The sequence below is a fragment of the Corvus moneduloides genome, chromosome 2, assembly GCF_009650955.1.
Source record: "Corvus moneduloides isolate bCorMon1 chromosome 2, bCorMon1.pri, whole genome shotgun sequence".
Classification (NCBI taxonomy): Eukaryota; Metazoa; Chordata; class Aves; order Passeriformes; family Corvidae; genus Corvus; species Corvus moneduloides.
Genome location: NC_045477.1, coordinates 19,054,378 through 19,119,009, shown reverse-complemented (window position 1 = coordinate 19,119,009; position 64,632 = coordinate 19,054,378). Strand labels below are relative to the sequence as shown.

General features: G+C 41.5%; 2 protein-coding genes across 2 annotated transcripts; both read right to left on the bottom strand.

Annotated features, from left to right (window-relative positions):
* Positions 1-5,251: 5,251 nt before the first annotated feature.
* On the bottom strand, positions 5,252-30,564 carry CIP2A (cellular inhibitor of PP2A). The gene is made up of 21 exons (XM_032098329.1): positions 30,376-30,564; positions 29,222-29,369; positions 27,849-27,961; positions 26,287-26,381; positions 25,554-25,650; positions 24,447-24,569; positions 24,156-24,298; positions 23,373-23,448; positions 22,061-22,288; positions 21,412-21,571; positions 20,414-20,555; positions 19,544-19,643; positions 18,543-18,661; positions 15,845-16,037; positions 13,564-13,638; positions 13,370-13,480; positions 12,470-12,666; positions 10,446-10,559; positions 8,525-8,607; positions 7,887-8,026; positions 5,252-6,840 (listed from the first exon to the last, which is right to left on the bottom strand). Exons 1-21 carry the CDS (start codon positions 30,475-30,477, stop codon positions 6,670-6,672), a joined length of 2,730 nt encoding a protein of 909 aa, XP_031954220.1. The 5' UTR covers positions 30,478-30,564; the 3' UTR covers positions 5,252-6,669.
* On the bottom strand, positions 29,284-49,382 carry SH2D1B (SH2 domain containing 1B). Its single transcript, XM_032098330.1, has 5 exons — positions 49,043-49,382; positions 45,730-45,793; positions 36,663-36,831; positions 31,317-33,405; positions 29,284-29,369 (listed from the first exon to the last, which is right to left on the bottom strand). Exons 1-4 carry the CDS (start codon positions 49,180-49,182, stop codon positions 33,365-33,367), a joined length of 414 nt encoding a protein of 137 aa, XP_031954221.1. The 5' UTR covers positions 49,183-49,382; the 3' UTR covers positions 29,284-29,369; positions 31,317-33,364.
* Between the last annotated feature and the right edge of the window lie 15,250 nt (positions 49,383-64,632).

Genomic DNA, 64,632 nt, shown 5'->3' with positions numbered 1-64,632 from the left:
ATGTCATTTGAGTACTCCAGGCTTCAAAAATAGAACGCAAATTGGAGGCTGTGTGACCTCGCTCCAGCACCTGCGTGCGTAAGCGCTCTGCTTCCAGTGCTGTGATTAGATGCTATTTTTCCCCTGGGGGCTCTGCCTCATTCTGCATATGAGATAGGTCTGCGTGGGGAGGAAGGCAGAGTCAGGTGGCGGTGGAGACACTGCTGTCTGCCTGTCCCTTTCCACTCTGCTGCAGAAGCAGCCTTCTGTATGAGTCAGAAGTGGGAAAAGAAAGACGATTTTAAGATTCAAGTAATTGCTTGCTGCATTAGTATGCCAGGAGGCTTCACTACAAAGTACCTGTGTGATGGCAAGCAAGCCATTTACACCAACTTTTAGACAGACAACTACCATAACTGGTTGTGCTTCCTATGTAGCTAGAGGTTGAAACCCCTGATTTGCATGGAAATGCTAAGTGGAAGCACGTAAAAGTACTGTTTGCCAGGGCTGCGGCCAAAGCCACCAGGAACAGCCTCTGGAGCTATAGAAAGCACACTTGTGCATGCAGGTGTGAAGTGCTACAGACTGACAAACGGAGGTTTTCAACTTTTCACATAAGGAGCCCCAAATCAGCAGTTTACCTCAATGCATCTTGGCTCCCCTGCTGGTACCATGAAGGTGATTGTATGTGGATACTGCAACAGTAAGCACCCACAGAACTGAGGGAGTGAGAAAGGCTACACATTATATTTTCTATCTTAGGGTTTAATAGCTACAGACAGGCAGATCTTCTCACATACAGAACCACACGTTCTGTTGGAAGGGACCCTCAAGGATCACTGAGTCCAACTCCTGGGCCTGCACAGGACATCCCAGGAGTCACACCAAGTGCCCGAGAGCATTGTCCAAACGCTTCTTGAGCTCTGTCAGGCCTGTTTACCTCTCTGGGGGAGAAGTCATCTGGGAGGGTAGTGTGCATCAGCCAGCCTATAGACTGTGCAACCTAAGCACACCTTGCCTAAAAATGCAGAGCACTTCAGCCAGGCACTAACCAGAGAGGATGCTGTTTCCCAGCGTATTCATACACACTCCTCCCCAACAGAAACAACATCTGCCCTGGATAGTGAAAGGCATGAAGGCATTTACTTGGTCTGTCCAGAAAACAGGTAAAGCAACAGCACAATGCCTCAAAGCATATTCTGAGGAGTTTTTTTGGTGTTGAAGCAAACCACTCAACTGATATTGAACTCAGTAACTCTGAGATTTCCCACTGCCTTAGAAAGCCACAACAAAGCACTTACATTGTTTCACCTCATCCTGAATGTAAGCAAGAAAATTAACAGCTTCTTTCAAAACTAGATTCACTTCCAATTACTAGATACATGACAAAAATAAACCAAAGGTATTTTCCCAAGCTTTAGCCTCAAAGGATAAAAAGAGGAACAATTAAGGCACTCACCATGATACATGAGCAAGCAGAGATGGCCCCCACACTCCAACCAAGATTAAACGAAATATATTGTAACTGATCACCACTGGATTTTTTTTTCCCGGTTTAATATCAGGCTTATCAGTAGCCTCTGGCTTTTTAAATTACAATTGCCTTACATATCCTTATAGGACATCCTGGCTGTGCTGTAAAACACAACTGAAATTCAGTATTTGAGTATCAGTATAAGCAAATAATACTCAGATTATTCTGAAGTAAAACTGAGTTAAAACAAGAGCTGCTTTCTTACAAAATTACTTTTTAATAACTTAATGCAGTGTAAAAAACCTAAACCAGATTGTTATCTCAGTTACTCTGAAGACAAATTTAACCAGTAGAGTGTTTGTTCTCTTGTGTAAAGGCTTAGCTCACATATGGGTAAATCAAGGGCTGGCCATCCCTGCTGTGAGAGGGATCTCAGCTTACGAGGTGCTTGTTCTCCATGCAGAGATAACCTTTTCAAACATGTACAAGATCCTTTGGAATTTAATCAGTGCCTATTCAGTGACTCTGTAACATGAGCCAACCACTTTCAAAGAAATCTGCAGTCAACTATGGTACTACAGTAGCTCAGCCAAGGAAAACTGGGATTTTTTCACTCCTGTCTCAGGATCTGGTGACACAATCTCCCCTTTCCTAGAGTACAAGCAATGCTGGAAATGTCTCAGAAAAGCAAACAAACAAAACTGGGCTGTCTCTCTACGCTTGCCGTGTTGCAACGAGGAATGTGCAAGCCACCTTTATCACGTTTCTCAAACACTGATCATTTCTGATGCAGAGCTTCAGAAGGACAAGATGGTTTAACGCCCTGCAAGCAACCAGTGCTTTCAAAGTCCATCTAAGCAGCAAGAGTACAATGCCCACTCCCAAGTAACATGTTGTCCTCGGCTTGTCACTTCTTTCTTTAAGGAGAAAGCCTGGAGCCTTATATCACACGTGCACAGTATGCTGTGTTCAGAACTGGGATTGGGTACTGGCTGAAAAGATACCTCAGATCACACCCAAATATGCTTCAAGATCCGCTGTACCTTCTTCCTTCCTACCTCCACACGCCAAATAAAGTGTTTCATTACCTGCTTTCCTCAAGGTCATGCAAAGGCTCAGCTATTACCCCAACTTTGGACTCAAGCTTTACAATTAGGCACAGTTGATACAAAAATGTTGAATACTTCCTATTGCCAGTAAGACTTCTCGCCTAGACTGTGGTCCCTTTTGTCCACGCAGTCCATTTTCCAAGCTAGGCCAAAGCCTACACTGCCACACTTAAGTTCTGTGGGAGGTGAACCCACAGACCTTTCCTCACAGCCAGGTGCCTTACCCCCAACACCATCTTTTTTGTTTGTTTCCCCAGTCAGCACTGAAAATACATAGGGCTAACTAAAAGGAGAAAGTTGTACCCCAAGAGTTCAGTTACATTCATGTCCCTTTTTAGGTGTTTCTTCACAAACCTTTTGTTCAGAAGGGAAGATACTGGCAGAAGAATGCAGCATGCAGGGATGCTCTTACACATTTCTCCTGGAAAGATGGGACAGTGGGGCAAACACGACAGAAGTTTTAATAGTGAAACACTAGGAGTTTGCATATTTCCATTTCCAAAGACATCCTCAGCAACCAAACAAACCAAATCTATTGTTGGCAAAGTGCAAAGTGGCTGCAATGTTTGCTCAACATCCAACGCAGCCCAAAAATAATGGGTCAGGAAGACAGACTATACACTGGTAGCAACAAATCTCATAAGGGGTCCCGTGACTCCTGAGTTCCATTTTTTTCGACAAGAGCTAATGGCCATAAAAAAACCCCAACCCAAACCAAACTCCACCTTCTGCACTCAAGATTGCACTTAAAGCTCAGTTAAAAAGTCAAATGGGCAAAGTCATGCAGGCATAAGAGGAAACACAGAGAGGTTCAACTGTAATGCTGAGCATGAAACACATACATGGACCCAGCTGGCTCTTCTTACTAATTGCCCTTTAGAGGAATCATTCATAGCAAGAAAAAATCTTCCAGCTAACCACCAGCTCCTCAGCCAAGATCATCAGGCAAACTCAGGTCAAAGAGCAACGTGTCAAAAGGGACACGAGGTTGTTCCTTAGGAAAAATTTAACATATTGCAATCACAAGAACCCAGGCACAGCAGATTCAAACAGAAGCTGGCCATAAAAATGAGGTTCACATCACCTGGTTATGTCTGTTGTGAAATGGATGCCTCTTGGATACAATCCAGAACTGAACAACCAGAGCAGAACAACCCAAACCGCCATGCAGGAGGGGGAGAAGCACCTGGCCCTTGTTGTCAGGCATGGTCTGGGACTCCCAGGCTATTTACATCAACAGCTATACAGCTTCCAGTGTGGCATTACTCAGCCTAACTACTTACCCTTCATTTCTATGTATTCCTAGGAAAGGATCCAATTTAGATTGGACCGGGGTAGAGAGAAAAGGATGTGTCACTGGGGACATAAAGCTAGCAGACTGTTCCCAATTTCATCATTCTGCAGAAGGGAAATTGGTGAGGGAGAGGGAAAGGAAGCATGCTGCACTGAACAAATCTGAAGATTTCAAAAGCAACCAGATGGGAATGCATGGAGGAGTTTATTTATATATAAACCAACTTTGCAAGGTTGAAAGCATTTTTTGTGAAAAAAGTACTTGCCTAAAAATACTTCATCCTTGGCTGCTAACAATAAACTCTAAGAAAAAGGAGCACAGAACCTCTTCTTACATCTTCACAAGAATGCTGAACCAAACCTATAAAGCTGGGTGTCACAATTTCAGTGGAGTCTGTCCCATTTTTGGCCTGCACTTATTCCAGAAAAGTGCACTGCTAGATAATTCTTGGAGAACTAGACATGTCCCTGTGAATCAGGAGAACTGTAAGCATGAAATAGACATAAATCCTGACCAGCAACTAACACTTTTGGCACTGCTGAATCCGTAGCATAAGTGGTTTCTAGATTTCTTTATTCAGAATTTTATGTTTTGTTTACACCATCACTAAATAAATCCTACTGGTCTCCGTGAGCATTAAGTATTTGCTGAGAAATCTATCCAAGATCATAGCAGCTGTGCATTAAATTGCTTGTTTTAAACAGGCCTATTTACTAGCCCTCACATTTAGGATCACTTTCTACTTACTACAGCAGGGCCATGCTTTCAGCTTGTAAAGCTCAGAATTCCTACTGTTTGTGCAGGATATTAATTTCATCCTGAAGTTAAGAAAATTCCAGCTGAAATTTCACAAGGTTGGGAGGAAAAGGCTTTTTTGTCTACATTAAGTCGCACGTGCAAGCACAAACACCACAGCACAGATATTTTGACCACACTACTACTACTACTACTACTACTACTACTAAAAAGCTCTGCCTTGTTTATAGCAGAGATAAGTGTGGGGGCGAGTGGGGCAATGAAAGTTGGGAATTGGTTCAGGCAAAGCTTTCCATTCCATCTTTCACATAGGTGAGGATGATCAATTGCACTTAATTAAAAAGTGAGAGTACCATTCCACAGCCTGTTTTATCTCAGAGGTGGGAAAGACTCCACTAATAGATCCAAAACAGCACACAAGGAAAGCTTCCTAATTTCAATAAAAGACAGAGATTTCACCAGGGAAAAGCAGGGTAGGCACTGTCAGCTGGAATGAGGGGTGAAAGAGAGATGGAGAAGAAGGGGAAAGTGAAAGACTAAAATAAAACCACTAGCAGGAAAATAGAAAAAGATCAATGGATGCAGAATTGAGACTAAAGAGGAGTGCTAAGATGAAGACAACACACAGCAGGTGAGGAATTGAAGATCATCAACTCCAAACCATTTATTGTGTCATTATATACAGTAAGTACACCAAAAGTGAACTACGCAGCACAGAAAAGACATAGTACAGAAAAATAAATACACAATAAAGGGTATTTTTAGGCATGAATGAAATAACAAACAAAGCCATATAGAACCACCTGCTGAATGGAAAACTTTCTCCAGATAATGTAGAATAAAAGGCAGCTACTTTCAGATAAGAAGTACTGGAGTGCCTGCTATTGAGATGTGAGGGTGCTCGGAACTAAGCACAAAAGTCTCCACTTGCAGAACAGCCAACTGACAACCTGACATGACACAGATAATTAAAAATTGACTCTATTGCAGAGCTCTTTGTCGTGCTGGTGCCAGCTACTCCCTGCACTAAATGAGAGAGCCACTGGGGAAAGGAAAAAAACGTCCAATAGCACAGAGGATACAGCACACATGAATATGAAAACAGCACAGGGAACTTTATTACAGAACTATTTTGATTACAGAACTGATAACGTCAAGATGCCTAAAAGCAAAACCCCTTGCACAGGTATTTCTCTGTATGAATTAAGTACAAAAATCTCCAGGTTTTCCTACAATAAAGAGAAGATATATGTTTTAAACAAAATTTTAAACAGACATCAATTTATTTGCTAGTTCCATTTGCCACTATGCATTACCATTTGGAAAAAACACTGCCATGAAAGAAGACAGAAATGCTGTCAAAATGCCTTGATGTGCCCATGCATTTACTTGCTATGCAACCCAGAGTTCAGCTACACTTGGCTTAGAATAGCATATTGAAACAGTGCATTTTTCAGGGGGAAAAAAAAAATCAATATTTATATAGCCTGGATTCTGTCACATAAATGCTAACGATTAATTTACCATTTTCTGCACATGTGTACCTTATTGCTGCCTTACTCTGGTGAGCAGCTTGATGTTTTTCCCTCCCATTCCACCATTTGACAAAGTCAAACTGGCATTTATCAATTGAGTTATTAACATGCTTGGCATTTCCTACTAGAATTTGTTTACTCGAGCACTTTCTGGTAGAAAAGGAGAAAAAAAAACCCAAACAACAAAACCCCTCCCAACATTTACTTACCCCTTCTCCATGACCAAGAGATTTAAAGGGAAACATGTCTGCAAATTTACTTTGACACTGAAAATTTTTAACCCATTACACTGAAACAAAAATTGATGGTTAATGATGCTTTCTTCCCCAATTGAGTTTGCAAAACAACAAAACCCCTTTATTCAGCAGGTCTGATAACATTTTTTTTTGTTGCTGACCTTTCTAAACAATAACTGCATTATGCAAAAAGGCAACCAAACTGCATGCGTTGTGTACAAAGCTGGCAGTCCTCCCAATAATTTAGCTCACTTAACAGAATACAAAAAGCACAGGAAACAGAGCCCTACAAACTGAGGTTCACTGTTTCTGCACTTAGCTTGCCACCACTTAGTTTGTGAATTATTGCAATCATGCTGGCGTGTTTGTCCAATTCTTCCTTCTGCAGATTTACGAGCGCTTCTTTTTCTTCCAAGCATGCTTCCAACTGGGATTTTTGAACTTCCAGAGAAGATGCCTGCAGAAACAAACAAAATGTTATAGTTTCCTCCATTACCAACTGAAAAACACACAATACAGTGAAAGCTGAGTGGCCTGGTGGTGAACTTAAGCAAGTAATTAAAAAGCAGTTTTAAAATGACAAGCTTATTTCAGAAATCTCAGCTGTACATTTGGTGCAGATGAGTGACTACAGCTACTGCCACACTGCAAAATGTTGGATACCATGGGAAAGCACCAACCCCCCGTTATCATTGTGCTACCGTCTACCTTTCATTTCAAGCACCACACCAGTAAATATTTAGTGAGAACAAAAAAAATATTTGCTATATACTGGATAATATTGCCTGAAGAGATTAAGCTTTTGCTTCCAGGAAACGGAAATACAGTAAATGTGTTTGCCAGACTGCACACTTTGCATTTGCTTATCAGTTTGCATGTAAAATGAGTCTCTGCCTTGTGATTTTAGAGGGAGCCTTACCTGCAGCCAAGGACATGCAGGCTGCACTGAAGTTTGGGGGATTTAGTTGGGGGTTTTTTGTTGGTTTTTTTTTTTTGTTAATATTATCTGTTAACTTGGTATAGCTAAAATGGTCTCTCTTTTGAAAAAATACACTTTTTCTTGGAGATAAAAATGGGGTTTTTTGTTAGAATTTCAATGATCAAAAAAACCCCAGGTGCATTTTGGTGCATACACATGTACCTTAATTCAATGTGAGAAAGGGAGGGAAAGCAAGCTGACTTACATTTTCAGTAGTCAAAACTACTGAAGAGGAATGTGTTACACTCTGTTATTTAACATTATGCCGCAGGTTTGGGGGAGGTTTTTCCCTTCCCAACTTTACATACTCACACACATGCCTCACAGAACCTCATTAGAACTTGATCCTGACTTAAAACTCAAGAGGTACACAATAAAGTTGAGAGAATTTGTTCTCGTTCACTACTACATTGACTACTCTAGGATCTTCAGGTACTTAACCACCAAAATACTGATTCACCAACGCTATCAAACAGATACCTAAAACTCCAGTCTCAGCAATGCAGGTGCAAATAATTCCTTACCTTGATACTCAGTTCTTCCCTTGCTTGCTCTGTTTCACTTAATTCCTTTCTAAGAGTATCGATAGTTTTTTCCATATCTGTTTTTTCTTTCTGTTGAGTTTTTATTTTTTCTTCCAGAACATTTATATTCTGTTGCAAGGCTTAAGAAAATGAACACATTAAAAGACTGGATGCCAAACTTAGAAAACAGATACTGCATTGGCCTGGGAAACAAGGTGCTTTTTAAATTAACTTTTTGTTTTTAGACTCAACATGGCTGCTAATTGAATTACAGAGTAGTGCCATCTAATGTTAAATTTTAGTGGTTGCTTCCAGGCATTTGCAGAGAGAGTTTAATTAAGCTCTTCTAATTTGCAGTTCCTACAGAAAATTGTTCTAATGGACATGTTGTAAGAAGATCCTGAAAGGACACACTATGCAGAGATTCAGTGAAGTCTGGGAAATCAACTTCATGCAGCCTTTCTAAAAAATTCAAATTTGTATTTGTTTCATTCAGCTATTAAATTATGTATCTGTGGCCAACTTTTAAGATTTAAAAGTCGCCCAGTAAGATATAGCAGCTTATCTAGAGGCCATAATAACATGTAGTTAATGCAGCTGGTTCTCCAGCTTCAGTGACCTTTAGGTAGGTGACTTACTCGCTATTGTGCCATCTCTCTCCTGTAGCTGTTGCTGTAATTCATTTCTGTGCTCTTCACTTTCTACTAACTGTGCAGCAGTCCTGAAAGTGCAGAGAAATAAATTTTAATGATTAAATTAAAGATATGCCACCATTTCCCTGTCCTAAGAAGCTAGAATGATTTTTGTGTCGTTTCCACTTGCAGTCAAGAACTTCATCAAACCTACGATTGGGCAGTGTGTGAGCAGAGATAGATCTTATTTCCTTCCTGCCACCATGAAATAGTCACTGCCCTTCTCTGATCATGGTAGAAACTACTGAAAAGGCTGATACCTGGAACACAAAACCCAGAAATTGGTGCCTTTGATCACAGCCACAAATGATTCAAAAAACTGTGGCAGAACTGAAATTGTCATTCAACGCAAGTAAAAATTCCCTGCCATTATTGATTAAAGATGCTGGGGTTTTAGGTCTTACTATGCTTCTAAAGAGACCATGCAATTAGTAAAATCTGTTTCAGGTATTATCCACGCAAGGACACCTGTACATAAAAAACGTAATTCTGAACATCTCCCAGATTGTCACACAACACTCAAGAGTGACCATACCGTAAGACAGCGCCATAGCTCGTGTGCAGGCCTGCCTCACTTCTCACCAGTTCGGGTAATGCTCAGTTTCCACACCCATTTAACACTGAGGTACTGTCATCTACCAGCAGTACAGCTGTAACACGAACACTTTACATTCCCTGAAGCTAACACAGTTTTCCATTACCAGCTAGACTAATTTCTAAGCCATATTCTACTTGCCACTTGCCTTGCCTACATGGCATCTGCTGTCACTTTTGTTTACTTGTTTATCCACCTCCTATCTACCAGTTTCTAAGCTGCAGCCTCTAGCAATAGGGAGTGACGTATATTTCCCATGGTCTCCATTTCTGTGGCAGTTCAAGAGTATCTATATAAAAAACTGCTCCTCCAGCCTGGCTTTAACAAGGGTCAGCTTTCATCAGAATATCTCCCCAATTACCCTGAGCTGCATATTGCACCATTCAATGTAAGTGGCCAAATTTATTCAGTAGCAAACTAATGTATCAGTATGAAAATTTTCCATTTGAATCAGAACTCAAGGCAATGATTTGGACTGCTCTGATTACTGACAAGGCAAGAGCCTGGAAGGATGAAGTGAACTTTGCAAGTAAAACCAAGAATAGCACTTTATTTCTCAACTGAATACAAGGCCTGCCTATGAACATATTTTAGAGACATCTTCTGAAAAGTTATGTATTAAATAAAATCTGTCAAAGAAGAGTCCTATATTCCCTTAGTTACATTGGTGAAAGGTATATCAGACCTCTATTTTAAGCCATCAAAAAGGAAAAATTACAATTACTCCTCAGGAAGACATAGATAATGTTAGTTATATAGTTGGAAAAGATGTTTTATACCACAGGCAGAATACCACCCATCCATGACTTCTAATACAACTTTCAAATGTGTTCATTTAATAGGGTTGGTTGTTTTGGGTTTTTTTTTCCAATCTGACAACATTAACAGAAAACCTGCAGGCTAAAAGGGAATACATGGAAATCTTTGAGTGATAAAAGCATTTAAGAATTCAACAACAATCAAAATTACACCTCCACGCTCTCCCAAATGCACCCAAGAATTGGGTCATCATCTTTCTCTTCCAGCTGTTGCTGAAGTCTGTGGATATTTCCTCACCAACTCCAACCAATTACGGAGCAAACAAAATAAATCACCAAAGTCAGTACTACAGATTCTCATCCAACATAAATGTACAAATCAACCCTGAAGCATCTTTGGCTTCCTCTAACTTCACTTCTCAGATATTACTTAAAGTACGGTTGAAAAACTGAGACTAAAGTGCTATTTAGTTTTACTGTTTAACTTGCTTTAAAAAGACTAAACTGAACTTACCTGTCATTCTGCTGCTTGAGTGATTCATTTAGTTTCTTCATTGCTTCCACTTGTTTATTTAGTGAATTGCATGTAATCTGTAGATCTTTAAATTGTCTTTCAGTTGTTTCATACCTACAAATGAAGTGTAATTGCTTTTGAAGAGCTTTTACTTTAATAGTTCGTCAAATAAAAATATTTGACATGATCTGTGCAACCATCCCACTCAAGCAACAAGCAAGGTGTTTTCTGAAGGAGGGGTGTACAATTGAGGGTTTTTTGGTGACAGCTGGTTTTTAGTGTGTTAGATTTTTTGGGTTTGTTTTTTTTTAAATGAACATACTCAAAATCAGAATCATTTAGGTTGGAAAAGACCCTTTAAATGATTGAGCCAAACCATTAATCCAGCACTGCCAAGTCCACCACTAAACCATGTCCCAAAATGCCCCATCTGCACATCTTTTAGATACTCCAGGGATGGTGACTCAGCCACTTCCCTGCGCAGCCTGTTCCAATGCTTGACTTGGAAGAAGAAAAGAGACAGACAAACAAACCAGCTAAGCTTCAGAGGATCCCTTACAAATCCTGAATTATTAATGATCAGGAAGAAACCTTCCTCCAGTAAAAAACTTTTAGGGATTGACAAAACTATAAATACCTTTAGAAATTTGCCAAGAGCTAATCTGTAACAGTTTGTGTATGTCAGTCATCTTTTAAGGGACCCTTTAAGTCAGTCTATGACCTCCAGTTGTCTTGTGATACTAAAAACTGAACATACTGAAGACAATGCAGTGTGCAGTTAACACAGGCTTATAAGGCAGATCTCATGCTCCAAGCAAACATTTTCCTACCTTCCTACCAAAAGGCCCTCCCCCGATGGCCCTGAGGCTTCTCTTCCCTGATGTCAGTTAACTGATTATTTTTAAGAAACAGCATATTTGACGATTGTTTTAAAAAAGTAAATTTTTGTTTTAGAAACACATTGTAAGGATTAGAAAGTTTTGTTCCTAGTTCAGAGAATTTAAAACTGTTAGATACTAGATTGAGGCTGATTTATTTCACATGAATTAGTCAAATGCATGTTCACAAAGTGTATGGCTGCATATAATTCAAGCAAAAATGGAGGCACTTCCACAATGACCTACTAGACACTTATTCAAGAAATTGCGTAATGGAAAAAAGTTTTATATATTTTCCTCCCTTAATGACTCCTTTATTAGCAGCAATATGCCTTCAAAATTGTCTAATATAATGCCTGCTCCCCTTACTAAGCAAGAAATTTGCTCTCAATTTTATCAGTTTCCTTGCCTTGCTGACACCTAGTGACCAGACCAGTTCATGTGAGTTGAGAAGTCAAAGCTCTTTTAAGCCTTTACTCTTCCAAAGCACATTCTAATTGCAAATATTTTCTATCTTCATGTACTTTGTGTGTCTCACATATTCTTTTTAGCTTAAGATGCCAAAGAAATAATGCTTATAAATAATTCAGGACACACAATGTGCCTCCTTCCTCCCTACCTGACTTTTACCTAATTTAAGTGAAGTTTGGTACAGACGTGACCAACGATGCCGAGTCCCACATTACGCAAACATACTGGTATTGGCTGTTTCTCCAGAACTCTTGCAGCATGTCATCAAGACAGCACGCAAAATCAAAGACAGACACTGAGAGCATGGTATAATGCTAACAGAAACTAAACACTGTGAGTTCTGTGTCTTAGAGAACAATGGTCCCTTTTATACAAAGCTCGTGCTATTCCCTGAACTGGACCTTCAGCACCTATAATTCAGTTCTCATTCCACTGAAAGCTGAATGTTAATGTATTAGTAAATTTAACTACGTCAAATGCAATGGAAATTTAAGTTCTTGAATTACTTAAATTAAACTTATTGACAAGCACACAGAAGAAAGAAAAAATAATGAACTTTTCACTTAAAAACATGACACAGCATGTAATGTTGCTCTTCTAATGTGCCTAGCCCAATAAAGGACATCATAAATCTTTGCATATGAAATACTTGTTCAGAGATCTTACTCATCTTACCTCTGAAGAAGATCAAGAGAGGATTTTTTCAGTATTTCATGTTCTTCAGCAACTGCCTGCAATTTCCTGTTGTGCTGAAAGAGCTGTTCAATATCAGTCTGTGCTTTTTCAGATTCTACATGTTGAGCTTTCAGCAAATCGTTAAGCTCTTCATTTCTTCGTTCTGCATCCTTCAGCATTGCAGCAAGAGTTCTTGCCTTTGAACGGAAACACACCCCCCAAATAAAAAGAAAAAAAAAGCCACATATATTAAAGGGAATTCTGTTTCTCAAGTTGTATTAGGCATGCTTGAGGACATAGATCTAACACCAAAATGCCATCATCTACATTAGAAGAATAAATTCTCTCACCTAATATTAACTACAAATTAATTGCTTCACTAAATTCCTTTAGCTCCACTTATAGACAATGTGAGGGAAGAGGGAAGAACAAAGTAAAAGACAATACATTTTAGCTATGGATTGAGTAATTTGTAGCCCAATCTTTAATACAACCTTTAAAGAATAGAAATTATTCTCACTTTTCAACATGCAGCTCAAATACAGACCCCACAAAGACACAAAGAGGAAACAAACAGTTCTTCATATACTAGCAAATTCTATAGAGAATTCTAGCAAGTGGGTTTATTAATTTTCAATATTGCTGAATTAACACTAATGGTTAACAAACGATAATGAGCAGAGTAGGTTGGTTTTGTTGACTTCTGTAAGGGAAAGGACATTAAAGAAAACTGTGCAAAAGAACAATCCAGAGGAAAACAGGATGTTCATGCTGAAAATTAAGACTGCCCTAACTTGCAAGCACAGCTTACAGATAAGCAGTATAGTTTCCACATCTGATCACAGTTAAAGGTACCCAGACAATCATTGCTCAGTCCCACCTCCAGGCTCTGCTACTTACCTCAGACTCAGCCTGGGCTCTCTGACACCGGTACTGAGCCATCAGCCTCTCAGCCTGAGCAAGAGCTACTGCCTTTACTTCCAGAAGATCCTGCAGCCTCGTTTCTTTAGACTGCATATAGGAAGGATATTTCTCATTAACATTTTCTGAAAGTACTAACTGCAACATCCCCATGTGCTTTAGGTTGTACTCACTGCTAACGCTGACAGCTTCTGCTCGTAGACATCCATTATGTCAGACATCCTCACATCAGCCAAGGGCTCCTTCATCTGTGGAAAAGTTTTGCAATTACTGGTACAGGAAATTTGTATTTACTTACACAGGTAATGTGAGCCTAAAGAGCTCAAAAGTTTTGTGAACTCCACCTGCCACCAGCTTTTTGAATTCTCATTTTTGTATCTGAGGCTGTCTACTCAAAGGTACCCACCCGACTCTTGTGGAAAGTTTGTGAGCAATTGAACTGGTTAGGCTTAGTGGGAGTCATCTGCAGAAGACTATCAGTCCAGCACTATAAAAAGGTAAAATCACCATTCTGAAATAATTCCCCTTGGTCTGATCTTTGATGGAGAATTAGCAGTCCCCTCATAGGACACCTAAAGTAATCTGCCTTAACATTAACAGCACAAAATGCATATGGTTAAAACTCCTTGTTCACACTCCATTGCCTTCTCAACATATAAATTAACAGAAAAGGCCCAGGAAAGCTTTTCTAGGATACTAGAAAGGATACTACTGAGGACAGAACCTACTGTGTCAACCCAGACTTACTAGAGGAAATGCACCATGCATGGCACAAAAAGTCCTAAGTGTTAATTAAAGTATATGCCTGAGTCAAGTGAGAATGCTACTTAGTGATTTCAGGATGTTTCTCTTAGGCAGTGCTGCTATAACACCAGTTCTGAGCAGCTGTTCATAGATGCTGATGCACAACCAAATGCAAACTATGCCAGCTGTTCAGACATTTATCACCTACGGAAAAGCCACCATCTCTGCACCATCTTGAACCACTATGAAGAATGAAAATTAACAGGAGTTTTTTGAAAATTAACAGGAGACCCTGTGTAGCTCCAGTTCTCAGCTCATTTTTCTGTCCCTAAAGTATGAAACAAGTAGTTTATTTTCCCACTTGCAAGCTTAAAATATCTAAAAGGTCATGGCAGTGACTACTCCAAGAAGAGCTCTAAGAATGAAGTTCCCTTCATTCTCTCTGAACAGTAATACTATGAAAAGTGTTTTCTCAATTATGTTTTTACAAGCATTTGAGCTTTACAAAATATACACACAGAACTGAAGTACTGCATATTTTAAGTGAATACGTATATTGATTTTGAATTACTAATTAGAAGGTCTAAGAAAAGCATCACTCAACAATTCATCAACAACTTTCTCCCCTAAAAAAAAAAAAATCAAAGCAGGTTTACAGTCTGTCACATTACTGGAAGCTGCTGTACTAGTGCTGTGTAGGCACCTGTGGCTGCTTTGATTCACATTAACATAAACACAGCAATGTACCCACAGACTGTCACATGCAGTCCTGAAAAGGATGATCAATGGGAGCATCCAGTGGCAGAGTAAAAAGTAAGCCAAGGAAGACTCACCTGACCTTCTTCACTGTTATTCTGGCAGCTGACTGGAACTGGTAGCTCTCTGAGTTTCACTTTTATGTTACAACAAAGAGATGAGAGTTGCAAAGCTAAGGCTGGAGGCAATGCTACTAATACAGATATCAAGCTGTTATCAAGAAACTTTCTATTCCTTTTCCCAATTTGCATACTGTTCTTTTAAGCCAAAAGAGCATAGAATCAACAATCCATCACTCAGTCTAAAGCAGCTACAAAGCAGCTAATTTGCTTTGAATAGAAAAGGGAAAGAGGAGATATATTCAGTATCTGCCAGGATGGCCCACAAAGCACATGGTATGCAGTGCCTGGCTGAGTATCTCCTTCATGATGCAAGTTGCTGCAGAGGGAAGTAAAAACTGTCTTCTGAAATAATAACAGCACCTTTCCACAAAACCTGAGCTGCAAATGTTAGAGTCAGCTACTTCCATCAAAATGAAAATGTAAGTATGTGTGTTTAGGCACTCAAGAGATGCACCATGCTTTTCTAAAGCGGCACAGCATCTCTATTTCATCACATGCTATTTCTTAGGAAGCAGAGGGAGGAGGTTCCTTGTATGTGTCCCAGCAAGTCTAGGCAGTCAGACCAGACCTGGCTCCTGCCTCCGCATCTGACAGCTAAGATGACTGCGGGCAAACCCACTGGAGAGGGACCTCAGTAAGGAGCCCTGACTTCTGGTAGCACCTCTGAATTCTGCTCAGCAGCTCAGTAAAAGGAGCACATTCCAAATAGACAGGAATCTAAACCAAATTTAACTGTTACACACATAGTAGTCTGACACTTGGATTTTAATTTCCATCCCTCCCAGTGAAAAAAGTGTCAAATATTTCACAAGGGTATATAAATTCTACTAACCTCTAGTCCAGAATGAAGCTTTTGTATTAATTCCTCAATATTTGAAGCTTTGGATTCATTACTTGAAGGACAGGATGAAGAACACCTCACTGAAGTACTGTTGGTCACAGGTGACTGCATTTGGATTCTCTTTGCTGTGTGCTGCGTTTCTTGTTCTCTGTAGGCATTATTTGCTGCAATGCTTTCACCCAGCCTGAATAAACATGAGGCTATTAATGACACAACCTGCTACAAATACCATTGCAAGGATTGAAGAGGAGAACAATTCATAACAAAATCACATTTGCATTACAACAGAATACGAAGATGTGTATTGGACACGTGCCCAAACTGGCCAGAAATACAGAAAAAGGGGGGGAAAAAAGTATCATGGCTAAACTTTAGAGACAAATACAGAATCCTATCAGAAAGGACATGGTGCTCAGCTCTTTTTGAGCAGAACAGATCATGTCTCTTATGAACCTGTGAAACAGGTTATTTCGCCTGTTATTATTCAACTTAAGTAGGCCACTGTTTGTCTCAAAGAAGATTGAGAAAGTATTTAGTAAGAATTTTTATTTGGCATAAAAATAAGAAGATAGAATCAAGCTAAAGCAGAGTCCTACCCATAAACCTCAGTGTGCTGCAAGTTTCCTTGCCTGCAATTCTATTTTACAATACTGTATTGTGTACAGCACATTTAGTTTTCTAAACTTTAACCAAAATTAAGTATGCAGATAAAACTGCAATCTGTTCAAATTTGTATAGGGAAGAGAACTCAAAAGCTTAGAAAAAAGTAATTACAGCACCTATATTTCAGTGCCTGTATGTAATTTGTGGTTGGTATTTTCAAGGCAAGTACGAATAACATGTTTCAAATAAGAATGATAAATCAAAAGAGCTGATTTTAGAGGCACCAGTTATAAATTCCTTCCTCTTGATAAATTCCTTAATTACTAAGCTATCCCAACCACTTCACTGAAGTGCTGTCTCAATTGCTTCTTAAGTGAGCAAAAGCCTATTTTTAACTTGCATCTACAGACATGTCATTTGGCTATTCCATTGTACAATTCCAGACATATTTGATTGTACAGATCTTTCATTCTTTCAGCCAGACTATTCATTATTGGCCATTATAAAAATGTTTCTTATATCCACAAACCCATATAATTATAGAATAATTAAGGTTGAAAGGGATCCATCTACAGACCACCTAACTCAACACTCCTGCTCTTAGCAGGTTGCCCAGGACTATGCCTGGTAATTTTGACTCTCTCAAAGGATGAAGACTCCACAACTTCTCTGGGCAAAATTTTCCAGTTTGACCTTCCCTTATAGTAAAAGGGTTTCTTTTCTGATATTTCAAGAAATCTAAAAGGCTTTTTCTTATATTTCAGTTTGTGCCTACATCCATCCTGTCAGTGGGTACCACTGAGAAGCCTGGCTCCGTCTCCTTTGTTCCTTTTTATCAGACATTTCAACACACTGATAAGAACCCTGCAAGTCTTCTCAAAAGTAAGCTCAGTTCTTGCAGTTTCACCTTGTACAACGCATGCTCATCCCTCAAACCCTACACTAGATTCACTTTGGCATGTCCATATCTCTCTTGCACTGGAGAGCCAGGCCTGGACACAACACTACAGGTGTGGTCTCACCACAGCTGAGCAACGGGGAATGATCACCTCCTTTGCCCTGTCATCAGTACTCTTCCAAGTGCAGTCCAGGGTGCTACTGATCATCTTTGCCATTCTTGAAGACAGAAGTTACATTTGTTTTCTTCTAGTCTTCAGGAACCTCTCCCAGTCACCATGACTTTTCAAAGACATTCTGGAGTGGCCTTGGAATGACATCAGGCAATCCCTAAGCACTCAAGGGCACATCCTGTCAGGTCTTATGGACTTCCGTACATCCAGTTAGTTTAAACGTTCCATAACTTGACCCAGTGCCACCCAGAGTAAGTCTTGCTTCCTCCAGGCCTTCCCATTGCTCTCAGGGACATCGCTTTGCCTTTGGGAATCCTTACCAGTGAAGACCAAGCAGGGCATTCAGTATGTCAACTTTTTCCATGTCCTTTGCCAACAGGTCCCCTGCCCCACTGAGCAGAAAGGAACACATTTTTATAGTCTGGCTTTTGCTGCTGATGTAATGGTCTTTCTTGTTGCCCTTGACGTCTGTCAGGTTCAACTCCAGGTTCTGATACAATTTAAAGTCTTTTTTTTTTTTTGTATTTTATTACATCTACACAAATAAGGACTCTATCAAACAGAGTTTCTCAATACTTCTTCCCTAGTTTAAACCACCTTAAGTACTACCTGAACTGCCATCTGCCTGTGTCTTATCCTAACCTGTTCTTTCCTGGAAGCAACTGCAAAAGTGTGACCAAAGCTTCAGGAACCGAAGACTGAAATGTCTGACAGAGTTCAGTAGAGAGCAATCTGACAGTCAGAATATTAGATGCACCCTAAGTTCCAAGACAAATGAGCACTTAGGGACAGGAGTCAATCGCTCCTGTTCTTTCTAGGATCTGACATAAAATGAACACCATCAGGATGGGGATGGCTTCCTCTGGCCTCCAGGATCACTACTGTCTCATAAGTGCACATAAAGCAGAAACAAGACAATTTTCTAAAGTTTCTGAAAATAGTACTCCAAAAAACATGAATATCACTAAGCCTGTAAAAACGTCAAATCTAACCAGAGTACCACAAAAATAACTTACACTATGGCAGGAAAATCTGGTAAGGGAGCAGCCTCAAACAGTATTCTAAGTCCCACTTGGACTTGCTCTCCATGGTTTGATGTTAAAGCAAATGTCAAAGGTGTAATCAAGCGTTGATCCTAATAAAGAAATTGGTTTGGTCAAAACAAGATAGAGCAGACAACAAAAACAACAAACCCCACCAAACACAAGCTAAAAAAACATTACAATATCAAGGCCCATAAGCACAGAAATGTTTTATTTAAAACTTAAGTTACCTTCTTAAAGTTTGCCCTTTTAAGTTCCCGAGACTGAAGTCAGCAAGTGATTTTAAAAATGGTCTATACTTCTGAGTATTCGAAATCATGTTTTACATTAAAGTCAACACAACAGATAAAGAAACTAGTTAATTCCTGCAAGTTTTCAAGTGTTTGATACTCAACGTAAAAGGTCACTAGCTGAAGTTATAAAGATTAATTGTGGACTGTAAAACTCATTGTTACCCATTAAATCACACAATTCCCATTCTTGAAAGAAAAATCCCCAAAACAGCAAGAAGTGTTTGACTGTCTGGATTGCTTTTCCATCTATAAAGTAAATTATTAAGGTATCGTCTGACCAATAGGTACCAGAAACTTTGGCCATGCAAAGTTCCAAATTACATGTACGTATTTAATAGTAACCAACCCCACAAATAATTATATTGTTGTGGTAATTATTATCTAGTTTGCTACCTTTAAACTGCAGTCATAATGCAGTCTTAAAAGGATAATTCTTACCAGGCAGCTGAAGTATGATTTCATATGCATTACCAAAACAAGTGACTGGAGTAAAAGCAAACTACTCTTATTTTAGAAGAATTAATAATGAAACAACCTTTAGGAATTGTGCATAAGGGACTGTATTTTCCAAGAAGCTTTACCCACTTCAGAGACAATCATGCAAAACATTTAGACCTAAACTACTGTACTGCAGTGACACTATTTCACAGATACATTTCATAAAACGTTTTAAAATTATACCTGTAACATTTTGTAGAAGCTGACCTTCATACCAGGTACATCCTGCTGCAATCTGCTCATAAGATCAAGCATTTTCAAAATAATATCAGCAGCAAGTTTGCTTTTAAACATCCAAGTAGAAAAGCAAATTGGGTGGGGAAAAAAAAAAGGTGAGATATGTCAAATCAGCACTGACAAATTCAGTCAATTAAAAAAAAATAATAAATACCTTCACAAAGAAATTAAATAGGTCTAGCAAGGCAACAATGCCAAAACCAAAGAGATCATATTGAGTTCCTTGGACATGTATCTGAGCTTCTCCAGCATGCCAAGGATGGCAACAACGAAGACCAAAAACACCACTTCCAGGCTAGAAGTGAGGAGGGTCTAATTATAGGTCTAATTATATTTCACTGGGTTTTGGCCAAGTAACTCTTAGCTATATTGGCATTCAGGTTAATGACACTGAGCTGAAGGAATGTGAATTTAATTTTCAGTGCAACAATTTCCCCCCATACTGATGTGTGATATTTTGGAACCCTGATTGCATAAAATCAAAATGAGAAATCATGTGCCATGAGCAGTTCTAGTAAGCTTCAACTTGGATCAGCTTCAACTACTGCATGAGGTTTAAGGTCATTGTTCCTCATAAGTGGATCGCCAGCTTATGCCAAAAACATTATCTGAATGCACAAGCTGGGTTTTACTGATTGAACTGACCAGCAAGATTACTTTTTATTCCACAAAAATGCTAATTTTGATTTAATACCAATATTGATTTATATGCGTTTAAATGGTACTTTCAACTACCATACTCTTTCCATTGCAACAATATCACAACTCTCACACCAGTCATGCTTGATTAGATATTAGATAAATATGTGTGCTTACCACATTTTAGAGTCCACCAATTTTGTCCCAAAACCAGTATCAATCCCGCTATAAGGAAACTGGTGTTCTATCAGACACGTGCATTGGCTGGCAGTCAGCACCTTTGAGACACGCATTTTCAGTATGTCATCTCTGCAGAGCAGTAGGCAGAGTTAAGAAAAAATTCAATATACCTATGCCTATGGACTGGCACCAAAAGGCAACATTTTGTCATAATAAAGGACACAAAAGCTAAGGCATCAAAGCACAAGAGACTCTAAGAATGCTTTTAATACCCAAAACAACATAAACCACTTAAATCATGCCTAACTCACAAGCCAAGTAAGCTCCGCTTTTCAGTTAATACACACACTTATTGGAAACAGACAGCTAAGGGAAACCTCAATAAAATGGGTGGCATAAAGAAACACAGTGAACAAAAGGCAGGGACCAGGCAGTCCCTAACACAAGAACTAGTTACCTAGAAGTGAGCTGGGAGAGACTTCTCCACAGAACTTAGATGCAGGACTACTCTCTGCAGTCACATTCTCCTTACTAAACTTACTACAGACACTAAGGACTCAATGAGGAGTGTAAAACTGTATCATTCCACATTATTTTTCTGTGCTTCTCTGATCTAAATTTGTATCATATTTGGCTGGGAGCTGCACTTGACTTAGCCAGGCAACAGTACTACATGGATCAAGAAGATGGCCGCCCAAATTCCCCACAAAATTTCAACAGAAAACACTCGTCTTTGTTTTCCATCTGCAAAGTGCTTCTGTTCTGTTGAATAGCCACAACATTTTATCCTGCACCACCGCATTACAAAGTAATTTCACAGCAATTAGAAAGCTACTTTAGATCTTGCAAGATGACACTCCTAAGTAAAATTAGGGCACTTATTGTCATTAGAAGCTATTAAAGTGACCCAAGGTGGACATGTCTTCTAACATCTTAGAGCAGATTATGGTGGAGGAATAATAAATCAGCTGCCAATAGGCACATAAAAAGGATATTTGTCAGGACATTAATAGCCTTGACCATTCTTTCACACTTTTTCTTCACTAATAGCTCATCCACAATCTGTTCTGGCATTTGAAGATGATCAAGAAGAACAGGCAGCAAAAGATCCATAAAGTGTTCAGCTGATTCACTGTTCCTATTGTTAATAACATCCTGTAATAAAGACATTTTATTTTATGTCAATATTTAAAAGTACAACACAAGGAAGCCAAGCTTACTCTACCCCTTCCTGCACTCTACCCCTGCCTGTGTTTCTGCTTTCCCAGCCCCTTCCTATTTCAGGTTTAAGACAGTTAATCAGTATCATATTGGAAGAGGAAGTTAACAGAGAACAGAAACAGCAGGAACTTACTCACTTCAGTAAGTTCTAGAAAGGAATTCTGATAGTTTTCTAGCTACCTCATGACTTCATAAACTGCCATGTCTCCCACTTACAACACAGACATTATTTCTAAAATACTGCATGTCTTTAAAAGAACAGTTGTTTTATGAAGTATGTTTATTTCAACATAGCTATTTTACAATGAACTTTATTGCAGGTACTTTTTTTTATGTGCTATTTTTCAAGTCAAATTATAATAGTTCTTTAAAAATCATTTAAAAATAAGAGCTGCTAAGAAGCTCAGTTATCAGTCTTGGTACCTCAAAAATCTCTTTGAATAGTTGCAATGCTAGACCTGAACAGTCTTCAGAGGCTTCCAATGGTTGGTTTGACAAGTGCACCAATGCCACAGATGGTTCAAAACTCTTTGAGCGAGTCACAAGCCTGGTGTTTCCAGAGACTGGCAAACCAGCTGGCTGCAGTATCGCCTGCCGCAGGGTGTGACGCAGTTCTAGCACAGAGCAGAAGGCAAGCAGCAGCTCTAAGATCTGTGTGAAATGAAGAAGGGTTCAAATGCTTTTAAATCAAGAACTTATCCAGAAACTGCAACTGCCGTAACATGAGTCTAAAGAGATACGCAAGTTCTATGCAACTCCTTTTAAAGTTTTATGAGGAATAATTTTCTTTCTTTAAAGCCAGGTTAGCAGCAGAAACAGTCCACTGGACTGGTGAAGGCTTGTGACAGTATTCAGTGTATTGCTTTCTTTTTTTCAGACATGACTGCTAGCTAGTGATACAATAAAAAGTACAAACATGTATACACTCAGCATGAAGAAAGCTATTGAAGAGAAAACATTCTGAGACAGGAATGGATGCACGTGTCTCTGAGCATGCACAAAGAGAAAACCACCCTGAAAAGTTCTTTGTCAATATGCCTCTCTAAATAAACCCAAAGAACAACAAAAATCACACAGAGAGAAATAGTAACATCTATTATTAACTAGGATGTGTAACATATTCATAAAAAAAAGCTCCAGATCTGTTTCACAGATATATTTAGGACCAACATTTTCACATTTCATATTTTAGCCTTTAGTGACAGATAGTCAATGTTTCATTTACATAAGGTGGTAGTGAGACAAAGTTGAATGTAACAGTTCACTGCTTAAACAGAAGTGGCATCTATTTGTCCAACAAAGGTGAGAGCATTTACTCCTAAACCTCTGAAATTAGCATCAGGGTTCCCTGATCACCAGTTGAAGTCTGAGTAGTATTCATTCAAACTAAGGTTTAGAGAGCAAAGTGGGATACACTGCATTCCTGGTACATCCCAGAATTTCTTATTAGCCAAAGCATAAAAGGTGTTTATGTTAGCTTTTTACCTTTACATCTGTTGCCTGAAAGCAGACACACAATCTGGCAAAACCCCCAACATTACAAATTTAACCTGACAGCCTTTTGAAGAACTAGAAAATATAAACTTGGGGGATTCTCTGGGTGATTTAAGAGTCCTGAAGTCAGTGTATTTCATTACCAACCTTGTATGCAAGGAATCTATTCATAACAGCAGAAGAGGAACTAGATTAGGATTTGTAGCCTCTTAGCCTCTTTTATCTAAAAAAGTATAAATACCTTAGATGATGAATCAGGATCCCTTCCATGAAGAAGATCCAATACTTGACCAAGGCAAGAGGTAAAGTGCTTATATCTACAGCATGCATAGAGAAGAAAAAAAATTAAAAATAAAATTGAAATTTCACCACATTTAGACATTCACATCAAGTGATGAATGAAAGTGTGCTATTCTCCTTCTCACCCCCAAACACTTCAAGTACAGTGATAGTTTTGATAATTTAATTTCTACTTGAAACAGCATAAACATTAAAAATATTCTAAGAATGAAAGCAAATTCCTTAAAATAAGCTATGATTTTTCAGCTATTCTTACTGCTTGATTGAAAATCAGCAACTAAATTCTGCTAGCTGAACTTGCAGAACTACTAGTCAAGCTGTCAACAGAACCACTCTAACACTCCTCCCCCAGTAAAATTATCACTTCTTACAGCTTCAACCATACTATTCCACCTCAACCTTATACAGCACTGTAAAAGGCAGGATAGCTACTCATCATGTTGTCTGACTCAACACAGTCCAGACAAAAAATTATGGAACGGGTATTCAAAATTCCTTCAGTGACAATGAAAAAAACAGGTTTTGATTCACACTTCTGTGTCAAACTAATAACCCAGCAACACCTTAGGTTCAGATATAGCAGTTATAATTATAATCAACTAGCAACATTCAAAAAGCATATTGGAATTTTTTTTCCCAATGCTTGGTTTAGAATTCAAATAGCATACAGCAAAGAAACTGAACTAGAGCTTAGGAAAAATACTTTTAGGGAATGAAGCCATACCTGGTAAGAAAATCTGCAATTTTGGGGTTCTTCATAAGATCCATGAGTAGATCAACAGAATATTTTCTTGTTAGAGTATCTCCATTTACAACAATATTGAATATTAACTGAAATGTCTGATGGATATTTCGAGCGTGAAAGAGCTGAAAGGAAGAAGAAAGTTACGCATAGGCACATACTTTGCTGGGTCTCTTGCTTATTAAAACTAGCTGGAATTAGAATTTTATTTGGCCAGTGTGACAATTGGTTTTATCTACAACTTAAGAATAAAACAACTTCAGACTCACTTACTTTTTCTCCTACTTCTTCATTTAAGGTAAGGCTTGATAATACCGTAAGTGCAAACACAACCATAGTCAAACTGCTATGGGCCAAGAAACTTATTAAGGTACGATAGAAACTCTTCACATTGCTCTACAGCAAAAAGGAGAAACACAGGTGTTACAAACCCACCAAATTTACAGGTTTTACATATTCATAAATAAGCCATACAAATGGTGAATAATACAAAAACACGTTAGTATGGTAACAGTTCTCTAGGAAAGCTATTTTACTGTTCTACTGCACAATACTGGCGTTGATGTTAATGTTCTCTGTTGAGCCTGTATCCTACCATACTGATGTACTCATTAAAAGCCCCAAGGATGAGAAAAAAAAACCCCCAAACAACAGAGAACCAACCAAGGATGAAATTCCACTATTATTTTAAAGAAAGATGAGAAAGTCATTTTGCTAAAGTCTGTAAGAGAAAATAATCACTGAAAATTGACTCCCATCCCTTCTCTGCTCAGTGACCAGATTGGACAATGGCTTTTCCTTTTTTTTTTTTTTTTTTTTGCCCCTTGCCTCTCTTCCAAGGTAACAGTACAACATATGCTGCTATGTAGATGAATTTCTATTTCTGAATTAAAAAATAAAATGTTTGCACTGATTTATGAAGACACAGGAAGAACCAAGTAGTTCAGATATACATATGTATTTGAGGATTCAAGGGTCCTGACATGAAGATCAGTGCTATTTTATTGATTTATCTTCTGAAAGGCAAATCTCTTTCTTGCTTACCAAAAATCCAACTACAGTCTTTGTTTTAATGACATTTAGTTTTTCTAAGGAAGAATGCTCAAATTTTAAATTCACCTTTCGGCTGCAGAGAACAGTTGCAAAAACCAAAGGCATAACGCAAGCCAGGGCAACAACACAGCAAGAGAATATCCAACTTCCTGTTCTAATGGTTATTTTCTCCAACATGGGAGAAACAACTGCCCATTTGGCAGAACAAGCAGGTCAGGGTTATCATCACTGAAAGAAAGTGTTTAAGAAATACTAAGATAATTCCCTAGAGTCAATTAACTCTTATCCTTAAGCCAGAGAATCATGACATAAAAGCAAAACTCTTACCAAAGATTTTATCTGATTTTGAATAGACAAGTTGTGACGACAGAGGTTTGCCAGGAGTCCTAAACACGGTATTGTTAACTCATCTTCAGTGGACTGACTTAAAAGAAAAGCCCAAAAGATGTTTTCATTGAAGCATCCTGAATTTAATTACAAGAAATTGTAGGGTGGGGGCTGGGAGAGCTAGGTGGTTGGGGGACTTTTTATTTTGTTTTGTGTCTTGGCAGGAGCTTGTCTTTTAATGAGACACCATTTCACCATGCAAAGCAAAATTCAGATTGTAATCCATGCAGTGTGGGCAGCTTTTAACTGAGTACATCTGAAAAAAACCCCAGTGATCAGAGCTCACCGCTGTCAGAGGTTGTTTATTACGTACACTTCTAATACTCATTAGACTTCTTACAAGGGCACTAGAATCAAATTTTTATTAATCTAACAAGTCTGCTCCTAGTGACAAGCATGAATTTCCTCCTGGCTTTTCTCTTTGTTAGCTCCCTGCTCCCAGAGGTGTGGAGGTGGGCTAAGAGGCCAGTTAATATTCCATCACCCAAAGTCCCACAAACACTGCATTTGACAATCTGTAACAAGTACATGGTTTTCAAAGGAAAGTTTCTGTTAACTTCAGAGCACAGCTCACTCTGGGGACCAGGTGAGTACAGCACTCTAATGGCCTACAGCAAGTTTAGAAACTTAGCTCCCTGTTTCCCATAAGAAAAGACACTGAGCACACACTTACACACGATGCATTAGAAACAAAATTAATCCGTCGATGTTGGCACCAGCACAAAAGACAGGAACGTTGTAGGTTAGTCTCTGCAGCAAATGAATACCCTAAGGAAACAGAAGACTGTTCACATGCCTGTCCTACAGCATCTTGAGACGAATGTTACAAAAGATGAAACTGAAAGGACAAATATCAAGACACCAGAACTGAATTATTTTTCAGGCTCTAACATTAACATAACAATTACACAAACTGCTGCAAGCAAACTGTAATGTCCTTCCATACTGATGCATCTATTAAAAGCCCAAAAAGATTAAGATTTTATTTTACAGAAGAGTTACCTTTTCAGCCCATCCAATTCTCCACTTTTGCCTCACCAGCAAGTTCTCCATTCTGTCAGTGATAAACAGGCTTTGTCCTATTGAAAGGTCTAGAAGTGCCATCAAAATCCAAAAAGCATTTTGCAACCTCTTGCAGAAAGGATGCTTACAGAAAAACAGGTTTGCTCTAAAGACTGCCAACAGATCTAAGGGTAGTAAAGTCCTTCATACAGCACTCTTCTGGGACATAACTGAAGTCAATACACTCAAACATAACAAAAATCACAGCAAAGGTTAGCAGCTAAAACAAAACCTCACCATTTAGATATCTAAGAGCTTCAAGATCTTAACATTGGATCTATCTGGTGATGACAAAATCTCTCCCATTGACTGGCCAGTCACTTGGAGCCCTAGATCTTGTGGTACTCCTAGTGCTTTGAGAAATATGCAAACCACAAGAAAAGGGATCTTTACTGGATGCCTGATTTACTTTCCACAGAACAAAGGGCACAGGACTACTACTAAATTAATTTTCTGCTTTTCAGGAAAAGACAAGTGACAATAGGCAACCAGGAAGTACTTGCTGAAAGCTTAGGAGAAAACCTGTGCATATTTGAAAAAAATGAAGAAAACTTTAAGGACAGGTTAAAATTGGTGAGGTCAAACTGACAGACGTCAGACATTCACTGTAAGCTTTGATCAGTACAGTGCCTGGCATTCACTGGCAGATGGCAATGACCAGAAAAGAGGAGGCCACACATGCCCTGCAAACCTCCCATGAAAACAGGCAGCCACAGCTTTCCCTTCACTCCTTCACAGTTACCTGTCAAAGTACCGATTAGACAAAATGATCTCCAGGCCTGCGTTATGAAACAGGCTTGCGTCAGAAGAAATAACCAAATACCTCAACTGGAAAACAATCTTCTGAGCTCTCAAGCAGTGACTTACTGAAATAACTTTTTAAAAGTAGCTTTTTTTTTTAGTTGGTTGTTATTTTTGCTTTGTAGGAGTTTTTGGAGTTTTTTGATTAGAGTAGGTGAGAAGTACAATAAGATTAAAGAGAGTACAAAGAACTCTATAAATTATTAAATTCCTGTCATACCCACCTCATACAGCAAATAAAATACACAGCTAAGATCAAATTTCCCTCAACACACTATTTCCAATAGAGCTCTTGAAGGGTTATTACATGCATACAGTATAATTTTTATTATGCAACAGTAGCCAAATATTATTAAGCCTAAGTTCCTTTACCTGTAATAAGACTGGATCACTCAGATTAGTAGAACTTCGATGAACCACTCCTGCCAGCACACTGGTCAGATTGTAGGTGCCCTGGAGAGCTTCTCTAGTCTCAGTGTCTGAAGCTGGAATTTAAGAATTGTTAGCAAGAGCATCTAATAGCAAAAGAAACTGTTGTATTAGCTACCAATTGAAGCAGAAGCCAAAGTCTCTGATCAGCTCTTCATATGTTTCAAAGGTAACTACAAATAAATGACAGCTCCTACACACTTACCTCTCTACCACACTTCTGGACATACAGTTAATTGTAACACTAATCCACTTCCTCAAGATGCTTGGACACTGAAAGGATAGTGTACCTCCTACCTACCAAGTTTCAGTTCTGAGATCTTGAAACCTGCCCTTCAAGGCTTAGATCTTAAACTCAATGAGCTCAGATTCTTGCTTTGTGCTATGGTGGATAAGTAGACTAAAACTGATAACCTGATAAGGTTACCTAGCATTAGTTAAATAAATAAATAAAATCCAGTTCTGCTTAGGCAATCCTCAAAGAGATGTGGCAAAACAGTTAAAAAAAGAGATAAATTGGAAGAGGACTTAATCCTTAAAATTTTCCAGACTGAACCCCAGCAACAAATAAAATTTTACAGTAACTGTTCCAAAAACATAAGAGGAAGCTCAGAGAGGCTTAAACTCCATGAATCAGAGAGCATAAACAAGGGCGCATCATAGAGGACTCAAATCTTGAATAACTACTCATATATGATGAGAAACTAAGCAGTGAAGGAATAACTTTTCCCTGTATATGTAGGTTGTGCTCTGAGCATTGAGCTTCTGGGACAATAAAGTCCCACTTCCATGAAGTAGAGAGGAAAAAAAACCCAAAAAAGGCTTCTCGAGACACAAGCAAAAGGCAGTAGAACCTCTCTTGCAGTGGGAAACTTGATGCACACAGGCCCAGGGCATTGGAGAGCCCACACTGCCAGCAAACACTCCAGTGGGAGAGGTAAACTGAGGTGATGACAGTAGTTGATGTGACTTCTCCCTATCTTTGCACCCTCAGCCAGGTTTCTCACTTGATTAAAAAGGTAGTCTTTTCCAGCTCCAAATATTAAGGACAAGAGACTAATTCCTCACCCTACCCAGTAGATAAATGAATTCTGACAAGCGTGTCATTGTCATTTCACAGGGATGACTTCAAATATCCTTTTCACTGCAATTCAACATCTTAACAGGTGGCACAAGCACTCCACTAAATGAAAAATACTTCATCTTTCACACCTTATGCTTCTTCCAAGAAATTCATCAGCTATGCCATAGAATTAGCACCTGTCCTATCTTCCCTTGCCCGGACAAAAAATAAAAAGTTCAGATGCAAACCTTACCTAGCTGTGATAGCAAAGTAATCACAGACAAGGCCAGAGATGGGTCGATATTAGTGTCCTCCAGGAGCTCTACAAGGCAACTGAGACATTCACTTGGTAGAATCTGGTTTGAAGCAAAAAAACGGGTAAGCTTCAGTCCAGAGATAACCTGGAGATGAGAGGAGAAAAACAACCTTGCTTACTCAACTGCAACAATGTAACTGACACAGAAATCAAAGCACAAGGATTGTATTAAATAGATTTTATCCTTCTTGACAAACCAAGAATGTAACTCTAATGGGACATTTGTATTCACACCTGCTGGGGGGAAAAAAAAAAAAAAAAGTAATGCAAAAAAATCTGGTTTTCATTCCTTAATGCTTGGAAAGTACCAGGTTTATTTATTCTGAAAGAACAACCCAACAGATTGCTCAACACAAACATGTAGCACTCAGCCTGCCTTACAAAAGTGCAGACAGGGACCCAAAGGCAGCAGGAGGATCAGCAGCAGTCAGTGCTGTTTTCAGAGCACTCTGTCATTGGGATGCAAAAATGGAACCTGAGGTGGGGGAACCCTACATAAGAAGAGGCCAAAAATTATACACCTTCACATCAATACAGGCAGACACGATTTATAGTTTGCATAATGGAGACACATAATGTTTGGTTTGTGTATTCCCTCTGTGTCTCTTTACAAGGGATATAGAGACGAAAGCAAAGCTAGATACCAACTGTCATATAAACGTTCTAGCAATTAAAAGAAATCTGTATTTGAGAAAGTTAACTTGCAGATTAATTCGGTCAAAGGCCACCACAAAAGTTGTACACAGTGCTGTAGCTGGAGATCAAGCAAATGCACTGGCCCACCTCCTTAGCAGAAAACGCGTTTGAAAACGTGTCGCACGGAACTGGAAAACTCCAGATACAACACCAGTTCGTCATTCAAACTCTATTTTTTAAGCGTGAAAACAAATTCATGCGTGCCAGAACTTTGGGGATATATATATAAAAAAAGCCCCTTGTAACACATACTATTTGCTTGCCCTGGGTGCATACAGGCTTACAACGCGCCTTTGTAAACACACAAACACACCATAAAACATTATAATAAAGAACACCACAGCCACCCTCACGCCCCTCTCCCACCGCAGCACCGGGACGGGCGCCGCTCTCACCTCCAGGCTGCGCTGCAGGAGCGCGGCGTTCTGCGCTGTCTTGGCGGCGCGGTACTCCGTGGCCGCGAGGAGCAGGGCCTTCATGCAGCCCGGGGCATCCATGGCGGCCCAGCCCCTCAGGCGCTCCACACTCAGCCCTCGTTCGCATTTCCCGCCGCCGCCATCTTGACGCAGCAACCACTGAGCGCGAGCGGCCGCCGGCGCCGCGCGGCACCACGGGAGACGCTGCTGCCGCCATCTTGCTTAAGGGAGAGAGAGGCGGGCAGCGGCCTCGGCGTGGGGGCGGCGGCGAGAGCCGGGGGAGGAGCGAGGCACCCGGGGAAGGCAGGCGCTTGGATCGGTGACATCGGCTTTAGGGCTCATGTGCCGTCAAGGCGATCCAGAGAGATGCTTTTCCTAAGCGGAGCTGTATTTGGTTGGGTCAGCTGAGTCTTCTAGCCGCCCAGCTTCTAGAGGGCCACCTCCGGGTTGGAGCTGCTGTCAGTTCCCACCTGGCGCCCACAGCCCTGCCTCGCCTTCTTGATGCCTTTCTAGTCCCTATTATCCTTTTCGCTCCTTCTGGGGAGGACTTAACGCCGGCCAGCAGCCAGCCTCCCCGCCTGCCTGTGGTTCCCTAACCTCTCCGGCAGGAAAGGGAAGCCTTGGCGGCGTCTGGCGATGGGGGGGATCGAACCCGCGACGCGGCCGCTCGTCCGTCCACACAGCGACCCCTGCAGGCCGCTGCGGGCACAGCGCCCGCTCCCGCTGCCTGAGCTGCAACAGGAGTCCTTTCCTCGTGCCCCTTCAGTTGGAGCGCCCCGAGACACCGGGATCATGCCCTTCTTGGACCATGTTTTTCCTTACACCATGTGCTCGAACCTTTAAGTGTCCAAGAGGTACAAGAGGTTCCGCCCCCTCACTGCTCAACCCCCCGACATGGACGCGCACGCACTCACCCCCACCTTTCGGATGTCGGCAAGTAGATGCTGCTGCGTGAAGCTTTTGAAAATGTCTCCTCAACTCGTGCATGGATTGTTTTCTGCCATATTAGGCCTGCAAATATGTGTAGGAACGTCTACATTTGCCTCATTTTCCTATACTGTTAATAGGACAAATATTGCTGTAAAGCACAGGCGAGTAATATGAATGTAATGTAAATGTCATTGTGTCTCTTTTTCCTCTTGTAAGTCCTTGATCCTTCTCGTGTCTCCTCCTTCACATGACTGCCGCAAGGGAACGCTGGAGAAGTGACTGGGGCGTGGGCTTGGAGTCACCCTCAGTCCTGGATGCCACACCAGGAGCTGCAGCCACCATGACTGTTGTAAATCCGAGTCCAAAACACGCTGTCAAGTGCCAGCTGAAAGGCACCACAGCCCAGCCCTTGTCCCCTGCTCAGCCATCACAGTCACTCGGTAGGCACCGTGAGGCACAGGCAGGGATTCCTTGTCACTCGGCCTTTTCCCAAGGCTGAACATCAGTGTGACTGAGTGAGCACCTGGAAGACTGCTGAGACTGTCATTTCAGAAAAACTACAGTGTTGTGCTCTGTTAAGGACCATGCTGCTGTAGGTGGGGTGTCTCAGCAGAGCAGTTCCTCAGTCTGGTACCTGTGATAATCTGCTATCAGACAGGCTGCTCGATTCTGCAGATAAAGAATTTACTGACACATCAGTTCTGTGCTTCTACAGAGCAAGGGCTGGGATGTTTATGTCTCATAGTACCATTTTTCATGGACAACTCCTTTCTTTTCAATTAATGAAGTTTTGGATACACATTTTAGTATTTCTTGTCATTGCTCGGGTTAATTAATAGCCTCATTTTTTGGGTCTCCTTCATGCTACAAATATTAGTTGAACCTGGAGCCAAAAACTCTACAGCACTCTTAAATTCATAATGAACTCCAAAGCACTGAAAGGTCTAAAATTCCTTTGACAAATAATGGTGTGAGAGAAACATAATAGAAAAAAAATCTAACTAGTATTACCCATTAAAATACATAAATAATTCGTGAAGGGTCTTAAACACACAACCAATACAAATCTCTTCTTCAGTCTCAAATGGTGAGGGAGTCTGTAGTAGTGTCCGGAAGACTCAGGACATATGTTCCAGTTCTGGCTGTGTGAAGATTGCAGGCCACCTTCAGAACTAAAGTATTAATTAAATATTTAAAACTAGGGGTAATATTAAAGCAAATTCTTACATTACAAAAGACATACACATAATAAAGAACTAAAGGCAGTAGCAGATGAAATGGAGTAAGCATTCCCATATGTACAGAGCCTATTAAAAACAGAGTGTGTTCATGCTGACATGCATGTAGAACTTGCACTCCTCTTGTAAGGTGCCAGAACCATTTCTCAGCATTAAAAGTATTTCAAACCATTTTCCTCTGGTTGATTACTTTTTTATGGCATGGATTTAACACAGCTTTTTTGTTTCAATTTGCATTATTCAAACTACAGACTACTAGTATTCCTTGACATTGCTGAAATACTATCCACTCCTCCAGCAATGAGGTAACTTGAATCATGTGCAAAATAACAGAGTTTGGAGGTTTTAAAGCATCTTATGATGCCAATAATTTGTCATATATTTTTATCAACACGTATCAATTCTGCCACTAATCACTGCTTTATGCCCATTCATTTGATGTATTTATATTGCTGCTTTCTAACAGAATGTTCTCTCTAGGAGTCAACATCTTGGACAATTTGCTGGCTAAAAACCACCAAAGACACATACATGGACACAAGATACCTTTCCCCATACGTACATGTGTATGTTATGTGTCTGTAACAAAAAGTAATTCTTTCATTGCTGAGCAAAAATGCACAATAGCTTGTACTGGATCTACTGGTAGAAAATACAGCTACTCTGACAGTCTGCAAAAGGAGGAGGCTAATTCCAGATCCAGAGCAGAGGACACCCAGCTGGAAGCTCTCCCTGGCTGAGGCACTGCACTGAGGCACATCTTGGAACGGCCGCTTCCCAAACTGTCAGGTGCAGACCCTTCAGGGTAAGACAGTGACGTAACCATCGCTGTCATCAGCTTCTGTAAAGTAATCAGTACAAACAAAAAAAGATGTCATTGCAAGGGGCTCTTCTGAAAGGCCATGGGAAGCAGCACGGCCTGTGGCAGGGCAGTATCAGTAATTCAATCTGGTTTTTCAATGTTCTCTCTGCTATTGCAGGGCCAACGTTTAGGCCCCCTGTCCTATCAGCTGGATTCTCCAGGAACACACCTGGAGGCAAAGCCTGCATTGCCTTTTCTGAGCCAGCAAGCACTTTTGTAAACAGTTATATCCACAAGACCCCCTCCTTCCTGAGAAACAGTCAAATGTCGGAAATCATCCATTCTTGGTAGATCAGATCAATAGCCAAGATACCTGTGACTCGCATAACACATCCCTTCTTCTGTAAATAAACACCCAAGAGAAAAGTTCTCATCCCAACTAAAGGAGGAGAGCCTGAAAAACCCCGTTCTCTCTTACACTTTGTCAGATTGGTTACAGTTTTTGAGAAGCCAAGGAAAAGGCAGTAAATTCAATGCTGTGGAGTCAAAGCTCCACTATGGAGCTGCTCTTCAAGCAGCTGGCCTTAGAAAAGCTGTTCCTAGGCTAGAAAACAAAGCTCAAGTATCTCCAACCCCCAGGATTGTGACCCCAGTCCCTTAAGGTGTTCCACTGGTCGTGCTGGAGCACTCAGTCCCATATGTGCAGCAAAGCCAGCTGCTGGTGGCACATGAGGGATGGGACAGGGAAATAGGGTGCTTGCTTTAGGGAGCACTGCTGTGCTTTGGGCGGTGCCAGAGAGAGCCATCATAATATTAACATAAGCCCCCTCTGTGGGCATGTAATAATGCGGTCTGAGAGGGAAGTTTGGAATGCTGTATAAGTGAAATTTAAATCAAAATTTAATAGAAAAAAATTCCAAAGTATTTTGATTATTTCTAAAAAGCCTCCATTTTTATGGAAGACCACACGTATTTTGACATTGAAATGAAAGGGTTTGTCTTCTTCCCTGTGAGTCCAGATGAGGATGTTGTGTATCTTCTAGAAAAATTCCTATTGCAGGACCAAAAATAAAATACTTATTACACCTGATTCTTCCTAAAAACATATCCATGCTACTGCAGTATTTTCCATCTCCCTGTAACAGCAATGATAAGATACCAGAAAAACATTTTTAGAGCAAATGTGGCATATTTGCCTTGTGATACAGGTGACAAGGTAATGTTGAAGACATGGGAAATGTATTTCTGCGGCTTCCCCTCAGCAAGGTTGCTGAGGCTCTGGCCCCAAAACTGCAACTTAGTGCACGCAGTGCTGAGGGAGCTCGGCCAGAGCGGTTGCACTGCTCTTGTGTGTGAAACCCCAGCGACTGCAGCACCGAGGGGCTGCCTGTCAGAGAGAGAAATAGTTCATGCCTCAAACACTGATATAAAGTTTTGTTCATTGTAACAACAACTGTATAAAGAAGCTACAACTAAGGAAGCCTCCCTGAAGATACCTGACTGGAACTTTGGACTGTAAGTCAAACTATTAAGATTAGATAAAGGGAAAACCCGTTCTTCAATCACCTGAAACAAACAAGTAGACAAGGAAAAGAATGTGAGCCAAACCCAGCAGTCCTGCTAAGAATCATCTCTGGCTCGTTTTGGGGTGGGGGAGGCCATAGCCCACAGACCCATTTGCTGGGAGCAGGTTTGCACAGATTTCCCCCGCAGCCAGGTGGGAGGAGGAAGTTTCGGTGTGTCATAACCTCTGCTCAAGGGCAGTGAACCCATCCTCCCTTACAAAACTGGCTATGGACCCCCCACCCCAGGAAGGCTACATCCATGGGACATTCACGTGAGAGGCAACTAAGGGGGTGCCTTAATCCATCAAAGGCCCCCCGAAGTGCCCCCCAGAGTCATTCCTGAGGCCTTGCACCGAAGGACTGCACGTGATTCAACAAAGCCAGAGTCTGTTGTAAAAGCCAGTGGCAAACACTCCCCTGCCCAGGGAGGTCCCTGGGTTTTCCTACCTAGCCTGAGCTATACTAACCCATCAGATTCTATGCTTTTCGGGGGGACCTTCACCACCAAGAAGACCAGCTGGAGAGGATTATTGGAGCATCACTGGGATCCGTGGAGGGGTGATATTTTCTGTCCCCTCCACCTCTTTCTCAGATTTCTTTCTCTTCTTTTTACTCTCCATTTTCTCTCTCCGTCTCATATTTACTATCAGATGAAACCCATACTGTTGTCCCTGGCATAAGGTCTCATTTACACCTTAATTTGGGCAGAGGCATTTCTAAGAACTTTAATAACCGGATCATAACACCACTGTGCTGAGCTGCCGTTGGACATGAGATGCAAATCACAGGGCAGGGTGGAGACTCCAAGGTTTTATTTCCTTTATGATACCTGTACTTAATGAAAGGATTTCCCTTGCTCACGCTGTGGCTCTTGGCACACTCTGCCAGAGGTCATGGAACACTTTCAGGGTTATTTGGCAGCCCATGACCTGATGGATGCAGCAGCTGAGTGTTGTACAGCAGGAACATGAAGAATGACATCCAGAGGCGTGTGAGGGATGCCAGCAAGTTACCAACAGGATCTGCAGTCATCCTTCTCAAAACAAGGATGTAAGGATGACATGGGGCTAAACAACACAGTCTAAAGCTTTATGAGAACATCTGTCTTTATTGTATCCATTTGCATAATTCTGTCAGGTAGAAGCATCACACCCTTGTCCTACACCTGGGACTCATGAGCATAAATTAGCAGAAGAAGAGCAATGAAAGGCTGAACTCTGGTTCCAAAGCTGTGATCCTGAGCACAAGGCTATATGCCTGTTATCAATTAGTCATATTTGAATACAATTCACAAGCTGGCTTGCTTACTCGCCCATCTTAGGATTAACTGAATAAAGTTTTGATATAAAAATATCTTAGAACCTGGGCAATGAATGTAAAGGACACCCTCAATCTCCAGTGAAGTGCAAGGGCCTGGTACCTTGGCAGATGCACATTGGGTAAAACTGGTTCTCAGTCTTCTCCAGCCTCAAGGTGTCAACACCCATGACCGAGAGAGCTGTAGGCAGCTTTTTTCATCACTGTCTATCTCTAGCGATCTTAATTTGTTCATTTGTAATGGGTGAGGGTAAGTAACCTGTGAGTTAAGAATAACCATTTCAGTGGACGTAAGAGAGATGGGAGGATGTAAAACTTACGTCCATGCAAGAGGACATTTAGCAAGTATTCACCACAAACCTGTCAATGCCGTCATCTTGAAAAAACCCACAAAGGCGGAGCTAAATTTCTTACCATCATAAATGTTGTCCATTCCTGACTTGATCCTCTGGCTTCTTCTCAAAGCCTTTGGTTTCTTCACTGGGTAGCGGAGATTTGTTATCAGTCCTTGATTTGGCTTTTCGAAAGCGTATATTAAGTCCTTTAACGTTTTGAACATCCTCTCTGGAACACCTTCAGAAGTCTGTAAGGAAAGGATAACAAAATGTTTTTGCAAGTGCCCTTCACATGGAGTCCCCTAAATGAAAAGAATGATAGGTTCTTTATTATTTACCAAGGAGCTGTTTTGTAAACAGATTTGGTGACAGAATATTGCACTGCCCTTAAAACATAAGGGACACCTGTTTGGAGGCATGGCTATGGCACTAAAAGTAACCTCCATCACCATATTTTTTTTTCAAAAAGAGCATCAATTTAAATTATTGGTGTAGATGCATGCTTGTCATGGGTTGCAGTGTATTCTATTACCATCCCCATCAGCCGTTGAAATCAGGTGGAGCAGTGTTTCCTTGCCTCCTCCCCCCAGACTATCTTTCTGTTAATTGCCCATCATTGTCCTGCCGCCTGACTCAGAGATAACTCCCTCCGGACTATCTTCTGTTAATGAGCCTAATCAACACTTTGCCTCATGACTCATTACCCCATTGTGAGATGCTCCACCCAGAGGGAGGAACCAAGCATCCCATCGTGGATATAAGCTGAGGTTGAACACCAGAGACACTGGCTTCCCACTGGATTTCCAGGGGACAGGAGCTACACAGCCACCATTGGACTTCCTGAGGAAGAGCAGACTGTTTTACTACAGGATCACTACTTCAGAGGACTGCAGCCACCTTTCTACCAGACTGCTACCACCACCCTGCCTAACAGGGTGTCAGGTTGTACCTTGACTCTGTCAGTTTGACAGTGTTTTCTTTTACCTTTGTTTTTTCCCTTTTTCTTTAATTTCCATTAAATTGTTATTCTGACTTGGTGCCTCCCACTGGTTTGTTTTCAAACTAGTACATAATTTGGCGCCCAACGTGGGGCTTGCTCTGAGAAAAAGTCAGAATTACAATTTTGTATAAACAGAAATCTATTCACCATGGTGTTCAGCTGGTCTGCATGGGTACTGTATCTTGCTCTCTATATTTTTCCTCACATGGGGAACTACCTGCCTGTTTTATTACTCCTGTTAAAACCAGGGAATGGTATGAGAATTGCTTTATTGGTTTATTATGTCTATAGCATAATAACCTGCGAGGCGATGAATACCATTCGGAATATATATTCAATTTTGTTTGGCTGTCCTAGTCTGGGCTCCTATGTCTGGGACCTCTTCAACAATCACAGCCAGCCCCTGGTGGGAGGAGTAGAGAGTGGTTTCTTCCAGCCTTTCAGGCCAGGCACAGCAGTTTTTGAAAAAATTGAGTTCCCTCTGGATGTTAAGGATAGTATAATCTTCTTGTCAGTTCTCTTCTCTTTTTTCTCTATGGCCTGCATTGTGTACACCATGCTTAGAAACAAAACACTACTTAGTGTGGTGCAACGTCTGCTTGAGGAGGAGGTAAAAAGGAGCAAAGCAGCAAATACCATGTCTACACAGACTGTCACACAGAAAGGAGCCAAAAGCAAAGCAACCGCATCCATTTCTACACAGACCGTCACAGAGGAGAAAGGAACCAAAAGCAAAGCAACCGCATCCATGTCTACGCAGACCGTCACAGAGGAGAAAGGAACCAAAAGCAAAGCAACCGCATCCATTTCTACGCAGACCGTCACAGAGGAGAAAGGAACCAAAAGCAGAGCAACCGGATCCATTTCTACGCAGACCGTCACAGAGGAGAAAGGAGCCAAAAGCAAAGCAACCGCATCCATTTCTACGCAGACCGTCACAGAGGAGAAAGGAACCAAGAGCAAAGCAACTGCATCCATCTCTACGCAGACTGACACAGAGGAGAAAGGAACCAAACAAAAAGCAACAGTGTCCATCTCTACACAGACTGTCACAGAGGAGGAAGGAACCAAAAGCACTGTCAGCGCCCCCATGCAAACCATCACTGAACCAGAACAGCCTAAACCGATTGCAGTTGCCCCCGTGCAGAAGAAGAAATCAAAAAGCAAATCAGTCCGCATAGTGACTGACGAGGATGCAGCAGGACCTTCGCACCCAGCAGAAGAGGCAGAGCCAGAGATCATCACTCGGTCGCTATCCCTGGGTGAGCTGCGAGACCTGCGGAGGGAATTCACCCGCCAGACGAATGAGTCTATCCTGACCTGGCTGCTCCGCATCTGGGACGCTGCAGCCAATGACACCATTCTGGACGGAAGTGAGGCCAGGCAACTGGGATCTCTGTCCCGGGATGTGGTCATTGACCAGGGGATCAAGAGAACCCAAGAAACCCTCAGCCTCTGGCGGCGACTGCTTACAAGTGTAAGGGACAGGTACCTTTGTAAAGAAGACCTCCAGGTGCACCAAGGAAAATGGAGCACAATGGAACAAGGTATCCGGTGCCTGAGGGAATTGGCTGTGCTGGAGATCATTTTCTCAGAAGATGAGAGATTTCCTAAGAGCCCAGATGGTGTCCAGTGCACGTCACAGATGTGGTTGAGGTTCGCACGCCTTGGACCAGAGATATACTCCCGTTACCTGGCAACGCTGCAATGGAGGGAAGGTGAGGACAGGGTGGGCGTCTTGGTGAACAAACTGAGGATTTACGAGGACACCGTCACAGCCCCGTTTCGCACCCATGTCTCGTCCGTGGAAACAAGTCTTTTGGCTGAGCAAGTCCGGAGCTTGATTGAAGAAGGCCATCAGAAATTGAAAAAGGAACTTAAGGAAGAGATTTACCACATCCCGCCAGAACCAACAAGAGTCTCTGCCATTAGGAGCCGGCGACCCCCAACCAGGGAGAGAGGATACACCCCACGAGGTAACCTCTGGTTTTTCCTTCAGGAACATGGAGAAGACATGAGTAAGTGGGATGGAAAACCCACCTCCTCCTTAGCAGCTCGGGTACGTGAACTAAAAAGAGGGACAACTACCACAAGAAGCGCATCTAGAGTCAACATTGCTCCGGTCTCCTGCACACAGAACTCCAGACGGTACAGGAATGATAATATGACCGATCCTCTTGAAGGGACCTCAGGAACGTATTCACCGGAAGGGAGCAACATGCAACATGACCAGGAATAGAGGGGCCCTGCCTCTAGCCAGGTAGAGGAAAGGGAGAATCGGGTCTTTTGGACTGTGTGGGTCCGATGGCCTGGCACATCTGACCCACAAAGATACACGGCTTTGGTTGACACCGGTGCTCAATGTACTCTGATGCCATCAAGGTATGTGGGAGCAGAACCCATTTCTATTTCTGGGGTGACAGGAGGATCCCAGCAGCTGACTGTACTGGAAGCTGAAGTGAGTTTAACTGGGAACGAGTGGCAGAAACACCCCATCGTGACTGGCCCGGAGGCCCCGTGCATTCTCGGCATAGACTATCTCAGAAATGGATATTTCAAGGACCCAAAAGGATATCGTTGGGCTTTTGGGATAGCTGCTGTGGAGACAGAAGATATCAGAAAACTGAGTACATTGCCTGGCCTCTCAGATGACCCCTCTGCCGTGGGACTGCTAAGAGTTGCAGAACAACAGGTGCCAATCGCCACAGCAACAGTGCACCGCCGGCAATACCGCACCGACAGAGACTCTGTGGTTCCCATCCATGAGATGATTCGCAAACTGGAGAGCCAAGGGGTGGTCAGCAAGGCCCATTCACCTTTCAACAGCCCTATATGGCCAGTGCGTAAGTCCAGTGGAGAATGGAGGCTGACGGTGGACTACCGTGGCCTGAATGAGGTCACGCCACCATTGAGTGCCGCTGTGCCGGACATGTTGGAACTTCAGTACGAGCTGGAGTCCAAAGCAGCGAAGTGGTACGCCACTATTGACATTGCCAATGCCTTCTTCTCCATTCCTTTGGCAGCAGAATGCAGGCCCCAGTTTGCTTTTACCTGGAAGGATGTGCAATACACCTGGAACCGACTGCCCCAGGGGTGGAAGCACAGTCCCACCATTTGCCACGGACTGATCCAGACTGCATTGGAAAAGGGTGAGGCTCCAGAACATCTGCAATACATCGATGACATCATCGTGTGGGGAAACACAGCAAAGGAAGTGTTTGAGAAAGGAGAGAAAATCATCCAGATTCTCCTGGAAGCTGGCTTTGCCATCAAAAGGAGCAAAGTCAAGGGACCTGCCCAAGAGATCCAGTTCCTGGGAGTAAAGTGGCAAGATGGACGATGTCAGATTCCCACCGAGGTCATCAATAAGATCACTGCGATGTCTCCACCGACCAGCAAGAAGGAAACACAAGCTTTCCTAGGCGCCATAGGTTTCTGGAGGATGCACATTCCCGAGTACAGCCAGATCGTGAGCCCTCTCTACCTGGTTACCCGCAAGAAGAACGATTTCCACTGGGGCCCCGAACAGCAGCAAGCCTTTGCCCAGATCAAGCAGGAAATCGCTCATGCAGTAGCCCTTGGCCCAGTCAGGACAGGACCAGAGGTGAAGAATGTGCTCTACTCTGCAGCCGGGAACAATGGTCTGTCCTGGAGCCTCTGGCAGAAGGTGCCTGGTGAGACTCGGGGCCGACCACTGGGGTTCTGGAGCCGAAGCTACAGAGGGTCTGAAGCCAACTATACTCCCACAGAGAAGGAAATCTTGGCAGCCTATGAAGGAGTCCAAGCTGCCTCAGAGGTAATTGGCACTGAAGCACAGTTGCTGCTGGCACCCCGACTACCGGTGCTGGGTTGGATGTTCAAGGGAAAGGTTCCTTCCACGCATCATGCCACCGACACCACATGGAGCAAGTGGATCGCCCTCATCACACAGCGTGCCCGTATTGGAAACCCGAATCGCCCTGGGATTCTAGAAATTATAACAAACTGGCCTGAAGGTGAGACTTTTGGATTATCTTCTGAAGAAGAGGAAGAGCAAGTGACTCGTGCTGAGGAAGCCCCACCATATAATGAGCTACCGGAGACTGAAAGACGTTATGCCCTCTTCACTGATGGTTCCTGCCGAATTGTAGGCGCTAATCGAAAGTGGAAAGCTGCAGTATGGAGCCCCACACGACGAGTTGCACAAGCTACCGAGGGACAAGGTGGATCGAGTCAGGTTGCAGAGCTTAAAGCCGTCCAGCTGGCTTTGGATATTGCTGAACGAGAGAAGTGGCCGAGGCTCTATCTCTACACCGACTCATGGATGGTAGCTAATGCTCTGTGGGGATGGCTGGATCGCTGGAGAAAGGCCAACTGGCAGCGCAGAGGGAAGCCCATCTGGGCCGCTGAGATTTGGCAGGACATCGCCGCCCGAGTAGAGAAGCTGACCGTGAAGGTTCGACACGTGGATGCGCACGTACCCAAGAGTCGGGCTAATGAAGAACATCGCAACAACGAGCAGGTGGACCGAGCTGCCAAGGTGAAAGTATCACAGGTGGATCTGGACTGGCAGCACAAGGGAGAATTATTCCTAGCTCGTTGGGCCCATGATGCCTCTGGTCATCAGGGGAGAGATGCAACATACCGATGGGCCCGTGACCGAGGGGTGGACCTTTCCATGGACAGCATCTCACAGGTCATCCACAGTTGTGAGACCTGTGCTGCAATCAAACAGGCCAAGCGGGCGAAGCCTTTGTGGTATGGTGGACGATGGTCAAAGTACAGGTATGGTGAAGCCTGGCAAGTTGACTGCATCACCCTTCCCCAAACCTGCCAAGGCAAGCACTACGTGTTGACCATGGTTGAAGCAACCACTGGATGGCTGGAGACCTACCCTGTGCCTCATGCTACAGCCCGGAACACCATCCTGGGCCTGGAAAAGCAAGTCCTGTGGAGACATGGCACCCCTGACAGGATCGAGTCAGACAACGGGACTCATTTTAAGAACAGCCTCATCAACACCTGGGCCAGAGAACACGGTATCGAATGGATATATCATATTCCTTATCATGCACCAGCTGCTGGAAAAGTTGAACGCTGCAATGGACTACTTAAAACTACCCTAAAGGCACTTGGTGGGGGGACCTTCAAAAATTGGGAAGTGAACTTAGCAAAGGCCACCTGGATAGTCAATACCCGAGGGTCCATCAATCGAGCTGGTCCTGCCGAGTCTGAAGCCTTGCACACAGTGGATGGAGATAGAGTCCCTGTGGTACACCTGAGAGGTATTTTTAGGAAAGACTGTTTGGATTAATCCCACCTCAGGCAAAGACAAACCCATTCGTGGGATTGTCTTTGCTCAAGGACCTGGTTGCACTTGGTGGGTAATGCAGAAAGATGGGGAAATCCGTTGTGTACCACAAGGAGACCTAATCTTAGGTGAGAACGGTGTGTAGGTTTCACTGTGTATATATATATATATATATATATATATGTATGTGTGTTTTAGAGTTTAAGAAGGTATTGATTTGGGATAATGTAGATGGTAATAGAATAAGGGGTGGATAATGTCATGGGTTGCAGTGTATTCTATTACCATCCCCATCAGCCGTTGAAATCAGGTGGAGCAGTGTTTCCTTGCCTCCTCCCCCCAGACTATCTTTCTGTTAATTGCCCATCGTTGTCCTGCCGCATGACTCACAGATAACTCCCTCCGAACTATCTTCTGTTAATGAGCCTAATCAACACTTTGCCTCATGACTCATTACCCCATTGTGAGATGCTCCACCCAGAGGGAGGAACCAAGCATCCCATCGTGGATATAAGCTGAGGTTGAACACCAGAGACACTGGCTTCCCACTGGATTTCCAGAGGACAGGAGCTACACAGCCACCATTGGACTTCCTGAGGAAGAGCAGACTGTTTTACTACAGGATCACTACTTCAGAGGACTGCAGCCACCTTTCTACCAGACTGCTACCACCACCCTGCCTAACAGGGTGTCAGGTTGTACCTTGACTCTGTCAGTTTGACAGTGTTTTCTTTTACCTTTGTTTTTTCCCTTTTTCTTTAATTTCCATTAAATTGTTATTCTGACTTGGTGCCTCCCACTGGTTTGTTTTCAAACTAGTACAATGCTGCAGCAACCCACTACAGCAGAGTGTTGAAGAGCAACAGCATTACACACTGCGCTCTGGTCTGAGAGCATAAGTTTAGGGATAACATATTTAGTTCTTACTTAAAATGTTGTCTTTAAATAAGTAGGTGACAAACAGAACCCAAAAATTTTACAAAATATCAGCATTGGCAAGCAAAGGACATGTGCAAAAAACTGCTTTTTAAGTGTGGGTTCATACAACAGGACTGAACTTCTGCAGCTCAGCCCTGCAGGGATCTGTGCATGGACTTTACAGTGCTGTGACTTCAGGGCAATGACAGACAGTGAGCAATCTACCAGTAGTCATTAAAAGAGAACAGGCCTTTGGTTTCACTTCATCTGCTAGCTAGCAAAGAAACATATATTTATTTTCGTTAGTTTTCTGCATCCTTCATCTTCCATTCAGCCCTGCATGGACTGGGTGCCAATGCCTCTGTGTACTGGGTCTGGCTGGGATGAGTTAACGTTCTTCATAGCAGCCTACATAGTGCTGTGCTTTGAATTTGTGACTAAAACAGTGCTGATAAGGCTGTCGCTGAACAGTGCTCATGTAGCCTCGAGGTTGTCTTTTTCTTGGACTTGGTTCCCCTGGGGAGCAGGCTGGGGTTGTGCAGGATGCTGGCTATCCCATCGCACCCCATCAGACACTGTACTCAGCAATAAAAGCTCAGGGAAAGGGAGGACGTTTGTGGTTATGTGTGTGCTGAGGCTTCACTTTCCAGGACGTGGCTAAACATCTGCCTCCCAATGGGCAGGAGTTGCTAAACTCCTTTGCTTTGCTTGTGTGCACAACTTTGCTTTACCTGTTTACCTATTAAACTGTATTTTATCTGGTCAAGGAGTTCCCTCACTTTTGTTCTTTTTGTTGTCTTCCCCCACCCTGTCCTGCTAAGGAGAGAGGGAGTGAGCATCTGTGGGGGTGCTTAGCTGGTTGGGGCCAGCCTACTGCATTCTAGAAAGCTCATGGCTTTCTCTTGGCCTTTAAAAAAACCCAAACCACCTCTCCTCCACCATCAATGTATTATTTCAATCAATTATTTTAGCAAACCAAAATAATCTGAATTAATTTCTTTAATAACTGAACTCTTCTTTCACATTTTTGGCAAAACTTTGTAAGGAAAAATGGGTTTGAAAAACCTCAAAGTGTCTGAGTTATTATTACCTGCTGACAGGAATGACAGCATAACCCCAGCAGAGTGACTAAGGTCCAAACCAGAATTTTTTTTATCAACAAACCATTCTTCTTCATGGAAAATTGTGTCTTTCGTACTCAGGAAAAACCACTAGTAAGCAATAAATTATCAGCATATGAGAGCTTGGAGTGTCCTTTATGGAGTGATTTCCTCATTCCACTTAATGGTGCTTAATATTGCAGTCCTCTTGGCTGTCCTACTACAAGCAGGGGAGTGAGTTTATAGGTGTCCTTTCACATTGCCTGGGGATTTGATTGATGCGTTAGTCTCTCCTGCACTTGTTTTTCTTGAATTAGCAGCATTATTTGGCATCATCAGTTCAGGTGCCTCACAATCATACAGAATTATACATTCTTTAAATCAAAAATATCATTGCAATATCCCAGATCCCTATGAGATGCTGCATGCAATGGCAGCACTTTCAAGTAGAAAAAGCTAATTAGGAACAAGAGAAAGTAACAAAAGTAATAGTTTTTTCATCAGTGCTATAAAAAAGAAATGGTCAAATCAGAAAGCAGCTGGTTAATAAATAACAGAGCCACTTAGATTATAAGGAAATTCTACAAACACAAGAGCTAATTTTGAGCTTATAGATAATAAAAATTGAGTAGAGAGCAAACTTGGAAATATTTTCTATGGTATTGTGTTTATGGATTAAAAAAAAAAATCTATGATCTGTCAAATTATCATTGACTAAAATGACCATAGATTAAAATGATCATTGATCATAGATGAATCTAAGAACTCTTATTCTATGATTTTTAAAAAATCTATGATCGTTAATGCAGTCTTTAGAGATGTAATGAGAGTTACTCACCTGTATTCTAAAATATCCTTGGTGTTCCCTGAAGATTCGGTAAGTGTAGGTGAGGTCCTCAAAGCTGTGAAAAATGTTGTATACATAATACATCACATTAACAAAGTGGACATATGTGCAAACACTATTAAAGTCATGAGAAGTTGTGCAGTAAAATTGAATGAGGCAAAGACAGAAAAGCAAAACAGAAGAGAGCCTAGAGATTACAAAATGAGTGAAGGTTTAATATCTTGAAATACAAGATTACTCTAACCACGGGTTTCAAAGAACTTATGAACTAAACCTAACACAGGCCTTTTATGAGCATAATTTGATTCCACAGACATCACTTCCTATCATCTCTCTCTTATCTTTCTCATGCGTGATACCTCCCTGAACTTCATTTTGCATTTCTGTCACAAGAAGGCAGTTGAATTCTCGGAGAGGTGTTGGCAGAAAATAGCCTCCAGTCACCAGCACCCAGAAAATTACTACATGGCTCCTACTTCTAAGAATAATATTCCTCCTTTGCATTTCCCAGGGTTTTAGTTATTGTTATTTTTGATAATATGAAAGTGTTTGAACACTGAGGCTACTGATGTATTTGGATATATTTTGTCAACAGAAATAAAAGGTTTATCAGGTACCACAGTAGCAGCAATTTGGGAGGTGGAGAAGGTGACCATGATCAAAAAAGGTAGCAGAGCTGCAAGAAAATGTACATCACAAATAAGTGAGGAGGTTGGGGAGACAAGGGAGCAGCATCTGAAAGCAAGTTTTTTAACTGGTGTGCCTGTTCCTCAGGAGGACTTCAGCTGTACCTATGTGGCTATGTGAAGTGAACTGTCATGAGAGGGAGAATCTTGGGGCAAAAACCTGGCTCAGGGGCCTTGCACAGAAATGAAGGGTTACTCTGAAAATAAACTACTTTGTTCTGCAAAAAAAGTTACTGAGAATTGAGATCAGTATAAGGCTTCCAGTTATAACAGATTTATTTTAATTCAAAGAGTGGTATCACAGGGATGCATATTTTGGTTTTTGCCTTCTTGAGATACCTGTGGAATATTCCTTGCTGAAGAGTACTTTTTATCAATGTGAGTGCTCATTCTTTGCACAGAGACAGAAAAGTGATAAAAAGAAATTCCAGGAACTGATAATTTTTGATACTTGCTCTTTACTGATCAACTAGATTTTAAAACGTTATTGTCTGGATATTATTCAGCTACTATAATTTTTATTTAATGAACATGAAACTACCATTAAAATGGAAACGTCTGTTTCCACATTAACTATTAAATGCTTACCAAGAGCTAGTAATAGGGTACAAACAAGGTGCTTGGAAGAAAAGTGAGGTGAGAGGGAGAATGTTGAACAATAAGGAGAACAGTAGCAAGAACAGTAGGTCTGAAGTGAGGCACTGTGAGAGACCTGGGATAATTTTGGATGAAAGAGACAGTGTGCTGTGGAGGAAGGTGTATCAGCAGAGCCGTGCACCACGCCTGATTAGAGGAGAGATGCATTTGAACTGGTCCCACCATTCTGAGCCCCAGGTCCTCCATGGGAGTGCACTCCCCCGCAAATCCCAATAAAAAAAGGACAAAAAAGGTTGTTTGTTTGCTGTAGCAGTGGATCAGTATCTCTGCCCACGCATCAGTTAATTTGAGAAGGGTTTGTCAGTTTGCACATCAACCATCTTAGGTGCTAAACAAGGTGTTAAGACGCAATTCTAATTCAAAAGTTGCCTTGAAACATCACAAAGAGTTTCAGTGTTGGTTGCCCCCAGTTTTAGGGCAGTATTCCTCTGCCTAGTGAACCATTCTGTCTTTGAGGCAGTTCTCAGCCACTACAACACCATCCCATGTGCTGTCTGAACACAAGCATTGCTCTGACCTATGCAAGCCACCATTGTGCACCACTGCTGCCACCCTTGCAGTTTAACTATGGCATTTGTTCATGTCGGAGTTACAGTCAAATCCACTAAACACTTCAGGTTTTATCAGCGTTTAACGCTACAAACCCACAGAGGCAAACTGGAAGTCACATGATTTTTCATATGCCTGAGCAGAATATTGTGGCAGACAGATGTGACAAGCCAAAGCATGTCTGCAAGGTATCAGAAGGCAAATCTGCTTTGCCCTTAAAACAAAAAAGAGACGATGGAAGGGAAAGCAACCGTGCTGGTGTAGCACAAAGCTTAACCCAGGTTCTAACTAACATTGTCGTTCTTCCTCTGTGTCAGGTTCCCCATTTGTCCCTTCTGACAGGGTATGCATGCGCATTCCCTCCCATCTCCCTGCCCTCCCCTCACCCCCTGCATTGCCTCATTCCACATCATACTGAAAGCAGGTTCCTGTAGCTCCGTTGCCGAGGGCTCTGTTTCCCCCCCACTTGCTATTTCTCTTCTCCTTGTATTGTCATTTTGCAGACCTCCTTTCTTTTACCCACCAACCCGGTAGTACTCCATTTCTCTCTCTCTTTTTCTCCCTTCTCCATTGATTTGTTTCATAAGAAATGGATTTTTAGTGATTGATAAAAACATCTTCTCGTATTTTTTAATTAATTAGATGTGTTAAAAAGTTTTCATGTCATACTCAAACGTATCCTCAACAAATGTCAAACCTCATAGGTTCAAACAAAGACCTGGATTCTAATTTTTAAACTTTGAATGCATTATGAACAGTTCAATTATATATGAAAAGTGTAAAAACGGAAATAAAAGTGCAATTCCCTACAGAAAAAGAAAATAATAAAATTTTAATTGTATTAATTAAAGCTAAGGTCTAGAAATAGCAGTTTTCTATGCCCATCCTGTCTGTGGATCTGTCATATGAATTCAAACAGAACTTTTTAATTTTCAGTCTCAGCCTATGTTCTTATATCAGGTAAAATTCCTTTGAAACACGAGGCTGAGCTTTCATCAGACAGAAATTGTATAAAGAAGGAAGTGTTTTGTAACACGCCATGAGACTTTTCAGTGTCTCAACAGTGCTAAAATGCTGTTTACTCATCATTATAGAGGCAGTTACTTTGAGTAGGGTTCTTAACATGTTTTGGCAGGCTGAGCTATTTTCTCTGGGCTCCCCTTATTGTCTGGAGAGAGAGACCAGCATCAACAGATTATAGTTCATTTATCATATGTTACACAAAATGGTTTTTTGCAAATGCCACCCTCTCACTATAAAGGAAACCTAAAGCAACCAACACTACTTGAATACATAGACACACTCCCTTGAAGGCTGTTAATATCAGGGAAGAACTATGAATGTTAGAAAAGATGATTATTGTCTTTGGATCCAACTGAAAGCTCATAAAAAATCAGTATTAGGGTACTTACAAAACACAGAGACACAAGGCTCCTTCCACACTCTCACTCTCCCGTATTAAATAGCTGCCATTCTTTTTCTTCTTGCTCAGCAGCTCTTCACAGGTTCTCCTTGTTATCTTTCCATGAAAAAATGGGAATGAGAACTCCATGGATAAAAGAAAACAAGGTCTCTTGCCTTTCAAAGCAATTCTAGAGCAAATCAGAAGCCTGGCATGAAAAGAAGACTTATTCCAAAAGCAGCTTCCTGCAGACACCTGAAGTTGGAGGTGCCAAGGACATGCAGTCGTTCATCTGTGTTGTTTACTGAACTGTCCCCTGTGAGGTGGGTTAGCTCTGCAGCTTGACAGCTCATGAGCTCTGTGGAGGCCGGAAAGGCTTGTTCTGCACTGGTCACAGTCCACATCAAAAACGAAGAGACTTTTGTCACGTTATACCAGCAGACATTTGGTTTGTGTATCACACCTCTAAGCTATGGAATAGCTAAGTTGACAGTGAGGTATAGTTATATTTGTAAGATAACTTTTATGTTTAAAGTGGCTCAAAGCCCTGCAAATAGAATCCTATGCTTCAGGAATAAGCTAGGACTATATAGGGGAGGATATAGTTATCTAAAAGCACTCTTGTCTTTTTTCAGGTGTTTTTGAGAAGAGAAAATGAGTGTTTGTGATGTTTTAATCAGCCTCAGTCATGAGGCCATAGAAAGTGCCAGAAAAAACTTGACACTTTGTTCTCTCTGTTCATGCAGAGGTTTAAACAAATTTCATCAAAATAAGCTGTAGAATGACACAAGGTGTTTACTAGGGGAATAGTGTGAGATGCAGGGACTGCTGTCATCTTGATCACAGAGAAAAACAACCTGTGAAAAAAACAAGGTGAATACTGACCGCACACTGTAAGCAAGACCAGCCACATTGCACATGCAGCTGTTACGTTCATGTTTTTTCTCTGACAACTTTGTACACACAAAAATCTTATGTTAACATTTGTGTGTCTAATTGCATGTTGATCATGCATGAGACTAAGACCATTTCCAGATGGCATCTTAGTTAGCTCAGGAATAAAGCACCTCTAGAAGGGTACTGTTTTGTCTCAAAGAACTTTAGAGACATAAGGAAAAAAGATACCCCTAGGAGAGAAACCTAGAAACAGCAAGTCCAAGGTGATGCTGTAGCTGAGGTCTGTCCTGCAGTGACCACAGTTTACTGATAAAACAAGCCCTGACTCCCAAGGGGATGAACTCGTTTATGTACTTAGCTCCTCCAATTTCAGCTGTCTGTAGACAGACTGCATTTGGAATAAATCTTCTTTTATCCTCCAATGGGATGGAGATAGTGATATTGGGGGGGAAATACCCTGGTCTTGTAAGCATCCTTAAGAACATGTGACTAAGATTCTCCTTGTTATCAAATGCACTTGTATTTTCCTACAGGTTAAAACTGTTTGTGGCTTTTTTTCTACATGTCATATAAATAAACAATTTCCATGAGGTATTGTGAGGTGAACGGCTTTTCCAGAAGCCCAGCTCTGCAAATGAAGAGCAGCAGCTGTTCAGCACTGTCCTGCTTCAGGCAGGTTCTCTCCTTGCATTGAAAGGATGGTAGATAGGAAACAACTGCAAATTTCTCTTTCAGGAAGGTAAGAAATAGATGTTCTTCACAATTTTCCCTAAAGACCTCATTACCTAGGTGCAGAAATATGAGACAGTAGTTTCAGGAGATTTGCAGATCTGAATTTAGAAGTTACTTAAAGTGAAACAGCAACCACAGCTACTGACAGCTTTGTAGAGTGTTTGTCTGATTAAAAAAACCTTGAAAAGGAGACAGTGCTTGAGGAGAAATGGAGGCTGGGGTCTCCTTCCAGCAGCAGTCACCACCCACTGGCCTGATCACCTTCCTCCTCAGTTGTCTCCACAACTCTCTGAGAGCATTCAGGAATTAGCATTCAGGAATTAACATTGTCCTTTTCCCTCACCTTACCTGTCAGTAGTATTCAAATGGATCCGAGAATAGGAGCTTGATTTAAAAGCAGAAATCATAGAAATATACCACAGAAAGGGGTCTGGGAAGGAGAAAGGACACAGACTGTAAATATGGTCTGGTCAGTCACTAAATGTGTGTGTGTGTGTGTGTGTGTGTGTGTGTTTGAGGGCTAATTCAGGGCAAAACCACACAGCTTCTGGCAAAACCACAACAGGCCTTGCAGATCCCAGCCTGGGATACCTGTTGATGGATGCTGTGTAAACACCTGGAAGGTGTTGGAGATTTCCTTGTCAATCAACGCAGAGGTGCCCCATAAGCCTCACCAAAACTTGTACCACACAGCACTGAATCTTTACTGTGTATGTTGGGATCACATAACAATGTATTTCCATGGGCCTAATGTAGCTGTAAACTCTTAGCAAACATTTCCTAATACAAACATTTCTAGCTTCACAAATCTCACAAGTATTTTTGGCTTACACAAACCTGCATATCCAGGCTGCCTTCTCAGCCAAGTCTGAAGAGTGGTCAGAAATAGGAGCTGATGACATTAACGCTTATTAAATGTGTGACGAGAGACCTGGGGAGCTGGAATGGCAGTGATGCCCGAAGGCAGTGGGGCTTGGGTGGTTGAGGCAGTTGCACCAGGCCAAGCCTCTGGGAATCTTATACAATCTTAGGTACACCAAACCAAGCAATGGCTGTTGTGAATCTGCGCTTACATTTTACTCCACTCCAAAATAAGATTGCGTTGTTTTTTATTCCTCATCCACTCAAGGAGATTTCAAAGTTCCTAGGATAGCCTCCTGCAGTGACTAGACTTTCAGATGGCAAAGAATGGGGGAAAAGCAAAGTTCTTTTTCCTGAGAGACTGCCTCTTGGCCTGCTTCTACCATAGCATGGGGAAAAAACAGATAGAGTTTCACTTTCTAAAAGTCTTCTGTATGTCAAAACAATTACATCCTTTAGTCAATCTTATGTCTTGTGAACTTAATGCAATCACTTCCTTCAGTCTTTTTCCACAAGTCACCTTTTCTTGCAACTGTTCTCTTTACTTTTCTCTGACACCACCTTGGCTACCACTATAAAATTTGATGCCTATAAATAAGCAATGTCTTTTGATTAGAAGAGCAGGATAATTAGCCACTCTTCCCTTCACAGAATAGCTGTGAGAGAAACAAGACGTGCAACATTTTGGCAGCAGTGCCAAGCCCTGGTTGACCATATATCTAATTGGTTTTCTGCCATTTGGCTGCCTTTTTTTCCCTCCTGTTATTGTAAAACTTAGTGGGGTCATTTCATAGTGACGCCTCATGTTAACAAGCACACTTGGAGGTCTGGTTCTGCAATGTCTCCTGGCTGCAGCTCTAACACAGCAAAGCTCTTGACAGTGTAAGTTCTTGTAAGAACAGGAAATCTGGGGAGAAGCCAGGCTGCTTGACAACACTGAGGGTTAAACATTCAGTGAATCATCAGGCAGAGTGTGGGATAGTAGGGCTAGATAAAAGCTGCGGTCAAAAGCAAAACCAGTGTGCTTGAACTGTTGCGAATAAAGCAAGGAGCTGAAGGGTTATTTGTTATCTGACCAGAAAGCAAAAAACAGCCACAGAATAAGAAAATAGAAAGTAAGTTGAGTTTTAGCTAAATCTCCTGAAAATCTGAGTTCTCGATGAGCTGTGTTGCTGGGCAGTCACAATCCTGTGGCTTACTCTACAAACAGAACCAATAAGGTTTTTGCAAGAACTGTTACAGCAACAAATCACATTGGATTTCAATTTACCACTTTAGCATGATATCTACACCAGTCTGTACTTTGCAATTTACTGTGCCTGGGTACAGAGAAACTTTTTTTGTGGTATCTGTTGATGGCAAGATTTACTTGAGACTGAAAGAAAAATCATTATGATTTAAATTCAAGAAGAAAATTGAACTAGTGTGTCTATTACTTAGAGATTGCTGCTGCAGCTGCCTGTGGAGCCCAAAGGCATCAGAGCTCTGCCATTAGCTTTCTAATAAAATATGAACCTAGGAGAAAAAGCCTGCTTTATAACCCTCTTAACATACTGCCTGTTTTTTAAATACAAGTAAAAGAAAATGGTAGTTCAAAATGAAGTGAAAATAGTAGTTCAAAGTTGTCTGTCTAAAATTTGAATTAAAAGGTCACAGAGCTAAACAGTTAAAAAAGGTGTATAAGATACATGAGTATGTGTAAGGAGTGGGTTTTGGTCTGGAAATTATCTAGAATTTTGCTTAAAAGTTTTCTTTCAGGATAGAGTCATAAAACAATAATTTCCTTCTCACTGGCTACCACCTTGTTAGGGTTCAGAGTGATCCATATTCAACTACTCCCTGAGCTTATAATAGCTGCAATGTTTGTATTTAAGTGTTATGATCTGCCTCTGAGGCAGGCTCTTGTTAATAGATCCCTTGGAGTGAATTAGAGTAAAATAATACTGAATCACTGGTGTATATATGAGGCATACTTATTTTAAAACAATTTAATTGGAGCAGAAGGAAGGTATGTAGCCATTTTAGTTCTTTTCTAGAAAAATATAAAAATATATTCTGAAAATTCAGCTTCTAAGACATCATTTATTGGTCTCAAATATCACATAAATCAATTAATGAAATGCAATAAGAAATCAGTTCACATCACAATGCCCCTAAAGCATTGCCTTCCTGTAAAGAAATGTGCAAATAAAGCTGTAGGAAGTCACAAACCTCACTTAATCACGTTTCTATACTTCTGCTGAAAAATCCATCAAACACAACTGCACTATAAAACTTGGAGTGTTTATCTTAATATTTGACAAGACTGATCAGGGTGTTCATTTGTCTTTCACATATGGAGTCATATTAACAGTGACATCATCTTTACCTTGTGAATTTTCTCTTACTAATAGATCTTTTTACCATTACTAATATTCTCCTAGTCACTAACTTACAGTACCATGTCCAGAATGCTGTGTACATGGCAACTACAGCTTGCCACTTTGGAACAGTGCCACCTTTGCATAATATTGAAAACAACACTTTCCCCCCTCCCCCCCATAGTAATTAGGCACTGAATAATGTAAAGAAAAACAGGATGACAACTATAAAATTCAGAGGGCTCTTGCATCATTTCCTAAACCACTTGGGTGCCAGCATTTAATTACTACCCTACAACTACCAAGCTTCCTTCATACAATCCTATTCCTTTAGTGATGGTATAGGCAGTACTACAGAGAGGTGATCAGAGAACCAGGCTCTCCAAGTACATGCAGTGCATGCACAGGACAAAATGATGGTCCCAGTTCTCAAGAGTTTAAAAGACAAGTTCACATAAATCTTGGGCTTGGATCCATACCTTGGGCAAGACAGACATGAATTCCCATACAGAAGCTTATACTTGAAAGTATCAACTAGGCTAAAACACAAATGGGAGTTTAAGTCATAGACATAAAAATAATAGGGTCAAATGAATAGGGTAGGAAAACTGATTAAAGTAGAATTTGTGGAGCATATCAAAAGCAAAGAAAGCGTTTAGATTGCCCATCTGGTTTAAGCCAAAAGCCATTTTTATATGCCACTTCCAAAAATGGTTACTAGTGGATATGTAGAAAAAGAAAGTGTAAGATACGCTTATTGTATACAAAAGTGAGTACAGTTCTTGTACAAGAGAGGATAAATACTGTGAAAGGACAGCTAGGATAAGAACCTTATCTTAATAAAAATCTTATCTTAGTAAAAATCAGTAGGAAAAGACATGTCCTTGCTAGACAGAAGCTGCAAAGTTCAGATGAAGACTGAATATGGGAACCTAGAGATGCCCCAGCAAAGGTGACATTCAGCTTTATGTCCCTTTAGTTGTGCTCTGTGGTAGAGAACACAATGGAAGAATGGTTTTAGGTAAAACTGGCTTGGTAGCCCTAGATTCCAAGAGAATGTCTCAATTAGATTAAAGGGGCCTGTCAGCCAGTCATCTCAGTCGGAATCCTCTGTGATTGCTCAAAGGAAAGCCAGAAAGAGGCAAAGGGAATCCCTCAAGGAGAGTGCAAATCACAACAGAGCAGATCATAGGACAGAAGGGAAGGAGACAGACAAAAGGGGCACAGAATGAGCAGCATGCAATAGGAAGCACAAGTGAGATCCTGTAAGGAGTCCTTAAAGTGAGGGTCACTAAAACCATGGGAAGAGCGGCAGGTGTCTCAAGGCCAGTTACACTCACCCAGCAGGTTGGCTGAGGTCAGCCTCACAGGAGGGGAAAGGCAGAGGCAAGGCAACAAAGGGGGGGAAAGGAGGTGAACTAGGGAAAAAAAAAAAGTGAAACAAGACTTGATTGTCCTTAAAAACAATCAAAAGCTGACAAGAATAATAAAAAGAGGAAAATATCTAAAGGCCATTTAATCAAATTTTGTTTAAAGACATAACACTTATACGACGAGTGATTCATTAGGGCAGTATGAAGTACAGGTACCATGACTTTCATGTGAACATAGCCCATGAACTGCACTGCAGGATATTCTTCCCACACTGCTTCAGCTTCTCTGATCAAATTCATATGGTTATTTTTTGATCTCCAGCACAGCTGTATTTGAGCAGGTGAACTTTTCTATTTTTCAAGGGCCGTTTATAAAAGTGACCTGAGTGCAGGCCATGTGAGGGCTCCCAGCTTTTCTGTGGATTTCAGAGCCTAAGATCTTCACTTTGGCAGCTTACTCTTTGCCTGCAAAGGCACCTGCGTCTCTCAGTGAGAAGCATTCTCCCTAACCTTTAGCTGTTCTTCTACTAGTTTTCATTTTTTTGCAAATAATTAGATGAAAAATTAGGAAATTAGATTATAATTTAGCATTTCAGCCCAAATCAGCACTTATAGAGCCCCAAACAAGTTATAGAACCTTTGTTCTTTTTGACACAAATTAGTAGAGGCCAACATTTGTCAAGAGCTTTGTGTTTTTACAGCATGCCTAGATTAGAAGTGCTGAGCCACGCAGGAACACTTTTTGTCACCTGATTAAGAGGGGGAAAATAAAGGACTTGAACTACTGCAGCACAGCTATAACAGACTCTCTTGCTGATGGAGTTCTCAGTTCTGCTCCATTTTGACTCCCTTTGACAGATAAAGCTTCCCACTGCTACTGTTGCTACCATCAAATTCATATTCAAACCCAAATTCTCCATCTCACAGCATGAAAGCTGAGTGAAATGATTCTCTGGCTTGGTGCCTCTGAAAATAACTCCACTGCACTGGTTAAATTAATCAGGAAGAAGGAAGCAGAAATGAAAATTAACGGCATGAACACTTCAATTTTTCTTTGGAAGTCTGGGAGTCTTATCAACAGAGCTTACTTAACTCCTGTAGAGGAGAGAAGGGTAAGAATTTGTGCTTACATAAAGACTGTTATAATCTATCTGTACAGATATGCTCCATTAAAAAGGAGCAAAATAAACCTTATTATACAATCATTTGTGGTTCAGCTTAGCTCTGCAACCTGACACATTGGCAGTGTAAACGTGGAGAGCCCTCGCTGTTTTGTTTTGTTGAGTCTGTCCTACTTGCAGCTCAACACCTCACTTCTGTGATCTAGAGAATACATCTGTTTGGATATGAGTTCACAAGGACCTTATTACTCACCTGTGAAGAAAAAAACTTGGTACGAGACACCATTTAATATGTATGCAAAAAAAATTCAAATGTTCTGCAACTGTAATTAGAACTAAAAGAAAGAAAATGAGGTGCAGAAACCCTTTACTTACAAACTTCAAAGGCCCTGAATGCAGCCCCCAGGGATTTCTGGCATGGCTGTAGGGTGTCCTGTGTGCTCCCAAGGGACAGTGACCTGACCCAGGAGCTGCTTCCAGCCAAGGTCCACCAGGAAACTGTCGTCCCAGGGACTGCCTGCTCCCTGGGTGTCAGCCTATCCCCAGCCCCATGGAAGAAGCCTTCAACATGACTGTAAAACTGTGCAAGTGGAACATCTGGATTTGCAGCAAAGCTAGATTTTACCCGCAAGTTTCCTTGCAAAATTGGAGATTATTAGTCTCATACTAAAAGGTGATTTTTAACAGCAGAGCTCTCAGCAGACTATCAAGTAGATCTGTTTTCTTGTACCCCCTCTGAGAGCCCTATTAGGCCCTTCCACTCTGCAGCCCTTGCTCTTTACTACATGCTGGGCTTTTTGTTTTAGTGAGGAGTTTTTTCAGCAGTTTTACTGCTGAAAAATATGGGAGGTCTGTCATGCTGGTTTGTCACTTCATGATCCATTAAATTGCCTTCTCAAACTGAGAGCTGCTCTGTACATTTCCTCAACAACTTCCATAAAATAACATCTCACTCAGCTTGTTACAGACAAATATACAATGGTTACATCAAATACTGGGCCAGCCACAGGTGGGGTAGACTTTGGCTTTAGAAAGGTACTCAACTGTTAAACTTTAGCTCCCCAAAACAAGTGAGAAATTCCTTTCATAGTGGGAAAGAAAACAGACTTCTGGATAATGTTACAGGATTTGTCCAGTTATTTGTTTTAAACTGCAATTAAATTATGTATAGAAACTAAGAAGGAACCAACAAGGTAACTGATATAAATCAACAAAACAAAGAGAACTCATCTCTGTATTAGCATATTATAATTAGGCGATACACATCTCTCTGTATCTATCTAAAAAGAGGCAGAGAGGGTTTTTACCACCATTCGTAGAGTAACTCTGTGGAGGAATAGGACCCGTAATTGAGACCAATCTCAAGAAGCTTCTGTGGGGCTCCCTTGTACAAATATTTTTGGTTGGAACATACTGCCATTTTCTTTCCCCTTTACATTTCATGCTGCTGAGTTAAGAGAGGGAAAAGAAAAGGAAGGTTCATTTTGTCATCTCAGGAAAGAGTCAGGCTGATGGGTACATGGTCACCCTGTGTCCAGTGGTGACTGATAACTCCCAGTACACTGCATTCCTTTTGCTTTGACTTTTCTCCCTGGATTGAGGGCTACAGCAGGATGCTGAGGCCAGCCTCAAAATTTTAATATGTCCCATTTTCATGAATCAATTCCAGTCTTGTATAAGGTGGAAACAAACCCTCTTACATGTTAATGAACAGGTACAGAAGGCAGCAAGGCAGGGATTTACACAGCCACCTCAGCGTGGGGCTGCCCTGGTTTCTTCAGAGACAGCACTGTGGTGGTACAGGATGAGCAGGGCTGCTCCATGGGCCACAGAGCAACTGCAGGAGCAAAAAGCAGTGGTAGGGCTTCCTTTGGCTCTAACATCCTCAGTGCCCCAACACACACACTCTAGCAGCTGTCTCAGGGAGGGCTGAGACTTACCCTTCGTAGTGATCACTGGATGCAAATATGCACAATGGCTCTTCCTGCAGGAGGGTAATCCTGGGTTGGCTGTGATAGTCATCAAGCCCCTAGCACCATTCTACCTTCATTTCTCAAAGAGAAAAAACCCTTTCATGAGACAAAAACTAAATAGTGAGATGAGGGTATGATAGCTAAACACCCTCATGTGCTCCTTCCTGAAGCAACAAAAAGCAGGGTCTCTCTCCCTCTGCCAGGGGAAGAGTAATTCTTCAACAAGATGTACTTTTGGGACACATGAGGCTCCAATAGGCCTGCCAGTGATTTTTCCTTAGCCCACACAGTAGGTTGTTATTATCATTCAGTTATCCAAACTCCATTTTCACTCTGCTTAAAGGGGAAAAATGAAGATTTTAAATTTGCATGGTATGTAGAGAAATCATGTATTCAAGCATCTGTAGTAGGATGCTCTGCCTAGGCCAGGGTACAGCAGCTCAAACTTTGCCTTATTTACAAGTTGGCAGTGACGGGTTGAGCAAAGAGGATTTTTAGTGTGGAAGAACGCTGAGACCATCTTGCCAAATGATCGCAGTTTAGACCCATCATGAGCAAGCGCCAGACAGATGCTTCTGGGCTGAGGCTGGCACCAACATGGGTGTGCAGGCCCTGAGAGGATTGTGAGAGCCAGAAATGTCGAGTAGGAGAAACCCAAGAGCTGATAATATCTCTTTTAGCAATAAAGCATATTTTGTTGAGTAGGTGTGTTGGGTCTGGCTGAGCTGAAGTTCATTTTCCCTTAGCAGCCCTCACAGTGCTGTGCCTTGCATGGATAGATGGAAAGCTGTTGATAGCACAACAGTGTTTTGGCTCCTGCTGAGCAGTGCTGGCACAGCATCAGCACTGCCTCTCCCACATTACCCCACCCCCATCAAGGGGCTGGGGGTGGGCAAGATCCTGGGAGGGGACACAACTAGGAAAGCTGACCCAAATTAACCAAAGAGATATTCCATCCCATAAGATGTCAGCTCAAACATGAAAGCTAAGGGGAGGAGGAACGTGGTGGGGGACTCTTGCTGTTTAGAATGTTTGTCTTCTGGAGCAACCACTCCACCTGCTGAAGCCCTGCTTCCTGTGAAGTGGCTGAACATGTCTTGCTGATGGGAAGCAGAGAATAAACTTTTTTTTTCCCTTTGCTTATGCACACCCATACTTTTGCTTTAGCAAACTGCCTTATCTCAATCTAAGAGTTGTTTTCCATCTTACTCTCTCTCCCCTGTCCTGCTGGGAAGGGCAGCGGTGGAGTGGCTTGGTGGGAACCTGGTACCCAGCCAAGGTCAGCCTACCACAGTAGGCACAACAACACATATTTGTATATGATTGACAGTCAATAATTTTATAAAAGACCAATCCACTTTTTCATGGAGGGGATTTCTAGCAATCCTCTCTAAGGTGTGTGAAGATCCTTCCCTTGCATGGGGCTGTCCCTCAAGGATACTCCTCAAGCCTGAGTGAAAGTGATTGCCCATGCCCATTGGTATGGGTGAGTAACATCAATATATATTTGATAAGCTAACTCTGACATTAGTGATTTAATAAGAAGTGCACTATATTTGTAGTTTTATTGTGTAGTAAATAATTCTGATTAAAGCCTTTTGTGACCTTGTGTTCTTTTCCATTTTCACTTTTTCAATTTTTACCTTTTTTCCCCCACATTTTTACTTAATCATTAACAATTTTTAAAAAATCATTCATTTTATTAATATTGAATATCTGTTTTGCCATCCTTAGTCCTGCAGGACAAACTTGTATAGAAGTTCTATTTCACCTATACAATTCTTTAGACATAAACTCATGACCAACTCTGGGGATAGGACTGGATCCAGCCTCAGCTCGACTCCTCTCTGAGAAGGAGTTTAGAAAGCACGATGATCCATCCTGCACCTTGTGACTCAGCAGGACGGTCTCCCTGATAAACTTTTCCTGAAGTTCACATTCGGTTCTGCGACAGCATCCAGTGTAAAGGCTGTGGGTAGCTGTTGTCCCAGCTTTGAAACTGCTTTAAAGACACCGAGAAGGGCGGAATGGGGGATTGCCAGTTCCAGGAAATTGCTGGGCTTTCCAAATAACCTGCAAAGCCTCCAGGCCTCCAAATCTTCCTTTCCCTTCTCCTCCAAAGCACCAAGAACATGAAGTGTAAACTCAAATTACAACACCTCTGTGGGCCCTGGGTTTCCAAATCCCCAGAAGTGGGGACTAAATAAAATGTTTGCATCTTCTCCACAGAGACAGGAGACATAACCCAACCGATTTTGGATGCCTGACTGAATTATACAAACTATGGCCATGAAACATGTCACCCAACTCCCAAAACTGGCTCTTTCCTATTGGGCCATCTGAATCCCAAATTGTCTGACACAGATGGAGGTGACTGTTTACAGGAGCAGATTGCAACTCCTGCTTCAGGTCTCAGGAAAATTCAGAGTGGCTTCTTGTTGTTAGAAGACATTAATTAAATCTCTTTGGTTTAATAAAAAAAAAAAAATCAGAATATGTTACTTTTCTTCTTTGCTAATCCTAGATTGTTTGCCTCGGTCTTTCTGGTAACTGACTTTTGCCAAGTGTTTTTTCCTCACACAAATGGAGCAAAGAGAGGTGATGCTCTTCAGATTCTCTTGACTTTTGCCAAGTGTTTTTTCCTCACACAAATGGAGCAAAGAGAGGTGATGCTCTTCAGATTCTCTTGCCACTCTGCCTGCCTGCCTTCCTTCCTATAGGCATGAAGGCTGTGTTTTCACAGCCAACACTGAGCACACAGGCTTTCCAACTCAACACTAATCAGAAAGGCTGGAAATGCAAAATACTTCCTATAGGAGCCTTGTCTCCCACCCCAATAAATAGAGCAAGGGAAAGCATGAGCAACTTGCATTTGCTCTGAAGTTCCCTCGGATTATCTCACGAGTACATAGTGCCTTCTGGTGTATAACACCACAGCTGCACTTCACCCAAAAATACTTCAGGGGCTCTGCTTGGTTGTGAGGTTAGTTTTGCTTAAGCCTGCTCCCACCGGTCACCAGTCTTCTTTGCATTTTCATGTTTAAGATCGGATTTCAAAAAAACCTCATGAAGACAAGAGGTAGGCTCGTGTTCGAAACTGGATATTAATAACCACAAAGCAAGCTATTGTTTCAGTGAAAAGCAGCGTTCTCGAGGCATAATGTGTTAAACCTAAGTATGACAACAAAGCCTTTCTGTTCCTCTAGTACCAGTTCTGAAAGCTGTCTGTCTGCAGTCTCTAGATGGCACTGTGACTCTTTATAACGATGAATCTAAAATGACCTACCCTTGTAAAAACGTGCATTGCCAACTGAGTAAGAAATTACAGCTGCCAAGTGACTAGCTTCCATCCTTTATATATCAGACATGTAATAATAGCTGTATTTATAGTGCTTATTTACTTCTTGGGTCACAGCACAAGCTTGTGCTTCATAAAATACCTCCCTCACTTTGTGCACAGTTAATACCACACAAACAGCCAGCTGGGTGCTGTTTTACTGATATGTTCTTTCTTAAGTAACCTGAATTATCCAATTAGAGAGTCGCTTCCCTGCCATTCAGTCCCTGTACTCTGGATGTAGCAGTATCTATAGCCAGGTTGTTACATCTGATTAGAAGCACACAACTGAAGGATTAAGTCAGCTGTTCATAATTGCAGGGTATCAGTGTGATCAATCAGTGCTAGTGAATTCACTGCTAGCCATCATGTTATTAAAGGCATGGAGAGACATATTATCCAAAGTCTTAAATCAATAGAGATAATATTTTTTCCTGCTTCCAAACTGGAAATGAATATAATTTAAAAGTTTTAAAATATAAATCAACTTTCCACTCTATATTACTATTCAGAATCGCTACTTGCAGAAACACAAGTGCAGGTGGTGGGGGATGAACAAACCAAAAGCAGGTACAAGATCACAGGGATCTTTTGTATTATCAGAGACTGGTGTTTAGTCACCCCCTGATTCATAATGATAAAAGCCTCTAACAGGATTTCCTTAATGGAAAGCAGCATGATAGCTGTCATGATGAAAGATCAGGCTTAACATTTTTCATGAGCATTCTGTGTATTTGGGCTGCAGTTGGATATTGGCTCTAAGAGCGCTACAGAACTAGGATGAGAGAAGAAAAGAGTTTTCACAAAGAAGCTTAATCTGTTCCAACCCGCTGAGAAGTCCAGCGCATTACCTAATCCCTTCTTATTTGTAATAAATACTTTTAAATAGTGGTATACGTTATCATTATGTGACCACACTATGTTTCAACAGAATATAAATAAATGTTATAATGAAGGCACAACAGTTAGAATAAAGTTATCAAGTGAAAATGACAGAATTCTTTGTGGTCACAAAGAGGCCTAAGCTGTTTTACCCTCGCCTCTGGTATGCAAAGCTATGCATCTTTCCTAACTTCAAGTCAAATATTTCTGATTTGCACAAAGATGATTTCACTGCTATAAACACAAGGAGAAGCCTAAGTCAAGCCCACAGGGCCTAAGACAGTCAATTGCTTCAGTTTCTGTCCTACACAGTGGATGCAGGCTATATTCAGAGTAGGTGTTAGTGATTTCTTAGCACGGCCATCAATGAAGATGGCAAGAGGACTGGGATGAATAATGGGAGAAATAATGATCACCACTAATTCCATTAAGTGCTAGACAAATCTCTCCATGTAGCAAATTTCTTTATAATATCCATCAGGGTCCAGAGAGCATTATGGTATAAGGATGATCCACATAAATATTGCCAATAAATACTGATGACTCATAATTTTGTGTCTCAGATCTCAGCGGGAAAATGAGACACAGCTGTAAGATACAATTAGTAAATTTTTGAATAGATGAAGTGAGTAAACTTTAAACTTTTTAGCTTTAGGTTGGTTTTCAAGTGCTACATTTAATTCTTCTAATATCCCCAATTGTGGGAAATGAAGTTGCAGGGAGCTCTCTCACAGAGAGCCCGCAGGTGCTGACAGAATACATAAACGACATTGTGCTTGAGCAGATAGAAATGGATACATGTTTCGATTTGCGGCCTTGGCGAAAACTGCCTGACTTAGAGCAATAAGCTTTTGCAAAACTAAAGCAAATGCAGTTTTGTAGTTTCGAAATAAATGTGCCTTATAAGAATAGAAATGTAGTAAAAATATACTTTATACAAGAAATAGTAGTGATAAATAAAAGAGTAAAGAGTTTTGAGTTTAATAATAAGTTTAATAATAAAGTTTCCTAGAAAGTTAAGTTGTATTAGTGTAAGCTTGTGCAATAGGCTATAATAGCAATATGTTCATTGGATAAGAAAGTGCGCATTGCGACAAATTATACAGTGTTGATTGGTACAAATGTGTAGCAAGCTTTGTGGCACTTGCTTATTGGCTAAAAAAGTTATAAAAAGCCTTGTAGAGATATAGTGAGGCAGGGTGCTGCTTCTCCAGCAAGCTGTTGCTGCCTCATTGAATTGCTGCTGCCTGGCATCTGTACCTGCTGCAGCTGCCAGGCCTACCGCTTCTGCTATTGCTACTGTAACTACTGCCTTTGAGATTAGAGATGCTGTTCGTAATGACTCTTCTGTCTCACCCTTCAATAAACATGAGACTGATTCAGCAATAAATCGTCTCAGTGACATCTTGTGCATACTTTAATCCCGGGACAATCCTGGAAATCCTGACACCCAATGTTCCTCCAAGATTAATTGCCTGTTTTGGAAAATTTTCATAGCAACAAGGAACTTTACCGGAAAAGCCAAACAGCGCCCTGCCCTCAGAAGTGGGCTTGAACATTCCTTGAAGCAAACTCATGTTACGGATACCTGGTGCCAGTGCGAGGTGGGAGAGGAGCAATGGCCATTTGAGGTCCCATTCTGCAGGATGAAAATGCTCAGGCTCCAGTTGCTGCTGGTGCAGTGTGTACTTCTGGCTGGCTTGGACTCTGGCCTGGAACAGCCTCGAGAGGAATGTTGTACATCAACAAGTGTATTTTGCTGTTGTTGTTGTGTAAATATGCTGCTGTAGAAGCAGCAGCATGGTGGAAATAGCAATTACAACTGATTGAGTTCTGAAGATCACAAATCCTCTCCAACAACTAGGCATCACGTGCACTTCAGCTGTCATAGGGTTTATGGAAACAGATGGACCAAGGCAGGCATAGAATTACAGCAATAAATCAGTTTATACCTGCTCCTTGCCTCAGTGTCAGTGAGGCTGTGTTCTGACCTACATTTAGCTAGAAATTTGAACTAAATGAGAAGTTAATCTGAAGTAATCTAGTTTCTGTCATTCTGCAAAA

Excerpts from the sequence above, each read along its gene's own strand:
- CIP2A (XM_032098329.1), bottom strand. The coding sequence starts at position 30,477 with ATGGATGCCCCGGGCTGCATGAAGGCCCTGCTCCTCGCGGCCACGGAG. Across the intron at positions 21,572-22,060 it reads TATTCAAAGAGATTTTTGAG|GATGTTATTAACAATAGGAA; the intron begins GTACCAAGACTG and ends TCTTTATTACAG. Across the intron at positions 18,662-19,543 it reads GCTTCTACAAAATGTTACAG|GATCAACGCTTGATTACACC; the intron begins GTATAATTTTAA and ends TTTCTTTATTAG.
- SH2D1B (XM_032098330.1), bottom strand. The coding sequence starts at position 49,182 with ATGGAGTTCTCATTCCCATTTTTTCATGGAAAGATAACAAGGAGAACC. Across the intron at positions 45,794-49,042 it reads GCCTTGTGTCTCTGTGTTTT|CTTTGAGGACCTCACCTACA; the intron begins GTAAGTACCCTA and ends CATTTTTCACAG. Across the intron at positions 33,406-36,662 it reads AATGGACAACATTTATGATG|AAGCTGATGACAGCGATGGT; the intron begins GTAAGAAATTTA and ends ATTACTTTACAG.